This window comes from Cervus elaphus, chromosome 8 (genome assembly GCF_910594005.1).
Source record: "Cervus elaphus chromosome 8, mCerEla1.1, whole genome shotgun sequence".
In the NCBI taxonomy this organism is placed as follows: Eukaryota; Metazoa; Chordata; class Mammalia; order Artiodactyla; family Cervidae; genus Cervus; species Cervus elaphus.
In genome coordinates this window covers 13,863,765-13,930,019 of record NC_057822.1, presented here as the reverse complement: position 1 = coordinate 13,930,019, position 66,255 = coordinate 13,863,765, and the positions used below count along the sequence as shown (strand labels likewise).

The following is a 66,255-nucleotide window of genomic DNA, read 5'->3' as shown; positions in this document are numbered from 1 at the left end:
CCATCACTGTCTGAAATGAGCTCAGTGCCAAGCCCAAGGGCCCAGAGGGTGATCCTGAGACAGGTTTCCCCCGCTTCTCCTAAGGTTAGCCTGGTTAGATGGCCCCAGGAGAGTTCTCCATCACTGCTCACCCACCAGCTGACAGGCGGGGACGCTGAGGCCTGGCTTTGCCAGAGGGGGTACAGTGTAAATAAGGAGGTAATGAGGCTCACCAACATCCCCCACCTCCCCATCGGAGACCCAGATGCAGCCTGCCCAGGGCCTCTCATTATTGGGCAGGGAGGAGCTTCTGAGCAGAGACAAAGACACAGGGATTCACAGGGAGCCATCCACACACACTCAGACCTCCACAGGACACCAAAGGACCCAGGCACAGGCCTTGTTTGGCACTCCCCCTTTGGCACCTCCCCCGCCGGCAGAGGCGCCCCCTCACCGGGCATGAGCCACTCGCCAAAGCCAGGGCTAACCTTTCAGAGTGTCTGGCTAGACCCCTCACTCCCCAGCAGCCACCCACCATCTAATGAAAGCAGACAGGAAACAGATCTGAGGGCCCCCGAAGCCAAAACATCCACATGTCAGTTTCTCCTTCTGTCAGTCAATCCAGCCTTCTGTTGGACTTTTATTCATTCAGTCTCTGTTTTTCATTTGTTCGTGTGTTCACTCATTCATTTTCAACCAAGAAGGATGTTAAACAAATCATTACTTTCAGGCTAATGACCTGGCTGCCCTTCTGGCATCCTGGCTTCCTGGCCTGGGGGCACAGTAGCTGGGAAGGGAGCAAAGTGGGGGCCCAGGGCTCTGAGGGAGAAAGGATAGGAGTGGAAAGGGTATCCCATCCCCTACTTCTTCCTCAGACCCTCAAAGTGAAAGAAAAGGTGCTGCTTCTGCAGCTGGAAGGAAAAACTAAGTCCCAGGATAATAGATAATAATAGCTAACACAGGCTCTTACTCTGTGCCAGGCACTGTTCTAAGTGCTTTCCATGAATTAACTCAGTTCATCCTCATAACAACTCTATGAGGCAGTTACTATTATTAACCCCACTTAAGCGCACAGGGAGGTTAAGTAATTTGCCCAAGGTCAAACAGCTTGTCAGAGCCACCCCAAGCGTTTAGAGAGCCTAGGGCGGAGTATAAAGGGAGGCCTCTAGCCATCCAATGGTTCCCCTTTTCTCCCACCCTGCTCCCTGCGGCAGCACGAGGGGCCTTGTGTGCATGCCTGTTGATGCCCCAACACTTGAGTTCCTGCTTGCCATGGCCCTGGCAAAGAGCCACGTTTCTGCAGCCCTTCAACCTTGAGGAGAAAAGACGTGGGAAGAGACCACTAGGCCCCGGAAGCTGGCTTAGAGCTGTTTGGGGAAGGAATTCCAGGATCCTAGGTTGGGGTATGGTCTCAAAGTGGGCTGGAGTTTCAGGTGGGCACAACCGTGTGAGCCTATGGACCTTTACTTTTTTCTTTTTTAATATCTCTTTATTGAATTTATTTATTTGACTGTGCTGGGTCTTAATGTGGGCTTCCCTGGTGGCTCAAGACAGAGGATTCAGGTTCAATCCCTGGCTCAGGAGGATCCCCTGGAGGAGGGCATGGCAATCCATTCCAGTATTCTTGCCAGGAGAGTACCGTGGACAGAGGAGTCTGGCAGCTTTACAGTCCATAGCGTCGCGAAGAGTCAGACACAATTGAAGCAATTGAACATGCAGGCACGCGCAGGTCTTAGTGTGGCATGCAGGATCTTCAGTCTTCGTTAGGCAGGCAGGTACTTTTATTAGTTGCGCATACGGATTTTTTTTTTTTTAGTTGCAGTATGTGGAATCTTTAATTATGACATGTGGGATCTAGTTCCCTGAACAGGGATCAAACCTGGGCCCTCTGCATTGGGAGCACAGAGTCTTAGCCACTGGAGCACCAGGGAAGTCCTGAGCCTGTGGACATTTAAATTCTTCACCCTGTGCAGAAGAGGGCCTAAGTGGGGTCATCTAAAATGGGGGGTTCAGGGCAAGGGCCTCGCTTGCCGAGGTCTGAAAATATAGGAGCTGGTAAACGACAGACTCAGGCTATGATCCCAGGCTTTCTGGCTGGTGTCAGCTCTTAACAGACCGATGGGGGCCGAGGAGGCAGGGGGCTGACAGGAGGGGCAGAGGTTGCTGAGTTCTACTTCCCCACCCTGACTCCCAACCCTGCCCTGATCAAATCCAGGCCCTTCCCACCATGGGAATGCTCTGTGCCCAGCTCTGTCTGGATGCTGCGGCTCCCAAGGATGACTTGATTCTTAACCTTGTTATCCCTCCCACCCCATTCTCATTGACACCCCCGCCCCTCCTGCTGCAGGGATTAGGGAAGGAATGGAGGCTCTGGGATTGAATGGGTACCAGTACATCGACACATCCAGCTCCCTGCCTCTGTTTCCCTGGCCCCAGGATTCCTGCTGGTCTCCAGAGGCTTTTTCACATAATTACCCAGGCTAGGAATTTCAATTTCTGGTGCCAGCCAGGTCCTTGTTATGCAAATATAGGCAAATGAGATGCAAACGGAGCAGTCCCAGATTAACAGAGAAATCCCCAGCAGCTGGAGGAGTCACCATAAAGTCAGCTCGCTGGAGCTTCCCCAAGTTCCCCGCATCCAGTCACTGTCCACCTGGGTGTGACTGGTCTCTCCAGTCCTTGCTGCCACTCTCGCACCCCTTCCCTGCCAGAAGCTATCTGCCCAGACTCGGGGAGGGTCTGGACAAGAGGAGACAACACGGCCCAGGCCCTCCGCCACCATTCCAGCTGAGGTCTCTGCCTTCTCCCCATTTTCAGAAGATCCAGACAAGGATGGAAGTTAGGGTGGGGGTGGTGAGTGGGGCTGGGAGAGAGGGAGAACTCCGCTTTGCCCCTGCAGAAGAGAGAACTCATGCACACACACACATACCCACGGACACGTGGGGTTGACGGTGAGAATCACCCCTAAGATGTACACAGGTGCACACTATTCAGACACAAGCCTCACACGCAGCACCACACAAATCTGGCCAAGCTCCATCTTTCTTCCCCCTGTGCTGTGCTCAGTCACTTCAGTCATGTCCAACTCTTTACGATCCCATGGACTGTAGCCCACTAGGCTCCTCTGTCCATGGGATTTTCCCCAAAAGAATACTGGAGTGGGCTGCCATGCCCTCCAGGGGAATCTTCCTGATCCAGGGATTGAATCTGCATCTCCTGTGTCGCGGGCGGATTCTTCACTGCCCCGGGGAAGCCTGTCTTTCTTCCCAGCATGCCGTAAATTAAGCCATAGACGCCAACAGGCTGAGATAGGAGGGCAGGCTGTGTCCCCATCCTGGGACCTGAGGTTAGAGGCTGGGCTGGGGTCTGTGTGAAGACAGAAGGGAGTAGAAGATCCTGCCCAGGGCCTGTCCCTGTGGAAGAGGCTGGGGGTGTGTGAAAGTCTTCGCAGGAGCAATGCCCACCTGAACCCCTGGGGACAGGGTTGAGGCTGGTGTCTATACCCTCAGGCACTGCCTGGGGAAGCCTGGCCCGCTGGCTGGCCCAACCAGTCCAGGCCCAACTTCTAAAAATAAGAGTCGAGAATCTAAGCCCCTGGTTGGTTCTGCAGGAGCCTGTTGCCTTGGCAACCCCTTCTTAGAGGCCTCCCTCCCAGCTGCCCCGTTTGGCTGCTGGTCGCTGTGCCAGTCCCCTATGCTGGCCCCTCTGTCCTGTCCTCCTGGGGAGGAAGGAGCGGGTGTGGGGCTGGGGGCAGAAGCCCTTGGGGGCTCGGGCTGAGCACAATAGCCTGAGTGTGCGACCTGTCTGGGGCTGGCTGTGTCGGAGGCTGGCTGAGTGTGGGTGTGCGGCTGTGTGCAACAGGACCCGTGTCTGACAGCCTACGTCAGGCTGTGCCTCTGTGCGTCTCTTCTGCCTGTGCCTTGACTCTCAGAGTCCCTGCGGACGACTGTGCGGACGACTGTGTGGATCCTGGTCCGCGTGCGGCCGCGTGTACCTGTGCGAGGGAAGGCCTAGCCTTGGCCTTTCTGTGCCCGCCCCTGCCCACGGCTCCCCTCCACGTGGGCTCCCCCTTAGCCCTGCCCACCCCCGCTTCCCAGTGCAGCAGACCGGGAGCCCACATGTGCAGGGGGTCCCAGAATGAACCAGAGGTCAGGTGGTGACTGGACCAAGGTCAGCTTCTTCCAGGGTCTGCAGCCAAATGTGATTAAGGCCTGAATCTGCTCCTTTGGGAGAATGGGGAGAAAGCCACTCCTGAAGCCATGCGATCTAAATCTGAGCGCCTGCACGTGTGCTCCATAGTCGCTGTCAGAGGCAGCGCCTCCCCTCCCCCACCCCGCCTCCCCTCTCCAATTAATCACCGGGTCCTGTCAAATTTCCTCATAATCACTGCTCCAGCCCGCCCTTCCTCTCTTCTTCTCTGTCACTACCGCCCAGCCCAGGCCAGCCCCCTCTCTCACCCAGATGATGCAACAGACTCCTCGCGGCTCTCCCGGGTTCCCAGTTTCTATATCCGCCCCCCCACCTCCCGCAACTCCCCGCAGGGGAACATCCACTTTATTCTCAGGGCAAAGTGCCAGCTCCTCAACCTGTTCAAGGTCTCTGCTCACTGACTGGGCTTACCTGTTGCCCCTTCACTCAGCTCCACAAACTACCAAGAGTTTCCAGGAGAGGTCAGGATCTCTCTTGCCTCTGTGCTTTGCACATAATGTTTCTTAGCCTAAGACCAATCCTCCCTCCTATGGATAAACTTATGCATTCTGAGACTCAGCATAGGCATCACCTCCAGTAGGAAGCCCTTCCTGACTGTCCAGGCTGTGTTCTCATGACATCCTGAGTTGCCTAGCCCCCCAACCTCCACCACCACACACGCTACATGTATTTCTAATGACTTTTGCCCCAAAATTTTGTAAAAAATTTAGAAGAAACACAAAAGTATTAATTGAAACAAAAGTCACTGATAATCCTCTCAGACTTAACTAATTTCTTCCAGACTTTCTTTAAGTGAATTGATTAAATATTTTTGTTATAAAATTAAGAATATCCTATAGGTATAGTTTCTTTTCCTGCTTTGTTTCATTTATCATTATATAATGAACCTTTCCCCAGGTTATTAAAGTTCTTTAAGAACATGACTTTTATTGTTTGCCTAATATTCTTATATATGGATATATTGTATTTTATTTAACCAGCCCTCTATTGCTAGACATTTATGGTGGTTGTGATTTTTTACAGTTACAAATAATGATAATAAGCATCCTTCTGCATGGTTCTTTTTCAGCATCTTTGGTTATTTCTTGGATTGAGTTCCTAAGAGTAGATTAAGAGGCCAAGGGGTCTGTCTGTTTTAAAAGCTCCTGACACCACAGCCCAATGGCCTTCACCTTCCATTGGGAGTCTGAGAATGCTCCAGATTTCAGTTCTCATCAACACTGATGCTATCTTTGGGGAAAAAAAACAAAAAACTATTAATTTCAATAGGTAAAATTGCATTGTATTGTTGTTTTAATTTGCATGTCTTTGATTACTGGTGAGGATAAAGCTTTTATATCTCCTCTTTCGTGTCATGCACAGATCACGCTGAGCTATAATTATATTTTTACATCCTGCCTCTCCCTCACCAACCTTGGCTTCTGAGGGCAGAGTCTGTTTGGGTCCAATTCTCTGTATCAGGAGCAGGGACTGAGGAGGTGTTCCCAGAGGGCTGGATGGGTTTAATTGAAGACGTGTCTTCAGCCTACGCTTTGACATTGGGCAGACCTGGAGTCAAGCTTAACTTAGAGGATTGAACTTGGGCAAATTACTTCGCCTCTCTGGGCCTCAGCTTCTGTGTATGATAAGTGGGTTTGAGTGAGGCTTCAATGTGAAGAAGCATGTGAAGAGGCATATGAGCTGTTGTTCGAGTTCTGCTCATGTTCACGTTCAGGGGGCTGAGGGAGGGAGGAATGTGCGGGAATGGCCAACTCTCCCCTCCCAGACACAAGATGGGGTCCAGATGCCTCTTGGTCCAGAGGTGGACAGGGAGCTAAGAGCCAAGGGTCCAGGTGGGCTGGGAAGGGCTGTGGCAGCAGTCAGGCCTGAGCTCCAGTTCAGTTGAGTAGGGCATTTGTGTCCTTGTGTTAGGTCCCAGAGGGGAATTGTTGGCACTGTTCCCATCTGGGAGGGTTTCTGTGTTGGGAGCTGTTACCCACACCGTTGTGTGATATGGTTAAATCACCAGCACCAGAGAGGGACAGCACCTCTGCCCTGGTGGCACAGCATCTCTTCCTGAGATTGGGCCCCTGCCGCGGGAAGTGTCTTAGAGACAAGCCCTTTCGCTGGGAACACCCTCACCCATTCTGGCTCAGGACATGTTCCAAGACAGACACGCACAATTTCTCTGAACATTACCAGCCTAATGATACTGTCATTTGAAGTCTGGAAATGAGGAGAAATCGGCTTTTTCTCGGTAATTAACGTGAGTGATGGGCCTTGAGATGGAGTGGCAACCCCCTTTAAGTGAGAACCAAGCTCTTACGAAAGTCAGCCAGGTCATCCCTCTGCCTCCAGGAAGCTCCACATATCTACCCCTGGCCTCTGTTTGGTCTCCCTTGGATGGGCCAAGGCCCGCTTACCCCTTCCCCTTTGCTATTCCTTTAGGGATCACTTTAGGGGCTGAGCCCTCATGGTCAGGAAGTTCCTCCTTGAGTCTTCTCACAGTCCTTCATGCTGCAGTTCAGTTTACTCTGCCATTGTCCTCCTGAGAGCTGCCTTTATTTTGGGGGGAGTATCCTTGGCTTAGTAGGGGCTTTCTTTATCTCATTTTTTGTAGAAAGCAGAGGTAAAAACACTTGGATAAGACTGGATTGAAATGAGGTACTCCAAGCTTTGCAGCAATATTCCAGAGAAGAACCTGGAGGGATGGGGTAGGGCTTAGCTCTAGTTAAGAGAGAGTTAAAAGCTGACCCAGCTCTTCTAAGTGAAACATCACCAGAGTCATGAATACTTCTCTGGGTGCCTGCCTCAGTTTCCCTACTACCCTCAGGGGAAAATGTTTTTATCCCATCCCTTTGTCTTCTTTGTTCACTTTTGGTGCTGAGGAAGGAGACACAGAGTAAATCAGCTTGAGGCCCTGCCCATGAACATCTCTAAGTCCAGTGGGACAAGAGACGCTGATACTAACGCTGGGAAACAGATCTACAGTGTCACAGAAGAAGGAGGTTACAAAGGGAGCCCAGAAGAGCGAATGGAGGAATCTGGGAGACAGAGGAGGGGGTCTGGAAGGATGCATTTGATAACAAAGGTGGGGTGTTGGAAGAGCAATCCAGGTAGAAGGAGTAGTGTGGTCAAAGGCTGGGAGGTGAGCCAAGAACCTGGCACAATCAGGAAATGGGTCCTAGATCCTGGGACACAGGGTGGGTATAGAGGCTGGAAGAAAGGGAAAGCTGGGAGGTTTCCAGGGGTCAGAGGGTACAAGGCAGTGAATGCTGAGATAGGGCGTTTGAACTTTATCCTGAGGGCACCAGGGAGCCACTGAGGGTTTAACCAAAAGTGATATGGTTGAATTTGTTCCTTAGGTTGATCATTTGGGGAAAATATGGACAGAGCATACAGGACAGGACTAGCAGCCACTCTTACAGTGTCTGTGATCCTGAGCAAGGGCAGCGGGTTCCAGAGATATTAAGAGGGAAGATCAGATGGGACCCCACAGCACCTGCAGGTGAGATGGGTGGTTGCTGATGGTCCAAGGTCAGGAACCCAAGATGACTCTCAGCACAGTCTCCTCCTCCTCCCCCCATCCCCCACTGGCTCCTTAGGCCTCCAGGAAAATGTTTCAGCTCCCCAGAATGGCGTTCCCAGTCTGGCCCTACCTACATCTTCGAACTCAGCTCCTCCCGCCGCCTGGTCCTCTGGCCCAACTGGTTTCTCCACTAGTCATGAGCTCACATCACCCATTCTAGCATCCAAGCCTTTGTTCATGTTAATTACTGTCACCCCCCACCCCATGTCTTCCCTCCTCCCTGCCTCCCCAAAGCCTCCCCACCTCCTCAGTGAAGGAGGCCTTGTCTGCCTCTGCTCCCGCCACCCCCGACCCCCCTCCGCGCCCCCCGCCTCGTCAGCCCACTTTCCCTCCTTTCCTCTATAACCTTCACTTAGCAAAGGTCTGAGCAAACCGCGTCCTCAGCACGAACAGTTGTTCAAAGATCTTTAAAGGAGAACTGCAGGCTTTGGCTCAGGTCAGGGAGGAGAGCCGGCTCCCACCCTGCAGGGGCTCTGAGGGGGCCAGGCCAGCAGAGCGGCCTCCTTTGCAGCTATCTCCACTCGGCCAATGGAGTTGTCGTTATTGCTCCAAATTAGGCACCAATTTGCCCGTGTAATTGTTTGCTAATTGGCATGAAATCCTTATGTAATTAGTTGGGCCCCTTATCAGGGAGCCTGGGGAGCCAGAGGTGTTGGTGGGGGGCCACTGGAGCAGGGAGGGTCTAGAAGTCTGGGGAAATGTGTCTGAGGGAGGAGGCCCTGAGCTGCTATTGGGGTTGAGACAAGGAAAGGTAGAGACTGCAGAATATCACTGTGGAAAGAACCTTTGGAGAGCCCGGGACTTGCAGCCCATCTTACAGATGGGGAAACTGAGGACAGGGGCAGGAGGAAACTCCTGGGAGCTGGTGGGAGAGCTGGACCGTTTATCTGGGTCAGCTGTCTACAGTGAGCATGGCTGTGGTCTGACTGTGGGTTTTTATGGCATGGCCCATGGCTGGCTGGCCTGTTTCCAAGTAAAGGTACCCCTTTGAGAGGGAGGAAGGGAAAGGGTAGAGGTTGTGGGTACCAGATCCCTTTTGAGTAGGAAATGCATTAGGTAGAAGGCCTAAGAAGAATGTCAAATGGTTAAAGTCGGAGGAGTGATGAGGGCAGACAGGAGGCTCTGAGCCTCCCCCTGGGGAACGACTTTGGTGTTGAGAGGAAAGATGGGGAGGCTAGAAAACTCAGCTTTTTTCCCCCGTCCTCACTTGCCGGTAGATACCCCCATATCCCACCCCAGGCTTTTTGATTCTCTGTCTCTGGAAATGGTCCAGCAAAGGTGCTGGAGCCAGCTCATCCAAGCTTATGAGAGCCCATTGTTAAATGTTTAGGAATTTTGCCAACCAGTTGACTTGGTGGTGGTGGTTGAAATTGGCCATCATGGGAGGATTTACACCACAGAAATGGATAAATGCTGTAAATCAAGACCACACCTCCCTACACCCTACTCAAAGCCAGTTGGACAGTTACCAGTGGACCACTGAATTCATCTGAAATGTGATGAAAGAGCCTCAGAGACTCTAATCATGTTAGGGCTCGAAGGTCTCTCCAGATCCCAATACAAGGGGAAACTGAGGCTTAGAAGCCACCGAGGAAGTCTGCGGGTCTCCACATTTTCAGTCCACGCTCCCCTACGCCCCAGGACTGATAACAGCATAGGGGGCCGCAGAGTTGCTTGAGGATTTGGCCTCCAGAGAGAGGAAGGAGGCACTAAAAATGGACAGGCTGGGTGTGATGGCCAGGAAGGGGGCAGAGGGAGCCAGGGGACCACAGGAATTCATGTTTAAAGGGGCTTCTGTCAACAACTCAGCCTGTTTCCCTGACTCTCTCCCAGGTAGCCGGATAGTTTGGCAAGTGAGAGGCTGTGGGCCCAGGCAGGATCAGGAGGAGGGGCAGCTAGTACCGGGACCGTTCTGAGGATGCCATTTTAATCACATGGTCCCACCCCCACACCCTATCCCTAGCAGCCAGTCTCCCCCAGAATTGACTCTCACGCCCCAGGTTGCTCTTCATCCTCTTCCCTGAAGTCTGTCCTTAATCTCTCCAGCTGCATCAGCTCCCAAAGTTCCATTCTCTCTAATCCCTATCTTTACCCAAATCTCTCCTGTTTCCTGGTCACCATCCCCGGATGTCCTGAAGGCACCTCAATGCAGTGTGTCCAAAATAGAAATCATCGACTTCCCACGAGTCTTTCCCCATCTGAGTAAATGGCACGCTTCCCCTTAGGGCTTTTGCACTTGCAATTCCTCCTATTTGGACAGCTCTTCCTCCCAATATCCCTCACCTCCTTCAGGTCTCTGCTCGGATGTCACCTTCCCAGAGACACTTTACCCCAAATTGACCTCATTCACCTCTACCTCTCCTGCCTGCTCACCCAACACTATCTTCCTTCTTTGTACTTAGCAACACTCACATCCCATATACTTATCCTTGTGTGTCTAGCTTTCCTCCCCCACTAGAAGGTCGTCAGTTCCACATAAGCACAGCAGTTATGTGGTCAGGTTCTAGAAGTTCCTTGAGTTCCTAGATTGTATCCGTTTCACTCTCTTAGTACCATACACTTTTAGTAAGCTCTCACTAAGTATTTGTTGAATGAATGAATGATTGAGCCTCTAACCAGTCACCTTCTCCACTCCTGGCTCTTCAAATCCACCTTCCAGTTGACCATTGTCATTCCTTTAACAAACTTGACTATGATTCTAAAATCTAGCTCTAGTTTACCTTAAAAGACCCTCAGTGATATATTTTCATTTTAACCTCCAGTTTCACACATCCTTCCCCAAACAACTGCACACACAGGCACTGGCACAGAGCCTAGATACACCGTTTCTGCCTGTGTATAGAGCTCCCTCGGCCCTTAGGTGGTCCTCTACTTTCTCCGACTCATTTACTGCTTTTCTTCCTTCAGTCCCTAGTGTTTCTGGAGCAGCCCCTTGGTGCCAGTCCCTTGCTGAGCCTTACTGGGAGGAGTCAGCCCCTACCCTCCTCAAAATTCTCCCCATCTCTCCGGGAATGTGTGTGTGTGAATGCTCAGCCTTGTCCAATTCTTTGCGATCCCATGGACTGAAGCCCACCAGGCTCCTCTGTCCATGGGATTTCCCAGGGAAGAATACTGGCATGGGTAGCCATGTCCTCCTCCAGGGGATCTTCCCAATCCAGGGATCAGACCCATGTCTCCTGCATTGGCAGGCGGATTCTTTACCACTTGAGCCACCTAAGAAATAGGACCTGAAATCTTCTCATCCCTAGTTTCTCTTTTATTGTCATTTGGAGCCCCTGTCCCGAGGCAAGCCCCTGGAGGGCCCTCAGAGGAGGCAACCCCTGGCTCTCATCTGCCTCTTGCTATGGGATCACACATTATTAGAATGATCAAGAATAACTGGATCTGGGGTCGTTGTGCCCCTCCTGCCGGCTTCAGGGAGGCAGGATGCAGGGTGAACCCTCCCTGTCAGGGCCCAACTTAGGGCCTAAGTGAGTGAAGGGAACAAGGAGTGATTCAGGCTACTTCTCTTCCCTAGGACTTCTGAACCTGGGTGCGAAACCCAGGAAGAGCTGTGATTCAAGGGAGTGAAATGTGCACACAAACTTGCCGGTCTCTGGAGCCTGGCCTCTTAGCCGGGTGTCAGGGGCCTGTCTCACATTCCTGTCTGTGTCAGGCATGTTAGGAATGTGTCCAATGCCTTTGCATTAGTGTTGTGTGCGCCTGGCCGGTTAGGAGCCGGCCCCACCTTGGTACCCCCGTGGTCCTTCCTGCGCTCTAGCTTGAGCCTCAGGGCAGCCACAGGTCGGCGGCAGCTCAAGACTGATGAGCTGCCCCTGCGCCCTCAGAAAAGCGCCAGCGTCAAACAGGCGCCGCTCCGCCCTTCGGGCTAATAGCCCATCCTCTCCAGCGGTTGCCTCCGAGAGCCGATTGAGCGCCCACGGGTCAGAGAGCCCGAAGGCCTGCAGTGAGGGGAGGAGCAGGGCTCGGGCGGGCCGTGCCGGGCGGCGGCCTGCCCGGGATGCTCCCGCAGGCGCCCAGAGACACACAGCGCTGCGGGAGGCGGTGGCCGGCGGCCGGGCCTGCTCCCGGAGCCCTGCGCCCTCAGCCCAGCTCACGGACACCCACTTCTGCACCCTCGCACGGACGCACCGACACTCGAGGGCGCCAACCCCGGCGGAGACGCAGTGACACAGACACCCGAGTGCGCAAACGCAAGGACCTGATCGCAGCTTCAGGCGGGGGCTGGACGCGAACACACGGGGACCAACACATTCAGACAGACTCCTTCCTGCAAACGCCCGCCCCCTAGGCTCATCAGACCAAACGCGGGACCACACATGCGAGCAGACACACCAACACACCCTCAGTGACATAGCGAGCCCCCAGTCGCACTGGCACACTCGCAGACGCACGCAGGACCGAGACCACGGACACACACACGCTGGGGCGGACTCGTCCTAGAAACCACGCTCACAGAGGCGGAGGCGTGCCCACAGTGCGCACAAACATCCGACACAGCCCGGTGGATATTCACGCAGTGACGGAGACCCGGATCCCCGGGCTCCCGGTCACTGGATCGCAGCCAACGCCGGGCTCGTCCCGGCCCCACAGAGACCCAGTCCCAAAGCGCGTCCACCCAGACTGCACGCCACACATGCAGGCGCGCGTGAGCAGACACACCAGCGCCACACACACAATCGCACAACGCAGACGCACTTGGGCCCCAGCTGCCTTTGAAATTCAAATCGGCGCTGTCTTCTGCCGGCTCTGCGACCCTGCGGCCGGGCCCCCCAGCCGCGTTATCGCCACCCGCCCCCCATCCCGATCCCCAGCGGAAATTAAAATTCATTTCAGGGGAGACCTGGGCGGAGCTCAGGTCGCTGCAGCCTCTGCGGGGAGTGCCCTTTCTAAGTGAAGGGGTGCCTGGCTCCGAGGGACCAGGAACCCCTGCCCCTGCAGCTATGTGACCTTGACCTGGTGGCCAGCAGTTTCTGGGGCCCCTCAGGAGGTGTCTCCCTTCAAAAGGCAAGCACAAAGCTCACCGAGTTTGTTGAGAGTGAGGGGCACCGCCAAGGTCTCAGCGTGAGAGTGAGTACTTCCCCCGGGGGCTTCTTGGGAAGAATTAGTTCAAAAAGTCCCCCAAGACAAGAATCACCATGTCACGTGTCTAGATCTGCAGACTCACAAAACACATATCCACACATAATCTACACTCCTCATCTAGACACACACATACACACATTTATAACACCCAGGTCCACAACCAGCCACAGACACACACCAAATAGTATCACACACACACACAGGCCCCCTGCAGGGAACCGAAGGCCTGCCAACAACCCCAAGCACACACAGGAACACACACCACAGGCTGGTACAGACAGGTACCAAATACTGATGCACAGACACACACAGGCCTGCAAATTGCACACACCCTAACTCATATGCCACCCCAAGGCACAGATACTCACAGGCCTGAAAACACTTTCTCCTACACACACATACACACACACACACACTGAACAGAAACACCATACACTCTGGTTGCACACAAACCAAACACTGCCCTGTCAACACCCAACACGTTCACCCAGGTGCTGGGTGCACAGATCCTAGTATCAGACACAGGTACCCATTCTATATCATATATATACCCAAACCAAAAAAAAAAAAAAAATCAGTGCACAAAAACACCACACACTCTGCATGCAAACACACACACACATACACACACACACACACACACACAGCAGAGATCCCCAGAGCCAGGCCCAGGCTTCTGACGTACAAGGCCTGGGCAGACACACCGTATACACACACAGATTCTGCCCCCACGCATTGACGCACACAACCACCCACTCGTGTACCCAAGCTCAGCCCCACTCACTCCTACTCTGACATGCAGAACACGGGCTTGGTGATGCACCCTGGGGCCTCTCCCCTCCAAACACAACACTGGGGAGCCTTCTTGGCCCCCTCCCCTGAGCCCCAACCCCCTGCCTCAGTCACAGGGCTAGCCTCCAAGTCTGAGACCCTCAGAGGTGACAGTTGCCAGGGTTGGCATTGAGCTGGCCCCAGCCCCTCACCTGGCAGTAGTCGTTGCCTTCCTGCCAGCATGATGTTAAAGATGAGTGATGTCCTCCTGGGTTGTGTCCTTGTGCAGTGGTATCTGAGGGGACTGTGGTTGTACCAGCCAGGGAAGTGTGTAGGTGTCAGCCGGCATGTGGCATGTGTCATGTCCTTCCCAACACCCTCAGCAAAACCCTGGTTGTCTCCCCCAAATACAGGCAATCCAGCTTCAGCCTCTCTTTTCAGTTAGCAGGCCTTGGGAGTCAGACCCCTCTCAGATCTCTCACCCTGAGGGAGCTGGTCTTCTCCGGAAGATCATCTCTAATCCTGAAATAAATTATTTTCCACAGTTGGCCGTTGGTCTGTCCTCTGGGGGGCGAGGGGTAGCAAGGAGGCCAAAGATGAGGCAGGATTAACACAGGACGTTCCTGGGTGAGGGGAGGTACAAGTTCTCTCTGCCTCTCTCTGTAAGCCACAGTTTCCTCATCTGTGAAATGGGAGTGACCCTACCAACTTAAGGGGTTGTTCAGATGCCCTGGAGAAGGGAAAGGCTACCAACTCCAGTATTCTGGCCTGGAGAACTCCATGGACTATACAGTTCATGGGGTCGCATAGAGTTGGACTCGACCGAGCGACTTTCACTTTCACTTTCCAGGGGCTAATTGTGACAAGAAGTTACAAATAGCCGGCACAGTGTCAGGCCCAAGCGGCTGAGCGGGTCCCTCTAGGTCACCCCCCTCCGCCCCCGCCTGCTCTGCTCGTGTCCGGCTTGGCAGGAGCCCAGTTCAGCAGGATCCAGGTGGCATAGAGCCCACCTTGGGTGGGGGGGCGGGTGGAGAGAAAATCCAGTATCCCAGATGGTGGGAACACACGTGTCCCCTGACTGCCAGTGTGCCCCACGCCTGCCAGTTATCCCAGGCCCTCACCGAGGGACTTTCCCCCACACTCTGGAGCGGCTGCCAGGGCTCTTAGCCCCTAAGGCCTGCAGCAGCGGGTCTGTGTGGGGGAGAGGGGGGTGGGATTAGACCTCAGAGAGAATTTACCAAGGGAGTGCCCGGGCTGCCTCCTGTCAACCCGGAGGGACTGTGTCTGAACACAGCCTTGATCCGGAGGTGACAGGACTGATAGGTAAGCCAGACAGGTCTCTACTGCACCAGAAAAGTGGAGGGGGTCGTGTCCTGGGGTTGGGTGTGTGTGGTTAATTATATACCTGCGTGCCCTGGGCGAGTGTGTATGTCCGCGTGTCAGTGACTGTGTGTGGATGTAGTTTTGTCCTATGTGCGTCTGTGTGTGCGTGTGTATGTTTACAGAGACAAGGATAGCAGAAAAGGAACCAGGTCTTCCAAATAAGGAGAGGAGGTGCTACAGAGACGTGGATCTGGACTCAGTTTCTCTACAGGACTCACACGTGCACACTGTCTTGGTCACACGCTGGCTCCGGCCGCCTCCTTCGCTGCAACGATTTTAGCAGATAAGAACTTCAGCTGGTGTGGGGCAGCGGAGGAGGGCACTGGGAAGGCCTCAAGGTCAGGGCCCCATCCTGTGTCATCTCCATGACCCAGAACCTAGCACAGCCCACAGCCCAGAGTAAGCCTGAAAGGGGCCCATATTCACGCAGATGACACCTCCCTGCATCCGGCACTTTGTCTTTATTGTCTCACGTGACCTTACATCAGTTGTCTTAGGTTAAGATCATTATTTCCATTTTACAGAAAAGAAAACTGAGGCTCGGAGAGCATAAGTGACTTGGACAAGGTCACACAACCAGTGAGGAACAGAGGCAGGAGTCTAGATCTGTGTGATCCAAGGGCCTGATCTCCTTCTGGTTCATCACGTGGGAAACTGTTAAACACTTATTTTATTGGGCAAGCGTTGATCGAAGATCTCATATTGGAAGCTCTTTGAAGGTGGGGTCTATGTTTGTCCTTTCATCACTCACTCCCTCAACATTTATTATCTCCTATGTATCTGGCATCATGCTTTGTGCCAGGAGATCCAATGGTGAATGGATGGACAAGGTCCCTGCCTTTATAGGACTCATAGTCCAGTGGGGAAAACAGATGACATGTGGGGAAACAGACAACATATTTTCAGAGTAATGAGTGCTAGGAAGGAAATACAGCAAGGCAATGGTCTCAAGCGAATGGAGTGGGGTGGACGGGCCAGGAGGCAGGTGGGGGCGGGGAGGGCACCTGCTTTAGAAGTGTCATCATGGAGGCCTCCAGGAGGAGGTGATAATAGAACCATGATCTTCCTGATGAGGAGTCAGTCATGGGAAGTGCTGGGAGGAGGAGAGTTTGGAGTTTTCCAAGAGCAGCAAGGAGACCTGTGTCACCTGAGCTTTCTGTGGGGGTGAGGTAGTGGCTCTGGAGAGGCTTAAGGGCCAGGTCATGCAGGGCCTAGAAGGTCACAGTGCTCAGTGAGGTGGGAAGTCATTGGAGGCTTTAAGAAGGGGTATCCTGATTTACATGTTAAAAAGATGGCTCAAGGACTTCCCTGGAGACCCAATGGTTAAAACTCCATGCTTCCACTGCAGGGTGCATGGGTTCAATCCCTGGTTGGGGAACATGGCCAAAAAAAAAAAAAAAGATGGTTCGGTGAGCTCCAGAAGAATGAGAAGTAGAAGTGGAAACCTGGAAATTAAATAAGAGAGAGTTCAGGTACCAGGTATTGGCAACTTGGACCCTGGTGTTGGCAGTGGGGATGTGAAGAGTGAATAAATAGATTTGAGATATTCTGGGAGGTAGAAGCAATAGGACTTGCTGATGGTCTGTATCTTGATGCCTGAAGTGAAAGTGTTAGCTGTTCAGTTGTATCTGACTCTGCAGCCCCATGGACTGTATGTAGCCTGCCAGCCTCCTCTGTCCATGGATTCCCTAGGCAAGAATACTGGAGTGGGTAGCCATTCCCTTCTCCAGGGGATCTTTCTGACCCAGGGATCAAAGCTGGGTCTCCTGCATTGCAAGCAGATTCTTTACCATCTGAGCCACCAGGGAATAATCCTATCTTGGTACCTAGTACATAGTAAACACTCAATAAATACTTGTTGAATGAGTGAAGGCATCTTCTTCATGCCAGGCTCTTGTCCACATCCTCCAGTATAAGACGTGTGTAAAGATCCCCCAGGACCCTAACATTCTTCTCTATCCTCTGCCCCAGGGCCTAGGGGCCAGAGAATGCAACCCCAAGGGTTGTACACAAACCAGACACTGACCTTCTGGGAAGATTTAGTTGTGTTGTGCTAAGTTGCTTCAGTTGTGTCTGACTCTTTGTGACCCCATGGCCTGTAGCCTGCCAGGCTCCCCTGTCCATGGGATTCTCCAGGCAAGAATACTGGAGTGGTTGCCATTTCCTTCTCCAGGGGATCTTCCCAACCCAGGGATCGAACCTGCATGTCTTACATCTCCTGCATTGGCAGGTGGGTTCTTTACCACCGGCACCACCTGGGATTTAGGTAGGCAGCAACAAATCCTCCCTTTTCTCCCTAACTCATAGTACCAAGAAAATGACAAACATTCAGCCTGGGTTGCCCCAGGATCCTAACTCTTTTGGCATCTGCAGCAGGAGGAATGGGAGCTAGATATGCAGGACATCCTGCAGGCCGAGAGGGCTGGCCCATCCATCTTTTCCAGGATACCCCGCCAGGATCCATGACAGCCAGAACACTGAGGTATTTGTCACATGAGCTCTGGGACAGATCCTGGTAGAAGACTGTCATATAGAAGTGGGTGTCTTTGGGGACATGTTATGAGCTTCTGATAAGTGTCTGAGGTGGGTGTGGGTGTCTGGAAGGAGACTTTGGTACCCAGAATTCTGGGTTGCTGTAGGTGCCTGGCTGGGTGGCAGTGAAGAGCAGAGGCTGAGGGAGGGGTGCTCCTAGGTCCCACTGGCTAGAAGGAAACCTGCCCAGGCTCTGGGCCAAATAAATCATTGGGAAGGGAAGAAGAACATTTTCTCATCTGTTTAAAGGGCAACGAAGCATAGCGGTGGCTAGCCCAGTGGGAGGCAGGGCTGAGACCCAGCGCACAAGGCTGGGGTTGTTCCCCCCTCGACCCACTGTCCCCTCCCGTGCTGTTCCACTAAGGACTATGCTGTCTCTTGCCTGGGCCACTGGTGATCCTTACTGTTAACAAAGATACATATTAATCGGTAATCAAAACTATTTAAAAAAGGCCCTCTTCAGGGGCATAGCTCTTGCTAATCCATGTTTTTTAATCCGAGCTCATTTATACCATTTCACAGATAAGGAAACAGAGGCTCAGAAAGCTGAAGGATTTTCTCAAGGTTCTCCATAGGAGAGCAAGCAGACAGTGTGACTGCTAGGTGCCCTTATGGGATCAGCCCCCTCCATGCCATCAGAGGTCCCAGAAGGGGGGTCCCAATGGGACTAAAGGGCTGGAGTCATTGTCCTTGTCCAGTCTGTGGAGTGGGGACCCATGGGAGATATCTTTTCACCCCCCACAAGCCCTCTGTGCTCAAGCTCTGGCCGATACCCCTTACCGGGCCCAGGTTCTGAGCCAGGTTCCCTGCAGGCCCTCCTGCGGCTAAGACTTGTTGTTCCCACCCCTGCCAGGGCTATCAGAGAAGTAATTTCTCTTCAACCAGCTGGATTTGAATATGGAAACGATTTGTAATTACTCCAAGTCCTCCTGGGTGGCATTATCACCAGAGTGAGTATAGAAGGGCAGGGGCTCCTGGAAAAGGAGGTGGGGAAGCCCCAGTGCAGAGACGCACCTTGAGAGAGCCTTCTGGAGGTTCCACCTAACTCAGCCTGCTTCTGCACAACCCCTGGGAGGTCCTGCTCTCTCCACCCTGCTCCCACAGCCCCTCCTGCCTTGCTGATCTCCCCACCCTGCCCAAATGAACCCCCCAAGTATGGGGTACCATCTCTGCCAGTCTCTCTCTCTGTCTGACCACCTGTCTCTCCTACGGCATGCGTTTTTGTAACTGAAAGAACGGGGTCAAGAACTCTGAGGACTACCAAGGCACAGAGAAACAGACAAAAGCCTGCTGTCTCTCAGGAGCCAGGCCTCCCAATCCCCTGCACCCAGCTGCATCCTAGGGGAAGGGGGAGGGCCTCAGGGATCCAGCTGCATCACATCTGCAAGAGACCTTCCCCGCGTTTCTCTGGGCTCTGGGGCTCTAGTATGCTAATATCATGAATATTCATAGGGAGGAAGGCAGGCTCTGGGTAGGAGTGGAAGGGGCTGGAGCCGTGAAGGACAGGGTCCTTACCTCGTTGTGGGCATCCCACGTCCTGAGGACTCTCTTCATTTGCCCATCTCCTTAAGACCTCAACTCCAGCCACCCCACTGTCCCTCTCAGTGCCCAAGTAAGGAGGCCCAGGATTGCCCACTGTCCTTGGGATTTTTCTCAACACACCATGCAGATGGCAAGGCCCACTTGGGCATAGCTTTCCCCACCGCGGCTGAACCTCCAAACCTAGAGACTTGGGGTGTGCTTGAAGGTGCCCAGTAAGAACCCAGGGCTGCCTGCCGGTGCTAGGGCAAGGCACAGGCCTCCTTGGGCTCTCGTTGGGAGAGGAAAGGTGCCAGCCCTCCTGCCTGCTTCATCCAACCTCATAAATTGCCTTAAGGTGACAGGTGAGATTCCTTCATCACCCCTTATTACCTCCTTCTATTAAAGTCGATAATCTCTCACAATCACTCACAACAAATGTCATGGAGACTGCTGGAGAGGCGAGAGATGGAGGGAAGGAATGAGGGGGGGGGGGGGCTTTTTCTCTGGTACTGACCCCGGGAAGAGGTGGTCTTATCCTGCCCCATATCACAGGAAACACAAATTCAAGGTGCTCCCGTAGAGAGGTGGGGTTGGGATTGGATGGACTGGGGACTTCCTTGCTTCCCAGGTTTGGCCTCCTCCTGGTCAGAGAACCTTCAAAAAGTAGAGTTCCTGAAACCATCCCACCCTCACTGCAAAGCTGCCCCCTGCTGGCTACTCCTCTGACCAGAGCCCTCCGATTAACCTACTTGTCTTTGGCGGAAGTGGTGTGTCCCTGGTCTGCCCACCTTCCTGGTGGCAACAAGCCCAGGCCACAAACCGCCCCACCAGGGCCCGGAGCCATGGGCATCTCCCTGAATGCTGTCTTTACTGTGTGGGCTCTGGCCCCACCCAACTGTTCCTGGGTGCATTGCCAGGATGGGGAGGGGGTGGGCCTGTAGGTTTCTGCTGCTTCTACACAAACAGATGCAACATGGGGGCGCCCCTGGCACATGGAAAGGCACTTGGGGGAATAGACAGGCACTCAGGAAAACATGTAACACACCGCACACGTGTAGCATCCCCGTGCCTAGGGACATGCAACACGGCCCAGTTTACACAGGCGTATGCACCAAACAGCACACTGCAGTGAACATGTGTGGCTCCTACATACAAGTGATGCGCAGCATTCGGCACATATGTGGCACTTGGAAGCGTGCACATCTATAGCGTCCTTACCCACAGGAACAAGCAACATGCATGCAGGACCTGAGCACACACTAACGCACCGTGCATGTGTGTGGCGGTTGCATGCAGAGCCAGGCTACGTTGCAGGGCACACAGGGCACCTGTATGCATAAGCATATGCAAAGTTCAGTGCACAGTGAGGGGCACCTGCACGCACAGGGGTATGCAATTTGCCGTGCACACGGGGAAAGGGGGGTGGGAACGCTTCAGCCCTCAGGGCCCCAGAGACCCTGGTTGCGCGAGATGCCTCGGGCCTGGGGTATCTCCGGAGTGGTGTCGCGGATCGCCTCATCCTGCGGTCCAGGAGGCCGAGGGAGGGGCGGGGGCTTACCCGGGGCTTCTCCCGCGCCGGCGCCGGGGGCCCAGGGCGGGGAGGGGGAGGGTGCGCTTGGCTCGGCTGGCGCTGCTCCCCCTTTAACAGGAGGCGGCGCGCGTCGCCCCCACCCCCGTCACCCCCCTCCCGCCCCTTCTCCCGCGGCTCCTAGCGCCCAGCCCGGCGCGCGCCCCCTCCCGGGCCCGGCCCGCGCAGGCGCCGCGTCCCGCCTCGGCCGTCACTCGGCCCGGCGCGCGCTGCGGGCAGCGGCCGGAGCGGCCGGAGGAACCCGGTTTGGCGGCGGCGGCGTTCGGAGACCGAGGAGGATGCGGCGCCGGCTTCTAGAGCCCTGGGCTGCGGCCGCCGCCCGCGAATAGGAGGCGGCGCGCAGCGCGGGCGGTGCTCGGGGCGGAGGAGCGGGGAGCCGGGGGGTGGGGGGCGGCGTGGCGAGGAGGCGGCGGCAGGAGCCCGCGCCCGGCCCGGCGCCCGCCCGCCCCGCGCGGCTCCGCGGCGCCTTTTCTGCACCCGCCGCTCGGCGGAGCGGGAGCCTCGGCCCTCCGCGCGGCTGCAGCGAGCTGCCCCGCGCCCGGCCAAGCCCCCGCCTTAGGGATGGCAAACTTGCGCCCCGTGGCCGCCTCCGCCAGCGCCGGCCCCCGCTCCTGCTGCTGACGGCGCCCAGGTGAGTGCTCGGCCCCAGACCGCGCCCGGGCCCGCACTGAGCCCTCCCGGCGCGGTCCGATCTCCTCACCGGCCCGGACTAGGGGCGCTCCCCCAGCCCACCTCTGCCGAATTCTGCCCCGCCCGAACTGAGTTCGTTCAGCATCTATTTACCCACTCGCATCTCTTTGGGAACTTACAAGCCTGGGGCCGAGGTCCCCTTCATCTCCGGTGAGTCCCTTTTCTGTCCCTCCTTACCCATCTCTGCCAAAGCCCCTCGGTCTTGTCCCCCAGCTCTGACCCAGACCTACCCCCATCGTTCCCTCAAGTCTTTTCCCGATCTGATCCTGGATCCGGGGTTGCGCCCCCACCCTTGAATAGAATCCCTCTCTCCAACCTGCAACTCGACTGTGTCTCCCCCGTTAATCCCCCCTCCTCGTCTGGGGCTGAAGCCTGCTCCTCCCCTCCACTTCATCTCTGCACGGAGTCCTTCCTGTCCCCGTCCATGTCTGCCCACAGTTACTGCCTTTCCCCGCACCGGTAACCCCACCATGCTTCCCCCTCTTATTTCTGTCCTGATTGCCCCCCTCCCCCATATCTGCCCGGGCGTCCCGCTATCCCTCACCAATCTCTGCTGCAAGTCCCCTCCCCCTCAGCCTGGACTTGGGGCCGTGTCCCCCATGTCTACTCCGAGCCCCCTCCTCTCCAGCCTGGGATCTCGACTGGCCCCGCATCCCTGCCTCCCTTGTCCATCTTTGGTCAGAGTCTCTCTGTCCATCCCCCATTCCTCTCTTTCCACCCCCAGGGCATAGAGCTGGGCACCAAACGCACCCTCCCGCAGCCCCGGGGGCTGGCACGATGAGGGGGGGGGTGTTGCGGGTTGTAGGCTCTGAAGTTGGCGGCCACTCCCGCAGTCAGCTGGGTCCGAGAGAAGTCCTCCGCGCCACGGCCAGTGCGGAGCGGGCGAAGGGTCTGGTGCCCGCGGGGGGAGGGGCTCCCGGGCCAAGGGATGCTGCCTGCCTGCCCGCCTCGCCAGCTGCCGGCCGGGCCCCTGGGTGTCCTCTGGCGCCCCCTGCCCGCAGTCCTGGACCCGCCGCCCCTTTTCCTCCCGCGGGCAACCCCAGGTTTCCGCAGCCCGAGCATCAGCGGTGGCTGCGGGACTGGCGCTGGGAAGTCCCTGAGGAGAGGAGATTGGTGGGCGAGGCTGGGTGCTCCCTCGTGCTAGCAGTGCGGGAACAGTCCTGGTTGTCTGGCCATATGCTCTGGGGATGGGGTGTGGGGTGGGCAGGAGGGCTTATCCCAGGAGCCCTGTGAGCCCCCAGGTACAGACCAGCAGGACTGGCCCCTGGATTTGAGGCGGTCTGGTTAGGATTGTTTGGGCTTGGGCAGGTGTCCCCGGAGAGCCTCTGCCTGTCTACCCCATGGCAGTACCCACTAGATAGGGATGGGGGCAAAAGTGGGCTCTGGCTTGGGCATGAAGTAGGCAGTGGGGGAATCCACTTGGCCCTGCCTGGGACAGAAAGGGGACCTAGGGAGCATCCCTAAAGCTGCCACAGGGGTGAGGGTCAGTGTGGACCCTGCAGGGTATGCCCTAGTTGGGTGGGGGCCTTGAGGGAGGGTCTTCCTTGGACCAAGATTGACAGATTTCTCCGCTCTTCTTCCCTTGTCTGCCTTCTCCTCCCCTTTTCTTTCCCCCTCCCCCATCACTCTTTAGAAGGAGCTAGGTTCAGTCTGCGGTGGGTGTGTGTGGCAGGCATTTCTCTAACCCACGGTGAGGTCCCAGCTAGTCCCTGCCCTCTTCCCTCTCTCCCAACCTCCAGGAAATGGAGCTGAGTAAGTAGTTAGAAACTCAGCTTTTGGTTGGATAACCTGGGTTCAAAACTGTGTGACCTGGGCAAGCTATATAACCTTTTTGAGTCTCAGTTGGCCCTCCATAAAATGGGTCAGTGATATATCTAATGGTATATCTAATGGTATCTAATGGTATTAGGTAGTTTGTATAGAGAGTCTAGCACCTAATAATGCTTGACAATGATAGGTGTGTTGGGCTATTTCCTCTTCAAGGCCAAAGTCAAGCCCCTCTCCACTCCACACCACTCCTTATCCCAGAGGAGAAAGGCAGGACAAGTTCTGTGACACTGTTCCAGCCTCCAGGATAATAAAGCCAGAAAACAGCTCCAGGGCCCATCATGATGGGTCCAGGGAGCCAGTGACCATTAGTCTCCCCAACTACTCACCCATCCTTCAACATCCCCGCTAGACTCCTGTGTGATCAGAGGGGCATCCGTGAAAAGCCAAGGCCTCTGAAATACTGGCTCAAGTGCAGAGGCTGGGGAGGTGGAGGAACCCCAGCCAAGGTCCCCCAAGTTAGGCTGCCTCTTAGTGGGGGCTCATGCAGGGAATCAGTCCCAGAGGAGCAAATGGGGGCACAGAAGAGCCACTACCTACCCCCCTCGGGAGGAGAGATATCATCAGGAACTTTCCAGGGCAGTTAGTGCTCTAGGTCAGAGTTAGGGGGCAACTTGGCTAGAGGGCCCCCAAGAGCTGGAAGAAACCTGGCTTTGGCGGGCAAGAGGGGGAGAGAGAAGGCTCGAACCCATGACGTTCTGCTGGGCCGGAAGCCCTCTGGGCAGCGTGGCTGGGTCTGGGGCCCACCGGGGAGTCGTAGCCTCCTGCCTGCCCGGGCAGCCCTGACATTGGGGAACAAAAGCTTTCGGTTCCTGTAGCAACGGCGGCTCCAGCTGCTGCAAAGTTCCGGGAGGCGGGCGGAGGGCGGCTGAGTCACCGACCCCTCCCCCGCCGCCTGCACGGCACCGCCCCCGCCCCCCGCCCGGGGGCCTAGGGGACCGCATCCTAGCGGTGTGCGGGAGGGCCCTGGAGCCCCCGCGTCCTCAGACACTCTGCCCGCCGAAGAGGGAGGGGCGGCACTGGGGAGGGTCGCCCCTCCCCTGTGTCTGGCCCGTCGGCTCTCGAGGCTGGATGGAGGGTGGGTGCCCTCCCGGGTGCCAGAGCTCCGCGAGAGGGGTCCTTGAAGACCCAGACCCAGGCCGGGGCCAGGGCGGGGGACCTCGAGGCGCTGCGTGGGGGTCGCCGCCCGCGTGTCGGCCAGGGCTCGGCCGCGCAGCGAGCGCCCGGGAGGCGGAGGGTGAGTGACGGGCAGGCGAATTGGAGCTGCCAGGTGGATAAACGCGACGGATGTGCGCGCGGACGCGCCCCTCCCCCATCCGCCGCCCCTCCCCCGCCCGCGGCCCGGGGCAGCTGGCTCCCACCACCAAGCGCCCCTGCTTCCAGCCGTCGGGAGGCTAGGGGTCGATCCCAGGGATCCCGGAGACCCAGCTCTTTGCCCTGAGATGCCCCTCCCCGCCGCGCTACCCACCATGCCCCCTCCCGCTCCAGTCTGATCTTGGTCCTTCCAGCTGCTGGAAAAGCCACGGATTCCCTCACTGGTGCAGAAGGGACGCCCAGGCCTGGGGGGTCAGGGAGGAAGCGGGCCTGAGTGTGCTTGGCGAGAGGGTGGGATTCTCACGTTTGAGGGCGGCAGAGGGGCACGCCGGTGAAGGGAGCCTGTGGCTGGAGGAGGGGGTCCCTGAAACTGAAATGACTCCAACCAGCTCCTCACCCCTCTCAGCCCAGAGAGGTCTTGAGGGAGGTGGCCTTCAGATTATCCTCTCCGTTAACCTCTGGACCCAGGAAGTTCTTCCTCTGATCTGACCTCCATACCCCTCCTGTCCAGCTCTGTGCATGGAAGGTTTGGTGGTCTTCCTGGACTTGCAGGTGACAAAGCTACCCTGAAGTTTAACCCAAAGAGCCTTCAGAGGCAGCGACCGCACCCTCAGCAAGAAAGAGGAGAGACTGAGGTTCTGAGAAGGGGGGTAAAGGGGAAAAGATGGTGTGAGGGGTCTCCCCTACAGACTAGCTCCGAGTTGGAAATCCCAGAGCAGGGATTGGGTCTCTGCTCCACAGAGGGAGAAACTGAGGCTCAGGGAGACTACTCACAGCTGGTGACCATCTGAGCTGCCTGTGAGGCAGGGGTCCTCCTAGGTCCCTTCCCAGGAGAGGCAATCTCTGACCCAGCTTAGAATTGGGCTCCTGGCCTTGTTTTGTGGGTGGGGAGTGATATAAAGAGGGACCCCCTAAAAGGTCTTACGTCACTGCAGGAACAACAAGGGTACACACCCAGGGTGAAATGCCAGAATTGATGTGAGGGGAGGTGTCTGAAGGAGACTGGCTGGTGGAGGGGGCTTGGGCAGGGTTTAGAGGTGGCTCAGTTCTGGAGAAGCCAGGCTGTGGCTCTGAAGGATAAGAGACCTAGTGCGTTTTGGCAAGTTGGAGCCTACAGAGTCTGCGGGAGCTGGGGAGTCTCAGGAGGTGGGGCTGGAGGCCTGAGCCGCTGTTTCAGGAACACCAAGGAAGGAGCAGCAGGTCAGATACTGCGTGCTACTTAGCTGTCATAGGCTGAGCTTCAAAGAACCAAACACCTGTGTGTGTGTTCACAGTAGAGAGTACATTTGCCTCTCTCTGCATGTGTATGAGTGTCTGGCTCTTGACAGCCTTGTACATGTGAGTGTGTGTGCCTCGTGTGCATTGAGTTCACTCATCTGGGGCTTACGCTGATCTCTGTGCATGTGTTATCTTTTCACATGCAGAATGCCTGGCTAGACATGTGTCTGTGCATCCATGCTTTTGTGTGCATGTCTGCAGGGCACAGGGGTGTTGGTGAGTTTGTGCGTGGAGATTCCCTGATCTGCTCTCAGTGGGGGAGACAAGGCCAGTTATAATGAGCCCCCTCCTCCCCTCTACTGAACTGCAGCCATGGCCTGAATTTTGCAGCCTGCTTAAAAATAATTGGGGGCAGCGGGGGGATTGGATGTCACTCATTGTCAGCCGCTGGCTTTTGCTGGTGCCTGGTGCCGCAGCAGGCTGGCTGGGCTGGACGATTGGTTTGGGACAGGCATGATGTGAAGCGAGAAGGCCAGGGGTCTGGTCCCTTTTCTAGCTCTGGGGGCAGGTGGAGTAGAAGCACAGCCTATCCTGGCTTCTGCTGAATAAATCCAGATGGGTCTTTGGAGGAGGGTTGGGGCGGTTCCTCCTGAATCAGTGCTCCTGCCTGGAACCTGCTTCCCCTCCCGTCTGTGGCCCAGGATGGGCAAGTGTGTGTCTGTGGTCGGGGCCTGGGGCCTGGCTCAGAGTGGTAGCATATGGGATCTGGGGCAGTGAGGTGTTCCCTGGAGGCTGCACAGTGTTTGGAGTTCTGGGGTTCTAATTCCTCTCCATTGCCCCCCGCCCCCTCACCGCCTCTAGCCTCTATCTAGACCCCTGAACACCCACAGCTCCCTGGGGGAGCAGCTGTGTCCTGGGACAGCCTAGCCACACCCTGTGAGTTATCCTAGGTTTGTGTAGGGCTTGGGCCTGAAGCCTGAGTAGCAGGGAAGGGGACAGAGCAGGAGGCTACAGGTGGATGTGGGAGAAACCCGGCTGGGGTCTTGGGTCCTGGACTCCGGTCTCAGCCAGGCTTCTTTGGGAGTGATCTTGCGCACACTGCCTCCCTTCTCGGAGCCTCATCTTTTCTCCTCTAATGTGGAACAACCAGGCTCTAGGGGCCCATCCAGTGCTGTGAGCTATGCTTCGGGCATGGAGGAGGGAGGCAGTGTGGATCCCTTCTGGGGGCAGGGCTGGAAGTGGGTCTCAGGCAGCCCAGGCGCAGCTCTCTGCCATCTGGACAGCTGGGGTGGAGGCCGTGCGCAGTGGCTCTGGCTGATCTGGCAGGTGAGAGACACCTGCAGCACCCCCACATCCCTTGTCCACAAGGGGGTGACTGTTTGTGTGCCCATCAACTCGGGTCCTAGTTACCTGCCCATGCCCTGAGTCCATTCACAGCTGCTGGGAGCTCAGCTTAGTGCTTTGGGGGGAGGTGGAAATCAACGAACTCTGGTCTCCCCTCCTTGAGCTTGAAGGCTCAGGAGACGAGCAAGCTAGCCCTAGGGAGACAGCAGGGGACAGTGGTCACAACTGGATGACACAGACTTTCAGGAAAGGGCTGTGGCAGCTAAGAGCAGGGAGACAGCTCCGTGGCCTCCCTGAGCCAGGCCCTAGCAGGCCAGGAGCCAGGCCTTGGAGGATAAGCCCTTGGAGGGGAAGAGGAGTCAGAGTGGAACAGTGCACCCATTTTGCAGATGCCTCTCCCCCTGGTTTCCAGCAGGAAGTTCACACAGCGGTAGTCATGACTTTCATGCCTGCGATGCCCTCCCATGGGCACGGCTCAGGCGGTGCTCAGTCCCTGGCACACGGGCGGTAACTCCTCCCGTTTGTCTCCCACTCAGTAAAGCAGAGTGAGTGAGAGTGACATTGTTCCGGGAATAACCTTGATTTGCTCTGATTTATAAAAAAGCAAATCGTTGTCAAACATCGCTACTTTGACAATGACTGCTGGATTATGTGTGACGCGCCTCACAGCCGATCACGACACACTGCGACTCTGAGCAGCGCCGTGCTGGAGAATAATACAAGCTGGGTGGCGGGGCTGGGGCTGGGGCTGGACCTAAACATCAGCTGAGATGCTGGCGGTGGGTGGGACTGATGGAGGAATGGTATAGTCATAGTCACAACTAAGGTTTCTTAGAGACTTAGGAGATTCCAGACCCTCTCCTGCGTGCCTCTGTTTAGGAAGTCAGGGAACTGGGACTCAGAGAGGTCAAGTCCGTTGGCTTAAGATCACACAGGTGGACCTGGGTGACTTAAGAGAAGTCAAGTCCGTTCTTAAGATCACACAGGTGGACCTGGGTGACTTAAAAGAACCTAGTCTGCGCCACGAGGCTACAACCTGCAGCGGGCCACAGGGGAGTCAGCGCCCACGCTGGCTGTGTTCGGGGCCACTGACCACTGTCTCTCTCCACAGGGCAAGGGACATAGGATGACCCCAGCCTGTCCCCTCTTACTATCTGTGATTCTGTCCCTGCGCCTGGCCGCCGCCTTCGACCCCGCCCCCAGCGCCTGCTCCGCCCTGGCCTCAGGGGTGCTCTACGGGGCCTTCTCACTGCAGGACCTCTTTCCTACCATCGCCTCGGGCTGCTCCTGGACTCTGGAGAACCCAGACCCGACCAAGTACTCCCTCTACCTGCGCTTCAACCGCCAGGAGCAGGTGTGCACCCACTTTGCCCCTCGCCTGCTGCCCCTGGACCACTACCTGGTCAACTTTACCTGCCTGCGGCCCAGCCCCGAGGAGGCAGAGGCCCAGGCGGGGTCGGAGCTGGGGCGGCCCGAGGAGGAGGAGAAGGAGAAGGAGGAGGAGGAAGCCGCGGGTTTGGAGCTCTGCGGTGGCTCTGGCCCCTTCACCTTCCTGCACTTCGACAAGAACTTCGTGCAGCTGTGCCTATCGGCCGAGCCCTCCGAGGCCCCGCGCCTGCTGGCGCCCGCGGCCCTGGCCTTCCGCTTCGTCGAGGTCTTGCTCATCAACAACAACAACTCCAGCCAGTTCACCTGCGGGGTCCTCTGCCGCTGGAGTGAGGAGTGCAGCCGCGCGGCCGGCAGGGCCTGTGGCTTCGCCCAACCGGGCTGCAGCTGCCCCGGTGAGGCAGGGGCCGGCCCCGCCACCACCACCACGCCTCCGGGTCCTCCTGCTGCCCACACCCTGTCCAATGCCCTGGTGCCCGGGGGCCCCGCCCCACCTGCCGAGGCTGACTTGCACTCGGGGAGCAGCAATGACTTGTTCACCACGGAGATGAGATATGGTGAGTCTGAGCAGGGCCCAGGTGGGGCGGGAGTGTCCGGAGGATTGATGGTGCCCATCTCAGCAGATCCTGGGGTGTTCATATGGTTGTTCACCAGTGTCCCTTCTGGGTTCTGCTTTATCCAAGTGTGGGAGTCACCAAAGTGAATTGTGGCGGGGGGTTGCGGCGGTCAGACCTCCCTCTGGAAGAGTTTGCAGTCTGGGTGGATGAATGGGGGCACAGATCAAGCAAAGGAGTGTGATAAACCCAGGGAGGGGACCCCCTAGCTGGGCAGTCAGGGAAGGCTTCCTGAAGGAAGTGATACAGGAGCAGAGATCAAAAGGACAAGTGGAAACAAGCCAAGCCAAAGCAGTGGTGAGGGCATTCCAGGCAGAGAGAGGAGCGTGTACAAAGGCTCAAAGCTGGGAATGACCGTAGCAGGCCTTGGCATTGCAGGCAGACAAGGTTTCCTGGAGGCTGGAGTAGGCAGGGCGCAGGGACATCTTCCTGCCCACACGGGTCAGTGAGTTTTGCCTGTGGCCCCAGGGTCAGGGCAGAGGAAGGAGCAGAAGAATGGGAAGAGGCCTAGCTTCTTCGAGGCTGCCTTGGAGGGCTGGCCTGGCTCAACTCCCAGTGTCCCCTGTCTTCCCCCTTTGGGCCCACGTCTTCTGGGACCAAGGCTGCCAGCTGCTGGAGCTTCCTGCTGAGTGGGCAAAAGCTCTCCGAGCCCTTGAGTCCTGCCTGCTCCCCCTCCCACCCCAGCTCCTGCCGCCACGGCCACCTTCTGCTGACTCTCCTTCCTGCAGCTTCAAGGCCCCGAGACCCTCAGCTGGGTCCTATGTGTCTGCTGAATGGGGCTGGGTCAGGGACTGGCCAGGGGGCCCAGGATGTGGGGGTGGGAGGGAGGCAGATTTGGGATGTGGTTTCTAGCTCTGGTACTAACAGGGAGTTCCCCCACCCCCAACCCTTTCTGGGCTTCAGTTTCCCCATTTGAGATAACAGGTGCTGGCCAACCATCGGGAGGCTTCATGCACTGATGGAAGTCAGAAGGGACCTTCTGGATCAGGCTGAGAACATTGACAGGGAGACAAGGGGTCTCGCGTAAGGGCTGCTGGGAGCATTGGAGGAGTAGGACTGTTCCCGTGCCTGCTTTGGAGACAGAGCCTGGAAGTTGGGAGCTGTCTTTGTTACACTGAGTAGATACTGTTTTACTTACATCAGTGTTTTTGGCTGTAAAATGGGAGATAGCCCTGGTTTAATTAGAGACGGTTTATCATGACAAGGGCCTCTCCCAGGGCTCTGGGGGAGACGCTTCTCAGCCTCCCCCGTGAGACTTCTGGCATCACGCCCATCCATGGCAAGTGCCCAGTGGCCTTGCTCTGGCCTCTCCCCTAGGCCACCTTGGCCTCTCACAGCGGTCGATGAAGCCGTCCGAGTGACAGCCAGGCCGTGGGCAGGCTACAGGCCCTGGAGGCTGGCCTGGGATTTAGTGCCTGCAGGAAGAAATTGAATTTCGCTTCTTTGTCGAACATCAGCGGAGAGCGCCAGGGGTATATCAGGAGGTTTATGGCTCCTCCTGCCTGGCTGCCACCGCCTGTCACTGTATGGGGGCCTCCCCCATTGTGCTCAGCAGAGGGCAGGTTCTTTTGACTGGCTTTCCCTGTGGTCCATAGGCCCAGTGGTCCGCAGTGGATGGAGAGAGGCTCTGCCCTCCTGGGCGGGCACCATCCGGGCAGGCTGCCATGTGGAGCACAGAGCCAGGAGCAGCCAGCTGGGCTTGGCTGAAGCCGGAAGCAGGAGTTGGTTGGTAGCTGGGGTGTCTTTAGGGGTCAGAGGGGGCCGGTGACGGGAAGGGCACCATCGTTCCCACCATTCTCCAAGCCTCCGCAGGGTCCTCTAGGACTAAGGATGGCTGGAGATTGGATGCTGGTTGTTTCTGGGCATGAAGCCTGGTATCCTCTCTGAGTAGGGAGCCCTGGGCTTCCAGCTCATGCCCCTTGCCCTTCTTGGCGTGTTGCCAGGCTGCTCCATGGGATGGTCTTCAGGCAGGGCTCTGGTAGGGAGTTGTATGGTGGGGGTGGTGATGTGGCATCAGCTCTAAGTGGACTCACAGGCACACTGGTGCCCAGAGCTTGGCTGGCACAGCCCCTTCCTCTCCCTTGGTAGGCAAGAGATTCTTCCTGTTCACCACCTCTTCCCTTGGGCCCACCCTCTCTGGGGCAAGAGATGATGGGCACTTGATTCAGTTTGTTCCATGGGGTGGGGGGCATCTGAGCTGCCCAATGGCAACATCAGGACCTGGAGCGCTCTGTGCCCAGTGGCGGCATCACCTCGGCCAAGTCCCTGGCCTCACCTCCGTGCTTCCCCTCACCTCCTCCCCACTGGGCCAGGTGGGCACTTGGACCAGCTCCAGGAGAACTGGCTGGCACACATGGGGCTGCCAGCTTGAGGACAAGATCGGTGGGATGGTGGCGAACAGAAAGCGTGAGATCCCCGTCCCAGCCCCTCCACCAGGCACCGGGTAAGGGGATCAGTGCTCATTTTCTCTGGGGCCTCCCAGGTAGTTTCAACGCAAGGCCAAGCAGGGTGGAGCTGGGTTGGTACTGGGAGAGCGATGAGGCTGGGAGCGGCGTGGCTGGGCCCGCCTCAGAACCGAGTGCATTTGACAAGAGGGTACAGACGCCTGTTAATTTCACGCAAACTGCCTTTGATAGATCTCTTGTTATTTTTGGTGAGTTGAGCCATAAATTTGTGCCATCTTGCTGCCGCAATCTGTTAAGTGGAGTGGGGGGGAGAGGAAGAAAGGGAAGGCAGGCAGGAAGGAGCTCCACGGAGGACGGGCACGGAGGCTGGCTGAGGCCAGGGCTGGAAGGCGGGGGATAGAGGTGGTACCTGCTGTAGAGCCCAGCTTCGGGGAGCCGGGCATCAGCCCGCAGTTCCTGCCCACTGATCCTCAACTTGAGGTGTGGCTGCGTCAGGAGACGTTTGGGAGAAAGTGTCCTTGCACCCCCTTCCCTCCTTTGCCACACTCCCTGCCTCCCTCCAGGGCCACTGTCCCACCCTTGGCCGGATGCTACTGGCAGACCATTCCCATCATCCAGGCTCCATTCTGGAGGCATAGCCACCAGGTGAGCCTGAAGCCCCCTGAGTGTTGGGCCTGGGGTGGGCAAGAATGGGTTCAGATCCTGCTCTGCCACTGCTGCTGGGTGACTTGGACAAGGCACGCCCTACTGGAGCCTCAGGACCCCCAGTTCTCTATGTGTGTCCCTTCCCTGATTCGGCCCCTGTTATGGCCTAGACTCCTCGGCCTGGCATTCCAGCCCCGCCCCTGATCCAGCTGCCACCTGCTTTCTCTCTAGTTCTCTCTCATGCTTTCAACCTGGGCTCCTACTGGTTCTGGAACCCTCTGCTTTCTGGCTTCCCTGCCTTTGCTTGGGCTGTTTCGCTCACCTGGAATGCCCTTTACCCTGGGTTATCCTTTGCCCCATCCTTCCAAGCACAGCTCAAGTCCTGTCTCCTCCAGGAAGCTGCCCCTTACCTGCCTAACCCAGTCCTAGATTGGCTTTCTCCTCGACAGTCAGGCCCTGCTGTCTTCCTTTGACAAGCCTGGTCTAGTGGCAGGAAGAGGGTCTCTACCTGCCTTTTAGCGTGCAGACATGGAGGAGGCAGGGCCTCTCTCAGCGAGGGTAGTGGACAGACCTAGCACGCGTGGTACGTCTCCTGGAAGATCGTTCCAGCCAGATCTTTGCTGCTGGAAATCTGTATGCTCCCTCATGGGATGGGGAGTGGGACACAGGCCCCCCACCCCCGCCCCAGACATCTCAGAGAGGACCAAGCCCCAGCCCATCCATCACACACGTCTTTGAGTCTTCATCAGAGTGGAGTTTGTGCCAGGCCTTGGAGCGGCTCTGAGTGAATGAGATCCAAGGCGAACTGGACACACCTGCCCTCTGGTGGGAGAGAGTGACCACTAGTTCAATGGTGGTCCAGGCCATCGGCTGAAGTCGCCAAGCCCTAGGTTCAATCCCCGACACCACCACTGACTAGCTGTGTGATCACAGGCGTGTTTCCCCATCCCTGTATCATCACCTATAAAATGGGGAGAGTGGAGCTATTTTAAAGAGTAATGGTGAGGATTAAGCAAGAGAATGTGGGTTAATGCTTAGCACAGTGCCTGGCACGTGGTAGACCCCTAATAAATAGGTGTGTGTTGTCAGGACTTAGTGCAATAGGTATAAATATATGTGCTGGGTGTCGAGGGAGGATAAAGAGTGAAGGATTAAACCACAAAGGGGTGGGAAAGCTGTCTAAAGAAGGTGATTCTAAAAAAAAAAAAAAAAAAAGAAGGTGATTCTGAGTTGGGTTTTGAGGAGTGAATAGGAATTCACTGGCCTATGAATTTTTTTCTTTAAATCAAATGGCTTTTTAAATTTAATATAGTAAAAAGAAATACCATATCATCAATGGAAAAGAAGTATCACTTATCTGAAATAGGAGATAACCGAAGAAAGTAAGAGATTCTAGCTTGACGCTCATCCTTTCTCTCAATTTGTTAGAAAAAGGAACCATCAGGTACTGGGGATGGTGGTAATGTCTCAGAGTGCACAGACACCTTCTTTCTCATGCATTTAGAAGGATTAAAAGTGACATGGGTCATATAATTTATCATCTAGACCAGGACATTTTCGAGGTTATAAATGGGGGGAGGGATATGGTCACTTCCATCAAGGCGGCAGGTCCAAACCGGACTCTCCCCGGCAGATTGGCAAATCGTCACTCTGTGGGAAGGAGACCTGGAGAGGGGCCCAGTGTTATTTCGTGGCACGTTTACGCACCTCCCCAAGTCATAGCCCCGTGCAAGGGGAAGGGCTTTCAAGGTAAAGAAGCTGCCCTTGCTGGGGCATGGTGTGTGAACATGCAGGGGACTGGGGGCTATAGTAGACCAGCCTTTACTAGATGGTAGCCCCAGTGGTGGGAGATGGGGGCCAAGGCTCTGACTGCTGCCCCCAAACACTGGGACCTCATCCTATTGGTGGAGGGCCTTAAGGAAACCAGAAGTTAGATAGCGTGGGGGAAGAGGGATGAGTCAGACGTAGTCCCTGCTCTCGGGGAGCTCCTGGCCACGTGGGGGACGTGGCAGAGACCCAGCTAGCTCTGTCAGGAGGCTGGGCAGATAGGCCAACAGCCTGGGGAGGAAGTTGTTAGAGGGGGACTGGCATTCTGGTGGGGTGTATGTACCCAGTTGCATTGTACTGCAGAGGTAGAGCCTGGAATTTACAAGAGGCACCTTCCTCTGCCCTGGCCTTCCCCCCACACCCTCCCACCCCCAGATCCTCATATACTGCTGGGATGAGGAGCCATGGAGGGACATGACAGAACTGTGTTTCAGGGGGTCAGTCGGTCCTGCTTGGGGCTCTAGGGCCAGTCTCAGGGAGGATGTAGAGAGCCCTGGGAAGGGAGGACTGCTTTGTAAATTGTATTGCTGTCTCCCTGTGGAAGAGATGATTATCATGGTTATTTTTAACACGTTCATGACAAAGGAGGCTGAGGGGGCTGCACTGTGTAGAGTTTGGGGGGCAGGGTCTGTGGAGCGTGGAGTAGCAGGTGTGTGTAGTCCTTCTCAGGTGGCAGAGCGCCTGTGCCCACCCTGCCTGCCAGTACTTGGGGTGAGGCTAGACTGGCCCTGTGTGGTTGGGGTGGAGGAGCCCTCATGAATATTTGGTGTTTGCCGGATGCCTGTCCTGTGTCTGGAAGTTCAGAGCTGAGCCATTTGTGGAAGAAGGTCAAGGTAGATTGAGATCCTCCCTGAGGGCCCAGGAGAGAGATGAGCCCAGGATACTCACAGCTTCAGCTGGGGAGAAGGGACCTACACACCCAAACCTTTGTGTAGTCAGTCTAGGGGGGCTTCCTGGAGGAGGTGGCATTTGGAATCTAGAAACTTTTGACAGATTGAGGTAGAGGAAGGGCATTCCAAGAGGTGGGAACACCATTAACAGATGAGTGGAGGGAGGAACACATTTGCATGTTCAAAGGATAACAGGAAGGGGGTGGCAGCTCCTTTTCATTAAGAGCTTATTATGCTCCAGGTGGCCCATATCTCTCATCATTTAATTCTTATGATGAATTAGGAAGTGTCATCTCTATGTTCAGTTGGAAATTCTTAAGCTCAGAGAGGTGAGGCGACTTGCCCAAGGGCACACAGCAAGCCTAGGCATGCTTGGGAATCAGACCTGCATCTGTCTGGCTCCCAAATCTGTGTCCTTCCCACTGGCCCACTTGGCCTCACAGTGAGCTTGGCTGCCTGAGGGGAGGGGAAAACAGGACTGGACAGGTCAGCAGGGGCCAGAGCATGCCAGGCTCAGAGATTTGTGGTGGCTGTAGCAGTGGGAGGCACTGGTTTCCTCAGCAGGGGAGTGTGTGTGGCTGGCCTTCCAGAGGGCCACTTTGGAGGCTACAGAGGAGACTCAAAATTGATGCTTTTGAACTGTGGTGATGGAGAAGACTCAGAGTCCCTTGGACTGCAAGGAGATCCAACCAGTCCATCTTAAAGGAAATCGGTCCTAAATATTCATTGGAAGGACTGATGCGGAAGCTGAAACTCCAATACTTTGGCCACCTGATGCCAGGAACTGAGTCATTGGAAAAGACCCTGATGCTGGGAAAGATTGAAGGCGGGAGGAGAAGGGGATGACAGAGGATGAGATGGTTGGATGGCATTACCAACTCAATGGACTTGAGTTTGAGCAAGCTCTGGGAGATGGTGATGGACAGGGAGGCCTGGGGTGCTGCAGTCCATGGGGTTGCAAAGAGTTGGACACAACTGAGCGACTGAACTGAACTGAACGGAGGAGACTCAGGCTCGCCTGGGGGACGGAGGGGTCTATGAGCAAAGGAACGATTAGGAAGAGGTGTAGGGAAAAAGAGAACAGAGGCAGGTATATGGGAGGCAGGGGTGGGGTGAGGGAGTAAATGGGGTCCCGTGGGAATTAGGAAAGGTGTCTCTGGGGAGGCCTGAGTTGAGCTGTATTTTGTCAGAGCCAGCACAGTTCAGTGGAACGTGGCCATGGGATGAGGCAGGCCAGAGTTCGAATCCCATATGGGCCTCTGCAGAATGAGACCTTGGAGCCTCATTAGTAGCTCATTAGTAAAATGGGCGAACCCGCCCTAATGAGGATTAAATGAGCTGATGCAGAGCACACAGTGACTGGCACATAGCAGTAGCATGGTGAATTACCTACTGCGTTATTCAGAACCAAGCAGGACAGTGAAGAGGTTGTTCAGGATTGACCTGGGAAGCGGGTCCCAGGTGGCAGTCAGGTGGGAAAGCTGAGCAACTGCAGGGTGAGGAGTGCCCTAGCCCCTGGTCCAGTCAGCTCATGGCGCTCACAGTTTTGGGGTGCTCACACCCCTTCCTGGACCGCTCTGTGTCCTCTTGGGCCAGGGTCCTCTCGCACCCTGCCCTGGTCTGGGCCCAGAGCCGGCTGGGACCTGCACGTGACGTATGTACAATAAACGTGTGTTTCAGTGGCTGACACCCTGGTCTTAGCTGCCTTCTTTCCTGGCAGGGAGAACTGGCTTTCTTCGGAGGGGGCTGGGGTAGGGATGGGGAGGGGAGGGCAGTCAATGCAGGCCCCGCTGTGTGGCCTTAGGCTTGTCCCTTACCCCTTCTGGCCCAACCCAGGAGGCTAGAAGAGGGGCTCAAGAGCTGGACCTGGAATATGTTCTGATTTTCAAATAGGGTGGATTCTAGAACCACCTCTGGTTATATGGTGAGGCTGGCTAGCAAATGGGCAGTAAGTGGTTAGTAGAGGATGCAGTCACCACAGGAAGCAGTGTGAGCCCCTGACAAGTCAGTCAGGCTGGTCTATCATGTGGCTGTGCTTGATGGGCTTAGTGGATGCCAGGTCAGGGATGGGAGGGGGTGCCACACACAACAGTGATGGCCAAGGCGCTAAAAATAAGCTGGATGAGAGGACTCTCAGCTGGGTTCGCAACAGGTCAGATGGCATTTCCAGAATATTTATTAACAAATGGATGTCAGGCTTGGGGGTGGTCTTGGTGGTGGACTGCAGGGCAGAGCTGCTACTCAAGATTACAAATGACCATTTCCAATGACCCCCATGGGGTGGGAGGAGCTAGGAGCAGTGTGTCCAGTGGTGTTTAGTGCTGTTTCTCTGGGCTGGATTCTGTTTTCGTGTTCACTGGTGGTCAGGGAGGCGGCTCACCCAGCCTGCCTTCAAAAGGCTCATGGGTCAGGGGAAATTCAGTTACCAGGTGGAATCATCTGTGATGAGAGCACATGTATAAGACAGGGCAGCCAACTCTGCTAGGGGAGCGAGGGATAAGACTTCAAAAACAGGAGGTCATTTGAACTGGGTTTTGAAGGTCAAGTAGGAGTTTTCCAGTTGAAGAAGGTGGGAAACAAACAGGTTTGAGAGAAGATGATGATCCTATTTTGGACGTATTGAGTTTGGGGCCCCCCCCATCAGGGGACCTGTTTAGGAGGCCGGAAGCTATACAGGAGTGAAGTAGGGAGGGCTTCACTCTGTCTCAGGGGAGACAGTGATGTGGGAGCAGCCATTCTGAGGGGGTTAATGAAGTCTGGGGGAGGAGGGAAACAGGACAAAGTGTGGATGCCTGATGTGGGAAGCAGCAGGAAGACCAGCCCAGTCAAGGAGGCAGGGCAGGGTGAGGAGAAAGCTAGGTGAGTCGGGGAGAGAGTGTTTCACGGCTGGAGAGTCTGCGGGGCCAAATGTTGCCGAGGAGTCATGTGGGACGAGGCCTGCAAAGTGTCCATAGGATTTAGCAACAAGGAAGGTGCTGATGACTCTGTCAAGAACGGTTTCAGCAGAAGGATGTGGTCCGAAGTCAGACTGCAGCAGATTTAAGGTGACATTTGAGGCAGGATGTGAGTGGCAGTTGAGAAACTGGAGTGCCAGCTACAGACCACTCACTGATGGTGAAGGGAAGCCGAGGGCAGTAGCCAGAGAAGGCTGGAGGGTCAAAGGAGGGCTGCCCTCAGAACGGAAGAGGCATAGATCTGCTCCCCGGCTGCCACGAGGAGAATGCTGACGAGATGCTGATGAGAGAGAAGGCAGGCGGGAGGAGGGGGAGGCAGCACGGGGCTGGGGGGCTGGCCTCTGAGAGGACAAGGACTGCAGGAAAGTTGGGAGTTGGGGGCGCTGGTAAGAAGTCAGGATGTGTGTGTGTGGTGGGGGGGGGGGGCTTCCGTGTCAAAGCTTCTGCAGTTTCTCAGTAAAGCAGCTTGTTGCAGAGAGGGAGTAGGCGGAGGTGGGCTTGAGGAGAGAGGTCGAGGTCTGGCACAGCCGCCGAGGTGGGGGACGGGGGAGGCAGGGAGCCCTGCATGCCCAGCGGATGTGCGGTCCTGAATCTGTCGTGGTGCCAGTTGGCACAACTGTGGATTTCTTCAGCAGCCTGGGGGTGGGCGTGGAGAAGGCGGTTTGTCACAGGCTCCAGGGCCGGGGAATGGCTGAGCGGGTGTGGTGGAAGGGCTGGGTGAGGGGATTCAAGAGCCTGCCAGACATGGCTCCAGCATCTTCCTGGTGACCTCGACAGAGACAGGGCCCAAAGTGAGGCCAGGAGGGATGGCAGATGCTGTTCGAAGGGAGGAGGCCCAGGGAGCTTGAGGGGTTGGTGAGGGGAGATGGTGAAACTAAACCAGATAGTAATGCCTTATGAGGATTCTCCACGTCCAAGCAGGGTGCTGAGGGCTTCAGTAGGGGGTATATACTGAGTATTGTTCTCCGGAAGTCAGAAAACAGGATCAGAGAGCCAAAGACACTTGCCCAAGGTCACGCAGCTGGTCAGTGTCCACGCCCCAGTTAGGACCAGAGCTGACTCTGAAGCTGTCCCGGGGACAGAGGGCACACAGGTTTCAGAGATGGTGGAGAAGTTTGAGGGATGAGGCAGATCAGGTGCTAGGACTGGTGGCTGAATTGGAGGGAAGGGTCCGGGAGTGGATGAGACCGGAGGCTGGGCTGAGTGGCAGCTCAGGGCTCCTTGGACCTGCAGGTTTGCTCAGAGTGGCCACTTTCATACCTGGTCAGGAAGAGCTTTCTCTTAGGCTGGGCGGCAGGGGGCAGGAAGAGTACAACCTTCTTGAATTCCTTCCAACACGGAGTGCCTGTGCTGTGCTGACCTGGCATTCAAAAATAGGAAAGGGAGGGCCTGGGGGTAGGGGAGAGGAGTACCTTCTAGTTTGGGGATGGCGTGGGCTGAGCCCTGTCCAAGAATTATGTTCGGGTCCCACCTGCCCCAGCAGCCTCTACATGGGCTGGGTCTTTCTCCCCTGTATTCATGTTTGCCGCCATGCCCGCTACCCAGCCTGTGGGAGGGGGCCTGATGAGCTCATGTCTGAGCAGGAGGGCCTGGCTTTGGAGAAAGGGAGCTCCCAGCCTCTCCTCCAGGGCTGGCGGTGCTTCCCAGGCCTAGACCAGACACATAAATCAGGGCGGCCCAGAGCCCAGTGAGGCGGGGCCGGGGAGCAGCCGCAGACCCCAGAGCGCCCGCTGCTCTCTGGCCATAGGGCAGTGGGGCGTTGGGTCTGCTGGATGGAGGCACCTGCCCTAGGCCCTTAGGTCTTGGAGGAGCAGCATTCTGACCTGTGTCTCCAGGTCACAGTCCAGTGCTTCTTGGGCCCCAGGCCCAGCCCCTGGCTTGGCAGGAATCATGTCCCACAGGCAGGACTGGGGGTGGTCATGGCTGCTCACCTTGTCTGTTTTTCCACCTTCGGGTCAGCCCTGCCAGGGGCAAGAGGCTGGACTTCCGGCTTACCAAGCTGTGTCATCTTGGATGAGGCACTTCCCCTCTCTCATCTTTAAACGGCAGCGATGGTCCCTACTTCCCAGGCGAGGAGGGTTTAAGAAGATAGGTAAGGACAGCACTTGGCAGAGAAGCCTCCCAGAGCTCATTAATATGAGCGGCCACTCCCCTCCAGTCTCCCCTAGTCTGGCTGAGACAAGAGGCAGAGATAGTTGTGAGGCTATGTGTGAACCCGGTGTGGCCTTCTGAGCCTCAGCTTCCTTATCTGTAAAATGGTGGTGGTGGTGGGGAAGGGGCAGGATGTGATGCTCTCTCAGCGTCGCCTGCAGTTGGTTCCAGACCCTCCGGCTGAGGGCAAGCAGGGCCGCTCTGTGCCACTCTGGCAGGACGGAGCTGGCCTCTGCTGAGCCCCTGCCACCACCTCCGTGTTCCAGGTGAGGAGCCGGAAGAGGAACCGAAGGTGAAAACCCAGTGGCCAAGGTCTGCAGATGAGCCTGGGCTGTACATGGCGCAGACAGGTAACTCGGGCCCGCCTCGCTTCCTCTGTGGCGGGGGCCCGACTGTGTGGCGTCTGGTGGCATGTGTGCTTGGCGTATGCCCGTCTGTGTCTGTGTCCTGGCGCTCAGTCTTGTCTCTCTGCCATGTGACGCCTGTTGGGGCAGGGCGGGGTCGCCTCTTGAAGAGCCTGTCGCTCCGGGGTCAGGGTAGGAGGATTCCTAGGAGACAGTGCTTGGGAGATACCCCCTGCCGCCGACGCTGTCCCTCTCTCGTAGGCGACCCGGCAGCTGAGGAGTGGTCCCCGTGGAGCGTGTGTTCCCTGACGTGTGGGCAGGGCCTGCAGGTGCGGACCCGCTCCTGCGTGTCCTCCCCCTATGGGACCCTGTGCAGCGGGCCCCTGCGGGAGACCCGGCCCTGCAACAATTCAGCCACCTGCCCAGGTATGCCCATCCTCCCCGCCTGGTCTGCCTGCAGGGTCAGGTCCTGCCTGGGACTCGGGCAAGTTCATCTTCCAAAGATGGTTGGTTGCCTCCTCCTTTCATTCAGCAAAGTTGACCGTCCACCCCGGCCCCCCACAATCCGTGCCCAGCCCCCACCCAGGGCACTGGGGACACAGATGAATCACGCAGTAGCGGGCTTGGTTCTGGGCACGTCACGGCCCTGATACCTATATCCTGGTAATCAAGGCGTGTCTTGTTACCTTCACCGTCCTCCCTGTCCCCTGTGCTGTGGCCACACTGGCACCTCTTGCACTTTTCCCACCTCCCTGCACTGGCTTATTCTCATCCTATCCCCTCCCCCTCCCCCTGGGCTATTAAAATTCAGCCTGTCCTTCAAGATCTGGGAGAAATGCCACTTTAGAAAAAAAAAGAAAAGAAACTTTCTCTGACCAGCCCCTCCTTCCTCTGACTGCCTATCCTACTCCCCAGGGAGTCCCCTCTAGACCCTGAAGCCTTCCTTGGTTCAGCATGGAGTTGTTGGGAATGCGCATGCGCCTGAGGGGCCTGGCGGCTTTAGCGGGTCCTGACCCCTGTGCCTGAGGGAGTGAAGTGGTGCCTAGGCCAGACCGACTCTTGGCTGGGAATTTAAGAGTAGGGTTACCCCGGGGAAGGGGGTCTTGGCCACTGGGGGTGTGCAGGAGCTTGCAAAGGGCTGGGGCAAAGCTGTGTTCCGATGTGAGCTCTTTGTGTCAGTGTCCATGTAGAGGGTCATGTCTATTTGTGTGTCCACGTGCTTGGGATCGGGAGGGGCATTGTCTTGCCCCTGCCTGCCTTGTTGGATTCTTGCTCTGGGTCTGGGGTGGGGAGGGGTAGGGATGGGGTAAGGCGGGGTAGATCTTGAGCCCTTTCCTGGGCTTGCCTGTGTCCCTCCCCAGGAGAGGAGGACCCCTGGCTCCCCTCCTGGGTTGATTCTAGTCTCCCAGGTCGGGTGTCCACAGGCAGTGTGGCCTGTGTGAGTTGGGACTAGAAGTTTGTGTCTTCTACAATCACCCTCAAAGGGCGGTGTCCTGGGGCCCAGGACAGAGCCAATGAGGAGCGGGGGCCGAGCCGCCGGAGCTCCTGATTGGTGGGCGGATGGCAGTGGGCGGGGCCAAGGTGCCGCCCAGCCACCGGCCACATGCTTCCTTGCAGTGCACGGCGTGTGGGAGGAGTGGGGGTCCTGGAGCCTGTGCTCCCGCAGCTGCGGGCGGGGGTCCCGGAGCCGGATGCGGACCTGCGTGCCCCCCCAGCACGGCGGCAAGGCCTGCGAGGGTCCCGAGCTGCAGACTAAGCTCTGCAGTATGGCCGCCTGCCCGGGTCAGTAGCACCCGTGGGCTTCCAGGCGGGCATTGCCCAGCCAGGGTGGGGGGTCGGGAAAGGGGAGGAAGTCAGGTCCAATGCCCTGCCCCTGGGGGACCCCAGGACTTTGACCAAGCATGGGGAGACCGGCAAAGTCTACCTGCCAGTGTGGTAAGTGACCTGGCCCAGCAAGTACTTGGAGTTGGCACCCAGGGACCCCCATCCGAGGGGGCTGCTTGCCCGTGCCCCTTCCCCTGAGCTATGCCTTGTTGTTCGTAGCAGTTTGGAGCTCATGGCCAGCTGGGCTCTGAGAAGACCCAAAGCTGGGCTTACATGTGGGTAAAGATCAGAAGGTGGCCCAGCGCCCATTTCTCTAGCCAGAAGAGAGTGTGTGTGCCTCAGTGCCAAGTGGAGAGGGTCCTGTGTTCCTGGAGCTGGTGACAGGCAGGCCCAGGCCCAGGCACCACCAGCTCCCTCTAGCCCCCCTTCATCCACCCCTCTCCAGTGGGTCTGGCCTCCTTCAAATCTGAATGCCATCTCCCTGCAGGGCTTTGCCCCCACCCATCCCCACACCCCTTGCTCAACAGCCATCCCTGCTTGTGTCTCCCCATGCAGTGGAAGGCCAGTGGCTAGAATGGGGTCCCTGGGGCCCATGTTCCACGTCTTGTGCCAACGGGACCCAGCAGCGCAGCCGGAAGTGCAGCGTGGCGGGCCCAGCCTGGGCCACGTGTGCCGGGGCCCTCACTGACACCCGGGAGTGCGGCAACCTTGAGTGCCCGGGTGAGTGTGCGGTGCAGAGGCAGCAGGTGGCGGCCCTGGACCAGGGGGTGCCTGGGGCCACTCACGCCCCCCATCTCTGCAGCCACAGATGGCAAATGGGGGCCGTGGAACGCGTGGAGCCTGTGTTCCAAGACATGTGACACAGGCTGGCAGCGCCGTTTCCGCATGTGCCAGGCCACGGGTGCTCAGGGCTATCCCTGCGAGGGCACCGGCGAGGAGGTGAAGCCCTGCAGCGAGAAGAGGTGTCCAGGTATTGCCCGCCGGAACCTGGGGCTTGGGGGGCAAGTGCCTGGGCCTGGCTGAGCCCTGCTGCTCTACCCACAGCCTTCCATGAGATGTGCAGGGACGAGTATGTGATGCTGATGACGTGGAAGAAGGCGGCCGCTGGCGAGATCATCTACAACAAGTGCCCTCCCAATGCCTCAGGTCAGGGGCAAGTGGCTCTCCCTGCAGGTTCCCCACTTCCCACTCCGCTGACACCCACCATCCCTGCTGTTCCTTCCAAGCCTCTGGCCTCCTTGAGTCTCCATCCTGAGGTATGGAGTGAAGTGGGTGAGAGCTGAGCCCCCACATCCAGCCCTCTCTCCTGTCCCCCTGCAGGGTCTGCCAGCCGCCGCTGTCTCCTCAGTGCCCAGGGTGTGGCCTACTGGGGGCTGCCCAGCTTTGCCCGCTGCATCTCCCACGAGTACCGCTACCTGTATCTGTCAGTGAGTGCACCCTGCTGGGCTGGGGGGACACAGGGTCTGCCCCAGACTCTGGTGGGGGAAGGAGGGAGCTTGATTCTTGCTCATGCCCATGTGCCTTGGCCTATAGACGCATGCCCACTTCTGCCCAATTCTGCCTCTCCTTGTCTGGCAAACTCCTATTCATCCCTCAATGCTGGACTCTCTTCCCTTAGCCCTGGTGCCTACCTCTCTGCACCTGCAGCCCCCGTGAGCTTCTCCATCATTAGGTGTTGCATGCTCATCACAATGTCTGTGTCCTGTGAGTCTGTGAGCTCCTTGAGGGCAGGAACAAAGTTGAAGTTATTTTTAGGTCCCCAGTGCCCAACCCAGGGCTCCCCATGGGGTAAAAATGTTGTTTGCGAACCTGGCCTATGTGTACTTGTCTGCCTGGAACTGGTATTGTGTTTGTGCTTGGAACTTGTATTTGAGAGGGAGAGAGCACAGCGCACTTCAGCATGGGTTGACTCCTTTCCGTTGGGGAGGTCCCTGAACTGTGTTTATCATCTTTTATATGTGCATCTGAGCTCCTTGCTTCTCTTGCTACTTCTATTTCAGTCTTTTTTTTTTTTTTTGAAGTATCTTTAGGGATTCTGTCTCTGTATGTGTCTCTTCTTAGATTCTGTCTTCCCACAGTCTGAGCATCTCTATCTGACCTCCCTCTGGATGCACATGGTGGCTGGACTGGAGCGGGATGGGCCAGGGGCTGGCCCCAGCTCTTGACGCTGCCGTTACAGTGGTCCCCCTGTCACCTGCAGCTTCGGGAGCACCTGGCCAAGGGGCAGCGCATGCTGGCGGGCGAGGGCATGTCTCAGGTGGTGCGCAGCCTGCAGGAGCTCCTGGCCCGGCGCACCTACTACAGCGGGGACCTGCTTTTCTCCGTGGACATTCTGAGGAACGTCACTGACACCTTCAAGAGAGCCACCTACGTGCCCTCGGCTGACGACGTGCAGGTACCCCTCTGCTCTGTCAAGGGAAGGGGGCTGAAGGTTCAGAAGCCCTGTTGTGAAGGGGGGAGGCCAAGCCCCTATAGCCCAGTCTGCCGGTGGGGGGGGTGTGGTGGCAGGTGTGGCTGTGGTGGGGAAGCTACTGTCCCTGGGGTCGGGACCAGCCAACACCCACCGGTCTCTCCCCAGCGCTTCTTCCAGGTGGTGAGCTTCATGGTAGATGCAGAGAACAAGGACAAGTGGGATGACGCTCAGCAGGTGAGGCGCTGGGCTACTAGGCTTCTTCCCCCATGGCTCACCCCACCTCGGCCCCTTATACCCTTTCTGTCCCCAGGTGTCTCCGGGCTCTGTGCACCTGCTCCGGGTTGTGGAAGACTTCATTCACCTGGTGGGCGATGCTCTCAAGGCCTTCCAGAGCTCTCTGATTGTCACAGATAACCTGGGTACAAAGAGGCAGGCCGGGGAGGGGCTGCTGGATGGGTCCGAACGCAGGACACCACAGGGGAGGGGATGGTTTCCGAGGGCTCTTCCTGTTTTCCTCTCCTGTTCTCTGGATCCTGTCTTCCCTCATTTAACTCCTTAATCATATCCCTGTCTCCAAGTTTTCTTCCCGTTCCTCCATCTCTTTGCTGTTTCTCTATGTGTCCGCCCCACCTCTGTGTCTGTACCAGCCTTGATGTCTCCATCTGTCTCCCCCACGTCTGTCTCTTCCCCATGACGGTTCTCTCTGTCTCTTGTCTCTCTCGGTCCACGGCAGTGATCAGCATTCAGCGAGAGCCCGTCTCCGCTGTTTCCAGCGACATCACGTTCCCCATGCGGGGCCGCCGGGGCATGAAGGACTGGGTGCGGTACTCAGAGGACCGCCTCTTCCTACCCAAGGAGGTGCTCAGCCTCTCCTCCCCAGGGAAGCCGGCTGCATCTGGGGCAGCAGGCAGCCTGGGCAGAGGGAGAGGCCCAGGAACCGTGCCCCCTGGCCCTGGCCACTCCCACCAGCGCCTCCTCCCGGCAGACCCCGAGGATTCCTCCTCCTACTTTGTGATTGGTGCTGTTCTCTACCGCACCCTGGGCCTCATCTTGCCACCGCCCAGGTGAGTCCCTGGGAGGAGGGACCTGGATGGGGCTGCTGTAGATCCCGGCAGCCCAGGTGAGGAAGGAGGGCTGAGCCCACGCTGGCCACAGAGAGATCTGTCCGGAGCCTCCTGCAGCCTCTTGGACCTTTTGCCTGGCTCTGGACACAGGTGCTTCTCAGAGATGTCCATTGCAGCTCCCAGAGACGGCAAAGGGGTCCATGGGGTGTTGGACTCGGTTCTAGACCTTACTCAAAGTCTTAGGCCCCACTGAACCCTAGGCCTTCCTCTAGCCTTGGCCCCATGGTAGCCTCCTGCCTTTGGTCCAAAGCACCTTTCAGGTTCCCAGCTAGGTGTGGGTACCTGCAGGCAGGAGCTGACCTCAGCGTCTGTCCCCCAGGCCCCCGCTGGCTGTCACATCCAGGGTGATGACAGTGACCGTGAGGCCTCCCACCCAGCCACTAGCTGAGCCCCTCATCACAGTGGAGCTCTCCTACATCATCAATGTGAGTAGGGCCTGGGCAGGGGACCCTGGGGTAATGCAGCAAGGATAGCCAAAGGCCTGTCTGGGAACGTGGTCTCCCCTGACGGTGGGCTGTACCTCTGACCCATAGGGTCCTGCCATGTCAGGGTGGGTGGTGGTCAGGGGTGGTGAGCTCCTCACCCCACACTGGTCTTCTGCTCCCCAGGGCACCACAGATCCCCACTGTGCCAGCTGGGACTACTCCAGAGCGTGAGTTGGGCAAGGGCTCAGTGCGGGGAAGGATGCAGCCACAGGACTCCTCCCTCGGGTGGGGGTGTCCCACCTGGAATCCCAGAGGGCAGGTTCCTGGGCACCATCCTTGGCCTAAGGGATCAAGGGCAGACCCCGGGGTTCTGGCTGCCTGCCTCTTGGATGTGGCCTTGCCCTGGGTCTCACCTCTTCTTGGGCAGCAGCCGGCACTGGGGGTGGGACTGCCGAGCCAGGCTGGGGCTCATTCCCCCTCTCCCTGGACCCAAGAGATGCCAGCTCAGGGGACTGGGACACCGAGAGCTGCCAGACGCTGGAGACGCAGGCAGCCCACACCCGCTGCCAGTGCCAGCGCCTGTCCACCTTCGCCGTGCTGGCCCAGCCGCCCAAGGACCTGGTGAGTGGGAGGGAAGTGCCCGGGCTGGACAGGAGAAGAGGTTCCTGGGTGCCAGGGACCATCTGTGGTGGTGGTTGCGGGGGGACCTGGGTGATCCCACGTGGCGTCTGAGTAGGTGTACTTGTGGGAGGGCACAAGGAAGTCTGTGCCCCCGGGATGGTGTGCACAACGATGACACACTCCTGGGGGTGTGTGGCAGTGGGTGATTGCCTGCATGTACACACACGTGTGCATCTGGTTGTGAGCGGAAGAGTGTGGGTGACAGCATAAATACGCGGCTACGTATGTGACTGGGTCTGCTCCGTGCACGTGTGAAGGCAGCAGTGAATCCCCTCTGTGTGGGCGTGACACAGATGGAGGTGCCAGTCTGTCCTAGACAGGAAGTGGGGGAGGGCGAGGGCACCCCTGCAGCTGCCCCCCACCCCTGTGACCCTTCCGACTGTCTGCCCCTCTACCCCAGACCCTGGAGCTGGCGGGCTCCCCCTCGGTCCCCCTTGTGATCGGCTGTGCCGTGTCCTGCATGGCACTGCTCACCCTGCTTGCCATCTACGCCGCCTTCTGGAGGTAGGTGGGATGGTGGGGGGTAGGGGTGGGGAAGGAGGTGTCCAGCCACCCCAGGTTGGGCGGGGCAGCTAGCTTTTCTGTCTGTGCCCACTGTGTCCCCCACCTTCGCCCCCAGGTTCATAAAGTCGGAGCGCTCCATCATCTTGCTGAACTTCTGCCTATCCATCCTGGCGTCCAACATCCTGATCCTTGTGGGCCAGTCGCGGGCGCTGAGCAAGGCAGGTGCAGGCTCACAGGGGTGCCGGGGTGTGAGAGTGGGGTGAAGGGGGGGACGGCATGCACGTGTGCGTGTGTATGAAACTGAAGTGCTGGATGTGTGTAGACTCTCAAGCTGGGGGTTGTGTGAGAGTGTGAGTGGGAGCTGGTGTGTGAGCATCCATGCAGGTGCTGGAGAGGGTGGGGGTGTGTGTTCCAGGGAGAGATGTCTGTGTACATCGGTGAACTGAGCGAGTGTATGCACGTGTGTTGGGTGTGTCTGCGGGCACAAGGGAGCCCAAGTGAAGCCTCTTGTGCCCCTTGCCCATGTCTGATCTGTGCTGGCTGTCCCCCTTGTGCCCCCGCGGCCCTCTCTGCCTGTCGCCAGCCCTGGTGGTTCCAGACGTGAGGCCCGCCTGGCCGTGACGTCGCAGGCCCTCCTGTTTGTCCCCCTCCCTGGCAGCCCTGTCTGTGCGTGGGCAGCCTGCCCGCCCGCCTGCCCGCCCCTGGATGCCGAGCACCGTGTGCGTGTCACTGGGCCCGTGTCGTGCTGTGTGTGGGTGCAGGAAGACGGGGGTGCCTGGCAGGGCTCTGTGGGGGGGTGGAGCTCAGGTGGGCGGCCGTGGCAGCGCCCAGCAGCAGCGGGCGTGGGAAGCCCGGCACCTCCCACCCTGGTGGCTGCTCAGGGCCACTCCCTGTCTTTTGTTGTCCCCGCAGGGTGTGTGCACCATGACCGCCGCCTTCCTGCACTTCTTCTTTCTGTCGTCCTTCTGCTGGGTGCTCACTGAGGCCTGGCAGTCCTACCTGGCTGTCATTGGGCGGATGCGCACCCGCCTTGTCCGCAAGCGCTTCCTCTGCCTGGGCTGGGGTGAGCAGGGCCCATGCTGGACCTTGTCCCTGGGCCTCGGGGGCAAGGGCATCTGGAGAGCTTCAGCTTTGGCCCCAGCCCTGCTCTCTGGGCACAGGGGTCAGCTGGGCTGGGGGTCTGGGAGGATGAAGGACCCCGAGGACGGGCGGCCGTCTCACTCTGGCTCCCCCGCTCCCCAGGTCTGCCTGCCCTGGTGGTGGCCGTGTCCGTCGGCTTTACCCGCACCAAAGGATACGGTACATCCAGCTAGTACGTGGGCCTCCCGGGGTGGGCGGTGGGGGGTCCATGGACCTGATAGGGTTCCAGACTTCTTAGACTGCGATCCTGGCCCATGCCCGCTGTGAGCCTTCGGGCCAGTTGTCCCGTGTCTGAGCCTCAGTTTCCCTGACTATAAAAGGCTGTGCTGGGATTGGTTGATCTCAGAACTGTTTACTCAGGGATCAGCCTTGTTTGACCCCCGCAGTAGCCTCAGAGCCTTTGTTAGAGGGGTGACCAAGGCTCTGCCAGAGCCAGTGGCTCACTCTCACCCTGTCTGGGTCCTGGCCCCATGTGTGATGCGACCTGGCAGCTCAGGGAGCCCTGAGGGATGGCGTTTGAGGGTGGTGGCAAGCCTCCCTGGGTATCTGATGCCCACCTGGGTATCTGATACCCCGTTTCCCCTTCCCTAGCTGCTGGCTTTCTCTGGAGGGTGGCCTGCTTTATGCCTTCGTGGGCCCGGCAGCTGTCATTGTCCTGGTATGTGCCCCTGCAGTGTCTTGGGATGGGCGTGTGGCCCCAGGGGGTCTGCCTCCTCCACCTGGGATGTCCCTGCCAGGAGGGCATCTGGTGATCCTGTCTTCCCCCACTCCCACTCCACTGGGCCCCCAGGTGAATATGCTCATCGGAATCATCGTCTTCAACAAGCTCATGGCTCGCGATGGCATCTCAGACAAGTCCAAGAAGCAGAGGGCCGGGTAAGGGGAGGGGGGTTGTCTGTGCCATGGCCTCGTGGGCAGTGCTGTAGGCAGGGTGGGCCACAGCCACCCTTGGAGACTCAGGGCTTGATGATGCGACTGGGGCTCCCTGGCCTTGGGGCATCAAGGGTGCAGGCAAGGTGGGCACCCGCTGTGCTCAGCTGCAGCCCCTCGCCCACCCTAACCCACCTCTCTCTCTCTCATCTGCCCTCCCCCTCCCACCCCACTCGGGGCTCACATCGCCCCACCTCCTCCCATTTCCTGTGTGTCTTCCCCGCCTTCTCCCATGTCTGTGCCGCCCCCGAGGTCGGAGCGGTGCCCCTGGGCCAGCCTGCTCCTCCCCTGCTCAGCGTGTGGAGCGGTCCCCAGCCCCCTGCTCAGCTCAGCCTCGGCCAGGAATGCCATGTTAGTTGTGCCCCCGTGGGGAAGGGGGGGTGGGTGGGGGCAAAAGAGTGGGGGGCAGTGCTCGTGGTGGGGAGGGAGGAGGGATATCAGCCCAGCACCCTGCCAACTCCTCCCACTCTCAAGGGTGATAGCAAAGGGGGCACAGGGAATGAATGTCTGTGCCTTCCAGAATATGCTGGAGTCCTGTGCCGCCCCCCCACGTTGCTCCCCGCCCCTGCCCCCCACCCCCGGCTTACAATTTATTCAGGCATAGCCACACCCTCCTCCTTACACCCCCCAACCTACAGAGGCTCATAGAATCTTCGGCTCAGAATTTTTGAGCCCAAAGAACCTTAGAATTAGAATGATAGAATCTTAGAATAAGACAATCAGAAGCTAAGAATGTTCGAATGAGTGAATCAGAGAGTCTTATCATCTGTCATAGAATCTGAGACTTAGAATTTCAGAGGCATTGAATCTCACAATCAGTTGGAGGACAGAGAAGCTTAGAGGTAGGGAATTATTAGGCTGAGATGTCCCCTGGCAGCTGAGACTCTTAAAGTCCCAGCCACACAAGAGTAGAATGAATGAATGAACTCACAAGTGTTTCAGGCCCCACCTTCCACTGAGGGCCAGAAAGGCAGCTAACACTCCCCTGACCAGTGGGGGCCCAGCCCTGGCTTGCTCACCTCCAGGGTCAGGGAGCTCACTGCCTGTGGAGGTGGCAGGGACCGTCTCCAGGAGCTCCATGTAGTAGAAAGCTCCCTCTCACTTGGGCTGCCATCTGCTTCTCTGACCCAGTCTCTCAGAACGAGCAGTCAAAAGCCTGGGCTTTGGAGGCAGCCAAGTTGAGTCTGCATCCTGGCTCTGGCTCTGGCTTTGCCCAGCTGGGCACACTCCAGTTTTCTCATCTGTAAATTGGGATAATAATCCCCACGCCTGTTTATTAGAGTTGTTTGGTCACAGTATGACTCATGTATGTAAAGTATTCGGTGTAGGGCCTGGCAGAGCATTGATGGTTAATCAATGGCAGCTCTCATGACTGTCATTAGGCCCTCTCTTTGGTCTTGGCTTTTCCCCCGGGGGGTTGTGGAGGCCCCTGTGCCCGCCCCCTGCCAGGCTAAACAACACTCGACCACTCTTCCTAGGACAGGTCTTGGCCCCCCGCCCATGTCTCTGCCTGGCCAGAACTGTGCCCACTCCTGCCTGCCTCTCCCACCCCAGTTGTTCGTGAGGCAAAGTGGGCAGGGTGTGGCGTGGAGGGCAACACTGCCCCCACTGTGCCCTCATCGACTGTTGCTGGTGGGGGCAGGCTGACACTGGTGCCCGGATGCCAGGGACCCTCTGCCTTTTTTCTCGGCCCTCCTTTGTCAAGGAGGCTGGGGACGTGTGGGTTTGGCCCTGACCCCACCCTCCCCCTCCCCCACCCCACCTCCTCCACCCCTGCCAGCTATGGTCTTTCTGCCCAGCTCTGAGCAGGTGCCCTAGAGCCTGGCACCTCCTCCTTGGGAAACTGAGGCGGAGGAGCCTCTGCCGCCCCGGCCCCCTCATCTCCCCTGAATATTTGTGCTCTGTGATGTCCTCCGTCCTCTCTGCCCGTTTAAGCTTCCAGTGTGTCTCTGCCCGTCTCATCCCCGCTCTCACGTGTCTGTCGTCTCGCTTTGTCCCTCTTCCTCTCCTCCCCTCCCAGAGTCTCTGGGGATGCGGCCCAAGGCCTGTGATTTTGTGCAAATTGGGGCTGAAACTCACAGCGTCTGTATCTGTCTCCCTCCTCCTCTTCTGTCCCACTGGTTCTCTCCAGCTTCTCCGTCTCTGCCCCCCAATGCTGCCTCTGGCTCCGTCCCCTGTGTCAGTGTGTCTGTCCCTTCCTCCCTCCTGGTCCCCCAGTTTTCTGCTCTTTGTCTTTGTTGTTTCTCTGCCCCCAGCTGCTCAGCCCCTCTCTGCCTGGGGATGTTACTGGGGTTGTACCGTTGGGGGCCCTGCCAGTCTCGGGCAGCTCAAGGGCCCCAGGCTGAGTGCAGGCCCAGGCTCAGTCCAGCCTGGCCCACGGGAGGGTCCCCCCCGACGGACCGTCTGCCTCATCCTCAGGGCCTCGCTCTGGAGCTCCTGCGTGGTGCTGCCCCTGCTGGCGCTCACCTGGATGTCCGCCGTCCTGGCCATGACAGACCGCCGCTCCGTCCTCTTCCAGGCCCTGTTCGCGGTCTTCAACTCTGCACAGGGCTTTGTCATCACGGCCGTCCACTGCTTCCTACGCCGAGAGGTGGGCTGGGCTTCTCCGGGGCCCCGGCCACCCCTGCCCGCAACCCCACGCCGGTCCCTTGCCACTCCCCATGGTGCAGATGGGCACAGCTGGGGAGGATTGAGGCCCTGAGCAGGCCCCCATCTGGGCAGCTCTTGGTGTGGAAGCTGATAACCTGGGCAGCCGTGGCCCCTCTGGGGCTCCTTCTACCCACCCCCCTAGGCTGGATACACCGCTTTCCTTTCATGCCCACGTGGGTGCCTGGGGTGGAAGGCACAGCTCGCCATAGCCAAGGCGCCCTGTGGTAGCCTCAGGCCCAGCAAGCACCTGCTGTCCCCAGGTCCAGGACGTGGTGAAGTGCCAGATGGGCGTGTGCCGGGCCGATGAGAGTGAAGACTCCCCCGACTCGTGTAAGAACGGGCAGCTGCAGATCCTGGTGAGTGAGGAGGCCTGGGCAGGACACAGGTGGGTTCTGAGTGCCCCCTGCCCTAGACCCCTCACCTTCCCCCTTCCCTCTTCTCTGTCCCCATCTTTCTGGGGACTGAGATCAGGTTTGATTCTGGTTCAGCCGCTGACAGTTGAGTGGCCTTGGGCAAGTCCCCGCTTCAGACATCTCCCCGTCTCGGGTGGGGCTGGAGGAGACCACACTGGGGGCCCCTCTGCTCTGCTGGGCAGTGTGCCATGGGCAGACCCTCTGGCTGGGTAGGGAGGGGCCTAAGTTCCCTCCCACCCTGATACATGGATCCTCTCTCTGCCTGTCTGCTCTCTCCCTCTCTGCCTATAGTCAGACTTTGAAAAAGATGTGGATCTGGCTTGTCAGACAGGTGAGTGTGCCAGGGCAGTGCTGAGAATGGCCCCAGAGATGGGGATGAGCAGGGGGCCCCCGAGCCCTCCCATGGGATGCTCTGATGGATTCTGGCTGTGGGGTCAGGCAGTCCGGAGCTGGAGTCAAGGCTGTGAATATCACTCACTGTATGACTTTGGGTGGACAGCTTACTCCTGAAATCTCACCTATAAAGGAGAGAAATCTGTTCTCCTAGAGTGGAGAGGAGCCTTAAATCAATTCAGTTCAGTTCAGCTGCTCAGTCGTATCCGACTCTGCGACCCCATGAATCTCAGCACGCCAGGCTTCCCTGTCCATCACTAACTCCCAGAGTTTACTCAAACTCATGTCCATCGAGTCGGTGATGCCATCCAGCCATCTCATCATCTGTCATCCCCTTCTCCTCCTGCCCCCAATTCCTTCCAGCATCAGGGTCTTTTCCAATGAGTCAACTCTTCGAATGAGGTGGACAAAGTATTGGAGCTTCAGCTTCAGCATCAGTCCTTCAATTAGGGGACACCAAATGCCTAGCAGGGTGCTCAGCACAGAGTGGCTGTTATATTATTGTCATTTCCATGATTCTTATCAGAATTTCCAAGTTCTGTCACCTAGGGCAGAACTGCCCAGGGAGCAGGGAGGGACAAGGCCCTTTTGACAGCCTTGGGGCTGCGGGGTCAGAGATCAGGACCTGCACCTGGACACCGTGGGAGTGGGGACCTTGGCTTCGTTCCTTGCTCTGCCTGGCTTTGGGCCCCGGGGATGGTCACCATCTTAACCCCTGTGTTAACCACCCAGCCGTCACTCCGGGACTCAGTTGCCCCCACCATCCAAGCTCAGGGCCTTGGTACCTGCCCAGCCTGGGCAAGGGGACATCTGGGGGCTCCTGCTCCCCTGGACTGACTTCCCTCCGCTCCTGCCCCCAGTGCTGTTCAAGGAGGTCAACACTTGCAACCCATCCACCATCACGGGCACGCTGTCCCGCTTGTCTCTGGATGAGGACGAGGAGCCCAAGTCCTGCCTCGTGGGCCCTGAGGGCAGCCTCAGCTTCTCACCACTACCTGGCAACATCCTGGTGCCCATGGCAGCCTCGCCAGGGCTGGGGGAGCCACCGCCCCCCCAGGAGGCCAACCCCGTGTACATGTGCGGTGAGGGTGGCCTGCGGCAGCTGGACCTCACGTGGCTGCGGCCGACCGAGCCGGGCTCCGAGGGGGACTACATGGTGCTGCCCCGGAGGACTCTGAGCCTGCAGCCTGGCGGCGGGGGTGGAGGTGCCGAGGATCCCCCTCGGGCCCGGCCTGAGGGCACGCCCCGCCGGGCCTCCAAGTCCCTGGGCCACACCGAAGCCTACCCCAGCTTCCTCTCTGTGGAACACTCGGGCCTGGGGCTGGGCCCTGCCTATGGGTCTCTACAGAACCCCTACGGGATGACCTTCCAACCGCCGCCGCCAACACCCAGCGCCCGCCAGGTGCCGGAGCCGGGGGAGCGCAGCCGGACCATGCCCCGAACTGTACCCGGCTCCACCATGAAGCTGGGCTCCCTGGAGGTGAGGAGCTGCCGGGCCTGGGGTTGGGGGTCAGAGGCCCGCCCCAGGGCGCCCGTGACTGTTTGGCAGCGTCCGGGAAAGGACAGCCAGCAGCCTCCCCATACAAAGTCCCAGGAAGCATATGTGCTGTGGGTTTCTCCTCCGTTGATGCCCATGGCGGCTCCAAGGGAATCCTGGCTCCTCTGAGCTCCTCAGATGGGCTTGGTCTCCACACGCTGAGGGTGCCCTTCTCGAAGGTGCTCACATTTGCTTGAGTGCCTGTTTTGGGGTGAACTGGTCAGGGTGGGCCCTCATTTAAGGGGCCCGTGGCTCAGGCCTGGTGCCTTATTTCTAGGGAAGCCATATCTAGGAGCTGAGAACCCGGGCTTCCAAGTCCCTGAGTTCAGATCTGAGCGCTGCTGGATCAGCAATGAGATCTGATGCACAGTCTCCCCTCCCCGAGACTCATGTAATCTCTCTTTGCCCTAATCTCTCTGGGCCTCAGTCTCCTCATTAGTAAAGTGGGGATAACGTAGCAGCCTCTTGGTAGAGTTGTCGCGAGGACTAATCGACGGATATAAAACATTTATCTCTGTGTGGAACAGGTAGAAAGTGCTAGATAATTGAGGAGTGCTACTGTTACCGTTCCTGAGATCAGCCTCAGGCACTGCCCACAGGCCTGTGGTAATTGCCTCGCTCTCCCCCCCCAGAGAGAACAGAAGCCCCTCTCTTTCCCTGACTGTGTGTTTTCTGTGGCTGCCCCGCCTTCTGTCTGGCTCCCTCAGGCCTGCTCCTTGCAGGGAATCACTGGCAACAAGCAGTTGATAGTGACCCACTGTAGAACTCTAGAACATTCTAGAACTTTCATTGGCAGGGTGAGGAAGGTGTGGATGAGGGAAGGGGCAGGAGTCACCGCTTGGGCACCATTGGCTGCTCATGTTTGGGCCCCAGAAACCGGATCCCCATCCTCCCTACGGAGAAAACTAAGTTAGCAGCTAGAAGGTTCGCAAGTTTAGTTTTTTCCTCCCAAAATGTTTCTTGAACATTTGGTGCCTGCTCCTGCCGCAGATGGCAGAAACAGGAAGGCGTCACAAAGACAGAAAACTCTCGACACGGGCAGCGGGGAGGGGAGCACTCAGCATCATGGCAGGTTTTGTTCTGTGGACACCTGCCCATGCTTGGAGCTCTGAGCAGGGGCCAGCGCTGGGCTCCTTGTGTGGGTGGTAGCAATAAATGTGGCAGAGTCTTGAGGGGTCAAGAATGACGTCCAGAATTCTGGTGTGGGCAACTGTGATGGGGCGGGGGCGGAGGAGTGCGTTTGGGGTGGGGGAAGGTAGAGTTTATTCCGTCGGGCACAGCTGTGTGTGCGGTGCCTGTGGACATCAGGGAGCAAGGAGTAGGAGTCCCGTGGCCTCTGAAAGTTCAGTGTGGCCAGAAGTGGGGAGGACACACGTGTGCACGGTGAAGGGCCGGGGAGAGTCCCGGGCAGAGCGCGGGGGCCTGGAGTTGGAGAAGTCAGGGTGGGTGGCCGAGAAAGAGCAGGCAGGGAGGTGGAAGGACCAGGAGAGGCTGTCACCAACCCCTGTGGTGGTGAGTGTGTGTGCCGGCCTGGGACTGGGGAAATCCAGATGGTGGTTTTAGCCACATCCTTGAGGACTGTGGGCAAGTCCCTTCTCCCTGGACCTCAGTCTCCTTGGTATAACCTGGGAAGGTTGGTCTTGGTCTCATGAGTGCTCCCCGGGCTGACATTCTGGGATGCTGAGGACTTCTTGAGTGGCACTGGACGCGGCAGAGGCCACTGGGGCCTTGAAGGTGGTCTTGGGCAAGAGAGAGCTGGGAGAGGCATGAGGGAGGGCGGCCAGAGAGGCGGGGCCGCGTTTGGCTGGCAGAGGGGCAAAGTGCAAGCAGAAGAAGGCTTCTGTGATGCTGAGTCCTGTATCTGCAGCGGGGTGGAGGTTTCCAGGGAGAGGGGAGCCTGTCGGTGTCAGAGAGGATGGGGCGAGATGGGCCAGGACAGGGCACATCGAGGGCACAGAGGGTCTGCCCTGCGGTCCGTGGTGGGGACCTGTGTCCCTGCCTTGTTGGAAGTCTGCGCTGTGGCATCTGGCCGCTGTGTACATGCACTTCTACACGTGTGCCTGCCTGCGTGTACCTCTTGGGGTGGGATCGCACTTCAGCGCCTCATCTCTCAGGCCTCCACCCTATTTCCACAGCCTCAAGGGCTGCCCTTTAAAGGATTCCTAATTGCTGGGCCTAGGCAGGGGGACAGACCCCGGGGGAGCAGACTTCCTGTTTCTCTAAAGCCCCTGCACTTGGTTAAAAAGTTCTCTTCTCCTTCACTGCCTCCTGGTTCTTCTCAGCGAAAGAAGTTACGGTATTCAGACCTGGACTTTGAGGTAAGTGCTGCAGTGCATGTGTGTGTTGAGTTGTGTGTGTGTGTGTTGGGGGTGGTGTCTGGCCATGGAGGGTCCCCTCCTAAAATTCACCCAAGCGCCAGTGCACAGCCTGAGCCCATGACAGTCCCTCTGCTGCCCAAGAGCTCTGGGGTGAAGACCAAACCAGGCCTTGTCCCAGAGGAGCCAGCAGCAGGCAGGGATGTGGGGACCCAGGTGCTAAGTGCCCCGTGGGGAGCACCTCCCCTGACGCCCTGTGGCTCCCAGAAGGTGATGCACACCCGGAAACGGCACTCAGAACTCTACCACGAGCTCAACCAGAAGTTCCACACTTTCGACCGCTACCGTAGCCAGTCCACGGCCAAGGTGAGCGCTCCTCCCGTGGCTGCCCCTGCCCAGAGCCGGGGGCCCGACCGGGCACAGTGGCCCCTGCAGTCAGACCCTGAGCCGTGGTCCCCTGTGGCAGAGGGAGAAGCGGGGGGTGGGGTGTGTGTGTGTGTCCCCGGGTGGGGCAGCAGAACGGAGCGTGTCCAGCATAAGTACCCCGGACTGGGTAGGGGTGCGGCGGCCTCAGCCTCAGCCCGCCTCACCAAGGGCCTGCCTGTGGCATAAGCAACAGTCTGGGGTTTTTCTGGAGGTGGTGGGTATCAGTGGGGGCTCCCCCAGGACCTTGAGAAGGATGGGCAGACAGGAGACATGGTCTCAGGGGGCCGCTCTGAGCACAGGGGTCAGGAACCCAGCTCTGGAGCCGGTGGGTCTGGATTTGAACCTCACTCTGATTGGTGGTAACATGGGACATCACCAGCCCTCCCTGGGCCTCCTCAGTTGGTTCTTCTGTACAATGGGTGAGAGGGTGTTGGCCCATCTCCACGGCCCCTTTTTGCTCCACCCACAGGAGAAGCCCAGTCCAGGGGAGCGTCCCGGCTTGTCCCAACAGCGGCGACATCAGAGCTGGAGCACCTTCAAGTCTATGACGCTGGGCTCGCTGCCCCCCAAGCCCCGAGAGCGGCTGGCCCTACACCGGGCAGCAGCCTGGGAACCCACAGAACCACCGGATGGCGACTTCCAGACGGAGGTGTGAGTGCCACGCCGGACTGCCCACTGCGTATAAATATTATATATCTCTCTATTTTCACACTCCACTTTGGAACTACCCAGGAGCCAGCGCCCCCTCCCCTCTCCCGAGGGCTGGGCAGGGAGGCACAGTGGACTCGGCCAGGCTGGGGAAGCCAGACACGGTGTGGCCGGGGGGCCGGGGTCCTTCCCTGTTTCTCAGAGGCCTCTCAGCTCCTGGAGCCCCATCTTCACCCCCAGCCTGTCTGTCCCTGTCCCGGGCTGGGGAGGGGGGAGGGGAACTTTGTTGGGAATAAACTTCACTCTGTGGATTTTGCTGCTGAGCTGTTTGCTTCCCCAGGAGAAGGCCCAGCCTTGGGAGCCCCAGCTTTGTTCCTTTGTCTCTGTGATTCACCTCTCTTGGTCTTGACACATTGTGATGGGGTCCAGCTGGGAGGGGCGTGGCCTGGGCTCTGACCCCATCTTTGCTCCGGGCTCTCTGGGTGACCCTGGACCCATCCCTTCCCCTGTTGGGGTATAGGGTAACCAGATTGGGAATGTAGGGTGGGGCCCCTTGAAGCTAGACTTCCTCAGTAGCTGTGATGGTCATGGCTGCCTTTCACTGAGACCCAGAGGCCAGGCAGAGCTTAGTGACCTCAGTTTCCTCATCTGTGAAATGGGGATGGTGACAGTACCTACCTCATAGGGTTGTTATGAGGATAAAACAGTTTAACAGATATAAAGAGCTAATATATGTGCAAGTGCCTGGCACATTAGCTGTTTAAGTATTAGCTGTTGTCTGAGAAACTTGGTTTCCTGCTGTGCTCCGTGTTAGGACCTCCATGCCCTCGGCCTGGACCCCTCACCACAGCTTTGCAGGAAGGTTTTAGGCAGCCCATTTTGAGGATAAGAAAATGAAGCCAGAGGTGGGAAATGACTTGCTCAAGGCCACAGTCAGAGGCAGGGCTGGGACTGCATCTTTATCAACACTCTCCTAGTAGGACTGGAGGCTTGAGCTCAACTTGTGGGCACCCAACCTTCATGGTTGCAGGAAACCAGTCAGGGAGCTGGGTGCTGGGGGAGCCTCAGGTTCCAGGGCTCAGGTGGATGTGGGGAGGAGGGGCCAGGCTGGCTTGGTGCCAGAGGGCAATTTCTAGGGCATAATCTTTACCGGCCTGAGTGAGTGGACGCTGCTCAGTTCCTAGGAATCTAGAAGTGACCGGATAGGATCAGTGTGGAGACGTGTTGCTCTGGCTCTTCTGTGGTTAAGCAGCCACGGGAGCAGAGGCCACAGGTACATCTTCCGGTCAGTTAGCAGCAGGGGTGCCTCTGGGCCCTTCCCCAGGGACTCGGAGACATGGGCGCAGCCCATTGGGGAGCTGACCATCTCTGGGGTGGACATGTCAGAGGGAGGGGCTAGGTGTGGCAGGAGACTGAGTGGGGGAGAAGGAAGAAGGGACTGGCTACTGGGGTGGGGGTGGATGTCACAGATAATGACTTCCTGGAGCAGCTGGAGGACTGGGGGTCGTGGTGGTACAGGCTCCCCCAGGCTCCTCTGAATCCTGCCACCTGTGGGCCCAGTCAGAGGAGAGAGTGGACCACCTCCCCTCAGATGATGGCTCATCAGCTGGGCTTCCCGCCCCTCCAGCACCGCCAGCACTTCTGGGCGCAAAGCATTCATTCAAGTACCACCTCACTTGAGTCTTCAAGGTAGGTACTGTGATCCTCCCATTTTACAGATGAGGAAATCAAGGCTCAGAGAGGGGCCAAACTCCCATGGCTTGTAAGCGGCTATATTGGAACTTGTGGCTGGAGGGAGAAGATCCCTGGTACCAGCCAGTTTAGGCAGACGGGGACTTTGGTTGAAGCTGCAGCAGGGGGGCAGTGGGTGGGTGGTTAGTCTTGGGCGATGAGAGCCAGGGTCAGGGTGTGGCCAGATCTGCCATCCCTTCCAGCTGCTCTCTGTGTCAATGCCATTCTTTCAGGCAAACGTCCTCACTCCCCTGGGCCCCCAGGCTTCCTTCTCCCAGCTCATATGGCTCAACTCTGCCCCCAGAGGGAAAGAAACTTTCTCTTGCATTCCAATCAGAGAACCCCCAAGGAAGGACTCTGATTGGCCCCAGGCAGGGGGTGGGGCACTGTGATTGGCAGCCCCCCTGAGAACCTCAGGGGAGGGGGAGGGGGAGTAGGTCTCTAGAAGAGGGAATCCTATTCCCAGTTGTGCTTAGTCACTCAGTCATGTCTGACTCTTTGCAACCCCGTGGACTGTAGCCTGCCAGGCTCCTCTGTCCATGGGACTCTCCAGGAAGGAATACTGGAGTGGGTTGCCATGCCCTCCTCCAGGGGATCTTCCCAACCCAGGGATTGAACCCAGGTCTCCTGCATTGCAGGCAAATTCTTTACCGTCTGAGCTATTCCCAGAAGGGGGTTTAAGGCTCACACAAACAAAGCCCCCTGTCCCTGACCTTGTGCCAGCAGACCCCACCCCACATTCCTGGGCTAGGCTTTTCTCTGAAACATCACCTAAAACTCTCTGGGTGCCTTTCCTTTGTTCCTGCCTTCCTCCTTCCCACCGCTGTGCTCCACTGGCTCCACTAGGATCTCTCCAGCTGAGATGCAATGTGCATCCCCCCGCCCGCCCCCCTTGCAGTTTCTTAGTTTCTTGCTTTGTATCTGGTTTGAGGAGGAGGGTTAATATTCACCTGATTGATTCTGCTCCAACAGTAGAGCTGCAGCAGAGGCTCCTGGAGGGCTTTGAGACTCACCACGTCCATGGTCAGGGGCAGAGCTTTCCTGTGTGGAGGGCTGTGCTCCTCTCTGCCCCTGAGTCCCCACTCCCCAGGCACTGATGCACTGTGTCTCCTCAGACAGGTTGCCGGGCCCTGTCTGACTTGGGTTTCCTTACCTATAGTCCTGATTGCCCTTTCATTTGGGCTAATATCTAATAACCGTTGTGTCTTTCTTTCTTTTTTAAGAAAGTCTTTATTGAATTTTTGTTACAGCATTGCTTCTGTTTTATGTTTCAGTTTTTGGCCCCTAGGCATGTCGGATCTTAACTCCCTGACCAGGGATCAAACCTGCACCCCCTGCATTGAAAGATGAAGTCTTAACCACTGGACCTCCAGGGATGTCCCCTGTCCTGTCTTTCATCTCATTGTCTTCCTTATTCTTTCTGCCTCCAGTTACTACCTAGCTCTAGTGTGATCATTTCAAAATGCAGATCTGGCCAGGCCACTGCCCTCCCTACTAAGAAGCCTTCCATCGACCCTGGAATTAGCCTAGAATGCAAGGCCTTTGGTGATGTGGCTGTTGCCTGCCTCTCCTGACCCATCTCTCTCACCTATGTGCCTTTTGCATATGCCATTTCTTCTGCCTGGAACTCCTGCTGGCTCCCGTCGGCAACTTCCCCTTCAGCCTTCCAGATCCAACCGCAGTGACCCCCTCTGTGAAGCTGCCCCTGAACTCCCCACCTCAGCCTTCAGCACTCACTGGGACACACATTTCCCACGCCCCTGGCACACATTTCCACTCTTGCACTGGCACTGGCTGTCATCTGTGTCAACCTGGTTTGGGTTTGTGTATTCAGCTGAGGGCTCCATGTTGAACTATGGCTCTTTACTGAGAGAACAGAAAGTGAAAGTGTTAGTCACTCAGTCCTGTCCCACTCTGCAGACCCATGGACTGTAGCTCGCCAGGCTTCTCTGTCTCTGGGATTTTCCAGGCAGGGATACTACCGTGGGTAGCCATTCCCTTCTCCAGGGGATCTTCCTGACCCAGAGATCAAACCCAGGTCCCCCACATTACAGGCAGATTCTTTACTAAACCACCAAAGAAGCCCTGAGAGACATGGAATGCACAAATCTCTCCAAACAGTGGTTTTCTCATCTGCAAAATAGGGATACTGATCATTCTTACCCAGCCTTCCTGTATCAAGAACATGGCTTGAGATTATTCCCAGGGAGAGTTTTGCAGGTGGTATCCATTCCTCCCTCCCGTTATTCCTGAGGCCCACTCAGTGCTAGCTTGGGACCCCAGGTGGGAAGCCAGCCCAGATGCTGTCCAGGGTGCTGAAAGAGACTTGCCACCCTTCCAGGCAATAAGGAGACAACCTCCTGAGCAGCTCACCCAAGCTCACCTGCAGCCTTTCCTTACCCTTCAGACTGTGGCAAGGTCATGGGTGAGTAGACCATCCCTACTTTCATAAGATCATACCCCGGGAATGTGCAACAAAAGTATAATGCAAACTCTAGCTCTCACTCTCAAAGTTGCTCAGTCATGTCCGACTCTTCGCAACCCCATGGACTGTAGACTGCCAGGCTCCTCTGTCTGTGGAATTCTCCTGGCAAGAATACTGGAGTGGGTAGCCATTCCCTTCGCCAGGGGATCTTCCCGACTCATGGACCAGACCTTGGTCTCCCACATTGTGGGCAGATTCTTAATCTGTCTGAGCCCAATGCAAACTACATATGTAATTTAAAGCTTTCTAGTAGCTATTTTTAAAAAAATAAAAACTAGTGACATTCATTTAAATAATCTATTTAACCCACTATATCAAGAATGTTATTATTTCAAGAACACATAATCAATATAGAAAAGCTACTTTACATTCTTTTTCCATACCTAAGTCTCTGAAAGTGTGTGCATTACATGTACAGTACATCTCAATTCAGAATTGAGGACTCAGTAGCCACATGTGGTCAGTGGCTATCATATTAGCACAGCTCTAGATAGAATAAAGGCAGTGACCTTGGGAAAATCAATTCAGCAACCTCTGAAAAGGAGGTAGGAATACTACCTGCCTCAGCTGGTCATGGGAGGGTTCCTGGAGGTGATGTAAGGAGGGTCCCCAGCTTGGTGCCAGGACTGAGTAGGTCCAAAGTCGATATTCCTGAGATTTGGGTATTCAGGGGACACTAGCGGGCAGAGAGGGGGTGTTGGGGATGTAGGAGAAGGTCCTGAGGAGACCTGGTATCAGGCCTACTTATCCCCCCCTCCCCTCCCCCTCTACAGCCGCCCTCACAACCTGTCTTCCTTTTTCCCTGCCTGCATCCCCAGATCCTGGGATAAGGCAGGCAGGTTAGGAAAGGCACTTGAATAAACATATTAAAACTCAATTGAGTTTAATTCACTTCCATTAGGCACCAATTAAAAGAAAATTAGGTGGCCTAGGTGGCCAGAGGGAGAACCTGGGTAGAGGATGCTGCCAACTTCTGTCTCTCTGAACTCATCTCCCTTGAGGCTTCTTCTTGAGCCCCCTGTGCAGTTCATGGGGTCCAACAGTGGGGCTTTTTAGAGCCAGTCCCCAGTCCTCCCTATTACTCCTCCTTGCACTCTTCCAAGGACACCAACCCCAGGAACCCTCCTACCCTCTCAGGCCCTCAAAACACATGCTGAGTGTCCAGGGCAGGGGAGACTCTAATAAGGGTTTTGGTATTTCAGACTAGTGGAAATCCAAGAAGAGTGTTGGGCAGGGGGTGGCAGGATCAGATTTAATAGGATTGCTCAGGGTGAATGGGAAGTGGACGGGGGCAGTTACTGAAGAGTGAGATGGATGCGGAGAGACCAATGAAGAGACCACCCATAAGAAGGAAACTTGAATTAGGGGGATGCTACAGAGGGGGCACGGAAACTATATGTATGCAGCAATGGAATTATCAGCCCCTGGTATGGGCATTATCAGAAGGAGCCAAGGGCGACTTGTGGGCTTCTGTCTTACATGGCTGGATAGATGACCATGCCATTGAATTTGGAGTCCAGGAAGAGGACCAGCTGTGGGGGAGACAGTTATGACTTTCACCTTGAGCCTGTTAACACTGCAATACATTGGAGATAGTCAAGGGGGAATTTCAAGTAGGAAGTAGGTGGTTAGACATACAGGACTAGAATTCAGGAGAAGGGCGGGACTAGAGTTACTGACATGGCAGGAAGCCATACTGGAGCAGGTTGCAGGGTGAGGGGGAGGTGAAGAAATTAAGGCCGGATAGACAATTCCTGAAGTGGAGCTATGAAAAGAAGGAAAGCTCAGGGGCCACTGTTGGCTCTGAAGGTGAAGTTACCTGGAGAGGATGATGGAATGTTTCCAAGGATGGAGAGGCCGTCCTTACCCTCTCCCCAAGATCCTACATAATGATAGACCAAAAATAACCAGCCTTACCATCCTGGGAGGCAGGGTCCTGAGCCCTGGTAATGGATATCATCACAGAGATTGATTCTGCTCATTTGCTGGGCGGCAGGCCAGCCACAGTTCCTAAAGGAGGGTGGGAGAGGAGAGGGGTGGGCATTCAACGAAACCTTGGCTCTAAGGTCTAATGGGAAGAGGAACTCTGGACTCTATGGGGAGCTCGCAGGCACAAGATGGACAGACAAACCCACTGCCTTGGGCTCTCTGCAGCCCTTGTGCCTGTTCTTTCCGACCAGGCAAGAACAGGGGCGAGCTCACCCCACAAGCTTCAGCTGCCCACTGGTATGTCCCCATCCCTGGCCGTGGCACAGCACAGTCCCAGCCATCAATCCGGGCATCCCCAGGGTCAACCAAGAAAGTCAATATTTAATTTGGGCACCATGTTAATGCCATCGATTGCTGACTCCCCTCCTCCACTTCCTCAGACTCATTTGTCACTTCCCACCCATGGGGGGCGGGGTGGGGTGATGCAGTACTGGAACCCAGGGGCGGCGGAGCTCAGCCAGGGTCCGCTTGGGAAAACTGGCTGCATGTGGGGGCGCTGCCCTTACCCACCCAGCCTCCCATTTCTCCCTGAAAACCACTGATCTGCTTTGTTTGAGTTTTCCGAGCTCTGTCTCCAGCGAGGAGGAGGTGGGGAGGTCCACATTCCTTCCAGGCAGGAACTGAGCCGAACTCCCTGCAGGGTCCAGGTGTAGCCGCCGGTTGAGCAATGAAGGGAAGGATAGAAGCCGTGAAGTACCTCCCATGGGACTAAAGTGAGGGTCAATCCTGAGACCCAGAACCCGAGGGCTGTGCTGGCTCAGGTTTCTGAAGCTCCTCCCAGGTGCCCGCCACTGTGCCCGTGTGATGCTGTGGAACCCACACAGGGGCTTTATACGGAGTCCATCTCTGGGCCCTGGAGATGGGCTTCGGGGAGAGTTGAGCTTAGAGGCCTAGAGCCCCTCTGAGCAGTGAAAGATGCCGAGGGGAGGGCAGAGCCCATCTCAAGGCTGGGCCGGGTCCAGCTCCTGTGTGTTCTTGTCAGCTCTGTGGATCCAGATATGGACTGGGGGGCTGTGCCTCCACACCCAGCCCAGCCCACCCATCCTCAGGAAGGGCATGGACTCTGCTTTATGGGCCAGGCCTGTGCTCACAGCTCCATCCCCAACTTCAGATCGACCTTGGGCAAATTAAATAACTTCTCTGAGCCTTAGATTCCTCTTCTGAGAAGTTTCTTAGGGCCTGGATCATTTTTTATAGTTTCAGAGGGTCAGGGATGGGCAGGGGCAAACCTTGGTGGCCCAAGGGGGTATTATGAGAGTTCTCACACCAAACAGTTGTCACATCTGGTGCAGCCTTGAGAAGCTGCTGGCAACGATGCTCTGAGGCTGCTCACTATCAGTTAGGCCTGGGCCACTGTGGCCCCCTAGGTGTTCCTCATTATGCAGAGCTCAAGAGCCAAGGCTGTGTCACCAAGGGGACAGTTGGGTCAGGCCAGCCATGTGGCACTGGGTGTGACCCAACAGGCAGTCCAGCTTGGCAGCAAGTGACAACAACATAGGTATACATACACACACACACACACACACACACACATGTGAAGAAATACTGCTTCGATGAACTTGTCCAGAGTTTTGTGATTGAAAAATCCACAAGAAGTTGTTTTCATTTCAGCAGACATGTAAGTGTTATGCCTCATGGGTTATTGCTATTTCTGTTATGAATCATGTATGGGGAGTATGAGGACATCTAAATGTCTTAGTCTGCCCCAGATGACTCCCATCCTGAGCTGCCCAGAGACTTCACAGCAGCCCAGATGACCCACTCGGAGCCACTCAGTCAAGCCTAAAGCCAGAAGAGCCTGGCTTGGTCATTCATTTATTCAGTAAACATTATCTGATGTCAAGTTGTGCTAGACCCTGAACTGGGCACTGACAATGTAAAGATAAGGAAGACATACTTCTTAAGAAGGACACAGAGGAGGAGGGAAGCAAGACAAAGGGATGAATTTTGTTTTCTCTGCCCAAAACCTTCTAGGGGCCTCTTGTTTCTCTTAGAATAAAGTTAAATTTCCTTCCTGTGGTCCCTGCCCATCTCTCTGATAGAGCTCCAGTCACATGGCCTCCTTTGTGCTCCTTGAACATAGTTTCTTCCACCCCAGGGCCTTTGCATATGCTATATCCACCACTTGAAAGGTTCTTCCCTGGTTATCTGCTTTGCTGGCTTCTCATCTTTTGATTGAATCTCTAAGCACCTCCTGCATACCCCTTGCCCTTCTGGACCATTTTTAATCACATCACCCTAATCCTTCTATAGTACTGCTTCTCCTGGTGAAATTATGGCACCTATCTTCTGTTTGGGTTTCCCTGGTGGCTCAGGTGGTAAAGAATCTGCCCACAATGTGGGAGACCTGGGTTCAATCCCTGGGTTGGGAAGATTCCCTGGA

General features: G+C 57.0%; 1 protein-coding gene across 13 annotated transcripts; it reads left to right on the top strand.

Annotated features, from left to right (window-relative positions):
* The first annotated feature begins 20,820 nt into the window (after positions 1-20,820).
* ADGRB2 (adhesion G protein-coupled receptor B2) lies at positions 20,821-57,978 on the top strand. Of its 13 annotated transcripts, none has more exons than XM_043909564.1 (30): positions 20,828-21,267; positions 28,141-28,972; positions 40,168-40,251; positions 40,507-40,671; positions 41,863-42,027; positions 42,625-42,789; positions 42,872-43,039; positions 43,114-43,215; positions 43,390-43,496; positions 44,270-44,464; positions 44,648-44,716; positions 44,793-44,901; positions 45,216-45,546; positions 45,926-46,031; positions 46,215-46,258; positions 46,526-46,652; positions 47,113-47,216; positions 47,332-47,434; positions 48,129-48,279; positions 48,459-48,528; positions 48,948-49,014; positions 49,147-49,232; positions 49,539-49,637; positions 51,705-51,876; positions 52,196-52,291; positions 52,640-52,679; positions 53,602-54,221; positions 56,561-56,596; positions 56,864-56,959; positions 57,489-57,978. In XM_043909564.1, the coding sequence occupies exons 2-30, from the start codon at positions 28,156-28,158 to the stop codon at positions 57,672-57,674; spliced, it is 4,680 nt and encodes a 1,559-aa protein (XP_043765499.1). In that variant the 5' UTR covers positions 20,828-21,267; positions 28,141-28,155; the 3' UTR covers positions 57,675-57,978. The 13 variants fall into 13 exon arrangements, with proteins under 13 accessions (XP_043765510.1, XP_043765499.1, XP_043765497.1 ...); XM_043909562.1 differs by having other exon boundaries at positions 20,830-21,267; positions 56,861-56,959; XM_043909563.1 differs by lacking the exon at positions 20,828-21,267 and adding an exon at positions 21,367-21,476 and having other exon boundaries at positions 56,861-56,959.
* Positions 57,979-66,255: the final 8,277 nt, after the last annotated feature.

What these genes read in the sequence shown, in the direction of transcription:
- ADGRB2 (XM_043909562.1), top strand. Translation starts at nt 28,156, where the DNA reads ATGACCCCAGCCTGTCCCCTCTTACTATCTGTGATTCTGTCCCTGCGC. An exon ending in CCCAGCCGCCCAAGGACCTG is followed by an intron (nt 46,653 to 47,112) that starts GTGAGTGGGAGG and finishes CCTCTACCCCAG; the next exon opens with ACCCTGGAGCTGGCGGGCTC. An exon ending in TCCAAGAAGCAGAGGGCCGG is followed by an intron (nt 49,233 to 49,538) that starts GTAAGGGGAGGG and finishes GCCGCCCCCGAG; the next exon opens with GTCGGAGCGGTGCCCCTGGG.